The sequence below is a fragment of the Piliocolobus tephrosceles genome, chromosome 3 (genome assembly GCF_002776525.5).
Source record: "Piliocolobus tephrosceles isolate RC106 chromosome 3, ASM277652v3, whole genome shotgun sequence".
NCBI lineage: Eukaryota > Metazoa > Chordata > Mammalia > Primates > Cercopithecidae > Piliocolobus > Piliocolobus tephrosceles.
Genome location: NC_045436.1, coordinates 160093075 through 160164331, shown reverse-complemented (window position 1 = coordinate 160164331; position 71257 = coordinate 160093075). Strand labels below are relative to the sequence as shown.

General features: G+C 45.6%; 1 protein-coding gene and 1 pseudogene across 3 annotated transcripts; one reads left to right on the top strand and one right to left on the bottom strand.

The window, feature by feature from the left end:
- The first annotated feature begins 17584 nt into the window (after nt 1-17584).
- SLC34A2 (solute carrier family 34 member 2) lies at nt 17585-41213 on the top strand. Of its 3 annotated transcripts, none has more exons than XM_023223040.2 (13): nt 17585-17869; nt 24562-24676; nt 24775-24909; nt 26298-26426; nt 28223-28366; nt 29952-30063; nt 31626-31821; nt 32710-32805; nt 33889-34009; nt 35444-35611; nt 36674-36790; nt 36882-37006; nt 38562-41209. In XM_023223040.2, the coding sequence occupies exons 2-13, from the start codon at nt 24565-24567 to the stop codon at nt 39174-39176; spliced, it is 2070 nt and encodes a 689-aa protein (XP_023078808.1). In that variant the 5' UTR covers nt 17585-17869; nt 24562-24564; the 3' UTR covers nt 39177-41209. The 3 variants fall into 3 exon arrangements, with proteins under 3 accessions (XP_023078808.1, XP_023078806.1, XP_023078809.1); XM_023223038.2 differs by having other exon boundaries at nt 17836-17869; nt 24772-24909; nt 38562-41213; XM_023223041.1 differs by lacking the exon at nt 17585-17869 and adding an exon at nt 18445-18539 and having other exon boundaries at nt 38562-41213.
- A 7364-nt stretch (nt 41214-48577) lies between these two features.
- Nucleotides 48578-48842, bottom strand: LOC111549836 (annotated as a pseudogene).
- Between the last annotated feature and the right edge of the window lie 22415 nt (nt 48843-71257).

The following is a 71257-nucleotide window of genomic DNA, read 5'->3' as shown; positions in this document are numbered from 1 at the left end:
CAGGCATGGTAGCGGGCACTTGTAATCCCACTACTTGGAAGGCTGAGGCAGGAGAATCACTTGAACCTGGGAGGCAGAAGTTGCAGTGAGCCGAGATCACGCCAATGAACTCCAGCCTGGGTGATAGAGCAAGACTCAGTCTCAAAAAAGAAAAAAACAAACAAAGAAAACAACTATGTAAAACTTGAGATGGATAAGGGCTTATGAAGGATCAGAAATCATTCGGATTACAACAGCTTGGTTCCTGAACTTGATCTTTGGCTGAAGCTTTTCAGATACCAGGCACAAAGGTCAGCATCATTTCAGAGAGTGTACCCTTTTCTTAAAAGGTGTTGGAATTTCTCTGTCCCCAGTACTATGTTATAGTTAAAGTGGCAGCTGTGTTTTTTCACACAGTCTCCATATTGTCATACCAGGTATTTCAAATTTATGTCAAAGTCCCTGGATCTGCTCTGCTGGGGACTAGAAGAAAAAATTGACCATTTGACTTTCCTTAAGGTCACTTCCCTGCGTCTCTTGCAGAGAGCTATTATTCTTCACACAATAAGCTTCCTAGGCGAGGCTGGAAAACAGCACCACGCAGTAGATGGGACATAGATTTAGGACAGAGATTGCAAAGTGGCAACCTTTTTGCAGCTCAGGATTTCTTGACTGTGGCACTAATGACTCTCTGGGCTGGATCATTCTTGGTGGTGGGGTCGGTCCTGTGCATTATATTATAGGATCTTCAGCAGCATCACTGGCCTCTACCACTAGATGCCAGTTACACTCCTTGCCCCTAGTCATGACAACACAAATGTCTCAAAGCTTTGCTAAATATCCCCTGTGGGCAAAACTGCCCCTAGCTGAGATCCTGTGCTGTGGCTCTTTTAAGCAGAGAGGGGTTTAATTCCAGGAATGAGAAGGTGCTTTCAGATCCACACTAACATCGTTGTGGGAGCCAGGCTGGGCTTCAGAAACACACAGAACTGGCCTTTCCCTGGCCCTGCCTCTCAGCCCCAATCAGTGGTTGCTCTCTATCATTCCCTTGCCCTATAAGGGGTTCCCCTTGACTCATTCACATCCCCCAGCCTTCAAAGTCTTTGATTTTGCATCAGTGTCTGACAGACCTGTTTGCAAATCCTTGGTTCTGCTTCTTGTCAGCTGGGCACTCTTGGGCAAATTATTTAATTTTCTTGAGCTTGGTTTCCCCATCTCTGAGATGGTAAATTATACCTACTTGGACCAGTTAACTCTGTCTTTCCAAAATGCAGATACTAATAGTCCCGGATAGTACTAGGTAAGGCTGTTGTGACAATTAAATAGAAATACACTTCAAAGACTGGGCACGGTGGCTTGCTTTTTTTTTTTAAAGAAATCAAGGTCTCACTATGTTGCTCAGGCTGGGCAGGATCCTGGCCTCAAGCGATCCTCCCACCTTGGCCTCCCAAAGTTCTAGGGTTACAAGCTTGAGCCACTGCGCCCAGTCAGTTTTTCTCCTTGCAATATGAACTGTAATGCCTTTCACTTGTCAGAAAGGAAACTGAGCATTTTCTCCATGGAAGATGAAGAAAAAAATTATAAAGAGCCTCAAGTGTTTTCAAACTTTAGATAGAAATGAAGATATTATTATGTCTAAAATGTTTATTTTTTTAAAAAGTTGAATTTACAGCTGAGCTGGATGACCTGGCTCTTTCCTTCCCTGCAGCCCTTTCTTCTAATCTCCCTTGGTTCTCACTAGTCTCTTGGTCTGGGAGTGGGTCTGTGCTGCTGCCTGAGTCACTCCCTGCTCTCGCTCCTCAGTGAGCCTGAGCGTCTTTCTCAGCTCATATTCCCTCTCTGCCTTGTGGCTGTCTGTGAACGTCTCAACTCCTCTTTCTACTTCCCTTCGTCTTTTATTTTCCTTGACATCTTTTTTCCTTCTCTGTGCCTTTCTTTCAACAACTAAAGTACATTGATCAAATGTAAGGTTTGACGGTGTGCTCTTTAAAAAAACATCGCGTTGCAAAACAAAACCTCTATCAAAGAAAATCGGGAAAAATAAGGAACATTTAAAATACTCCCTTTAATCTTATCTCCCTAAAACAATCGTTCTGACAAATCTAGATGCATCTTGTCTCTGTTGCATTGCTTGTCTTTCCCCTCTATTTTTTTCTTACCACAGGCAACGATGATAAAATACCATAGACTGGGTATTTTATAAAAAAACAGGCTGGGCGCAGTGGCTGACGCCCGTAATCCCAGCACTTTGGGAGGCTGAGGCAGGTGAATCACCTGAGGTCAGAAGTTCGAGACCAGCCTGGCCAACATGGCGAAACCCCTTCTCAACTAAAAATACAAAAATTAACCGAATATGGTGGCAAGCGCCTATAATCCCAGTTACTCTGGAGGTTGAGGCAGGAGAATCGCTTGAACCCGGGAGGCGGAGATGTGGTGAGCCAAGATCGAGTCACCGTACTCCAGCCTGGGCAACAAGAGTGAAACTCCGTCTCAAAAAAAACAAAAACAAAACAACAGCAACAACAAAACTCTAGAGGTTTAAAGTTTATTTCTAAAAATTCCAAGGCTAGGAAATTGGAGATCAAGGCGTTGGCATACCTGGTGTCTGGTGAGGAGCCGCTTCCTGGTTCACAGAACAGCACCTGCTAGCTATGTCTTCACGTGGTGGAAGTGGCAAGGGTCTCTCTTGGGCCTCGTATTTTTATTTTTATTTTTATTTATTTTTTATTTTTTGAGATAGTGTCTTGCTCTGTCACCCAAGCTGGAGCGGTGGCATGATCTCGGCTCACTGCAACTTCGGTCTCCCAGGGTCAAGCAATTCTCCTGCCTCAGCCTCCCGAGTAGCTGAGATCACAGACGCCTGTCACCACACCTGGCTAATTTTTGTATTTTTAGCAGAGATGGGGTTTTCCCTGTTAGCCAGGCTGGTCTTGAACTCCTGACCTCTTGGGCTTCTTTTATAAGCACACTAATCCCATGCATGAGGGCAAAGCCCTCATACCTAATCACCTCTCAAAGACCCTGGGTTCCAATACCATTACCTTGATTAGGTTTCAACATAAATATGGGGGGAGGGGAGTCATAAACATTCACACCATAGCACCCCATATTTCTGTTTTGAATTCATAATTTATTTGTTCTATTAATCATAAACATTTTGATGTTGCTACATTGTTTTCATAAATGCCATTTTTAATTTTTTAATTTTTTTTTGAGAAGGAGTCTCGCTCTGTCGCCCAAGCTGGAGTGCAGTGGCACGATCTCGGCTCACTGCAAGCTCCACCTCCTGGGTTCACACCGTTCTCCTGCCTCAGCCTCCCAAGTAGCTTGGACTACAGGTGCCCACCACCACGCCCTGCTAATTTTTAGTAATTTTAGTAGAGACGAGATTTCACCTTGTTAGCCAGGGTGGTCTGTATCTTCTGACCACATGATCCGCCCGCCTCGGCCTCCCAAAGGGCTGGGATTACAGGCCTGAGCCACTGCGCCCAGCCCATAAATGCCATTTTTTAAAGTGACTGCAAATAGTTTTCCTTATCTAGTGAAAGTGTCACAACTTACTCAAGTCACTCTCCCATTCTGGACATGTAGTTTGTGTCTTTCTTATCTTTATTCTTTATTCTATAATGAATATTTTCATGCTTAAGGACAAAATGTTTTTTCAGTGTGGGTACCCGTAAATGTAATTATTAAGTCAAAGGATAAAAAAAGTCATGTTTCTTAATAAATGCATATTTCCAGTTTTCCCTCAAAGGTTCTATTGATGTGAATCACCAATATCTATTACATTTCTCCCTCACCACTGTTAGACATTAATGTTTCAAACAAATTGTACTAGCAGGAAGAAGTGTCCTAGTCACGGTTTTAATATGTACTTCAAAAATTATTGGCATTTTTCATGATTGAATTAGTAGATCTATATCTTTTATGGTGGATTTTCTGCTTATTCCTTTTATTTATGGAACGCTTAGTGTCTGGCTTCATAATTTAAATGAACTCTACAAATGATCCGTCTATTGTTTGTCATACTGTTCAGTGGGGATATTTTTTCCCACTGTGTTTGCCTAATTTTACATAGCTATATTGCCAACACTATAGCTCTTTGGGTTTATCTCATTCATGGATTTTTTGTGATCTGAGTTTTAAAGTCTATCTCCCAGAATTAATTTTTGCTGTTGTTGTTTTTTGTTTGTTTTTTCTTTTTTTCTGTTATTTTCCATCCCGAATCGACATCCTTGGAGTTAATTTTGATATCTGATATGATATATGTCTGAGTCAATTTTTTTCTAATTGACAATTGGTTACTCTAGAAAATTTATTAGTAATCCTTAACTTTAAAAATTGATTTGAAATACCTTTTTAACCTAATAGCAGGAATCTATTTCTGGGCCATTTTATTCAATCATTCATCTTGCTGCTCCTTGGTTATTACCACATTGTTTTGATCGTTGTAGTTTATTAGTGTGTTTCTATATCTTATAGGGCTTGTTTCATCTCGTTTCTTTAGTTTCTTCTGAATTTTCTTCTATATTCTTGTCTTCTCTATCCTATGTTAGTGTTACAGATACTTTCTTTTTTGTTGTTTGCTTTATTTTTTCCTTTGGAAACAGGATCTCGCTATTTTGCTTAGGCTAGGCTCTATCTCTCCATCCTTCCTTCTCAGCCTCCCGAGGAGCAAGGATCACAGGCATGCACCACCTTGCCCAGTTACTCAGATGAGTTTAGAATTTTCTTGCCAACGTCCTATCTTCTCCTTTGGTGGGGGATGCCAGGGTGGGCTGGCCCAGGTGTTTTGGTCCCTAATGTCCCTAATGTCTGACACACACACACATGTATCAGACAGGCCTGCTCAGGCTGGTCACCAGAACAAAATGTTTGACGTGAGTGTGTGTAGAACCAAGGAACAAGCTCCAAAACAGGGGTTTCTAACCAGAGAGAGGTGATTAAATCGGCCTTAGGGTGGGACTGAGTTGATTAAATTAAGGAGGTTGCAGGCCGGGGTGGGGCTAATGGGACCTATTTAAGGCCTCTTATCTTTCCGGTTCTCAGACTAGTGGTTTACAGCTCTGACTGAAGCGGTCTCCAGCTCTGATTCCAGCGGTTTCCAGCTCTGATTCCAGCGGTTTCCAGCTCTGCAGCAGTCTCCAGCTCTGCAGCAGTCTCCAGCTTGTGGCGGTCTCCAGCTCTGCAGCGGTCTCCAGCCCTGCAGCGGTTTCCAGCTCTGACTCCAGTAGTTTCCATCTCTGACTCCAGTAGTTTCCATCTCTGACTCCAGTGGTTTCCAGCTCTTCTGGACTGAATTCTTTCCGGGTATGAAGACCAATGCAGGGTATCTGGAACCTTCACCACAGTATAACTAATTTCTTCAAGTTCTGGATGGGCAAAGGTGGTCTCTGGGAAGGTGGTGAAGGCTAGGGTGTCAGAGCGTCTTGTGGGGCTTGGAGTGATGAAGGAAGTTGGGGTGACCAGTCAAGGATGTCCCCATTTTCTGGCCTGGCAGGCTCTCCGTGTGTTGTTGGGAATGGAGCAAGGGGCCAGTCTCTGTGTCCAGTGAAATGAGAGTGTGTCTGTGTGTCAATGAGCTTCCCATGGGGCCCGTTGGAGAGCTTGGGTCTCATTTAGGAGATGATGTTCACAGATTCTTGCTGAGGCTTATGAGAGGTTGGTAGAGTTGTGAATCTGGTTTGAATCCTCAGTGGACCAGAAACTTGGGCAAAATCTAAACTCCCGAGCCCGATTCCTCATCTGCAAAGTGGAGATAAAATTACCGGCTAATCTAGGGTTGTTGTGAGAATTTAACAATTGAGTATTCAGGCTTTTGACATTTATTGGAGACAGGGTCTCGCTTTGTTGCTCAGGCTGGGGTGCAGTGTTGTGCTCATAGCTCATTGTATCGTTGGTCTCCTGCTCAAACAATCCTCTCACCTCAGCCTCCCAAATAGCTAGGGTCCCAGGTAGGCATCTCCCTGCCTAGCTGATCTTTGAACTTTTTGTAGAGGCAGAGTCTCCATATATAAGCCCAAGCTGGTCTTAAGCTCCTGGACTCACAAAATCCTCCCACCTCTGCTTCCCAAATTTGTGAGATTACAGGTTTAGAAATCAAAAGTTAAGAGATGAAAGTTTAGGCTGGGCATGGTGGCTCATGCTTGTAAACTCAGCACTTTGGGAGGCTGAGGTGGGTGGATCACAAGGTCAGGAGTTCAAGACCAACCTGGCCAAGATAGTGAAACTGTCTCTACTAAAAATACAAAAAAATTAGCTGGGTGTGGTGGTGTGTGCTTGTAATCTCAGCTACTCAGGAGGCTGAGGCAGAGAGTTGCTTGAACCCGGGAGGTGGAGGTTGCAGTGAGCCGAGATCGTGCCATTGCACTCCAATCTGGCAACAGGAGGCTCCATCTAAAAGAAAAGAGATGACAGTTTAGAGGTGAAAAGTGATAAGTTTTGACATCTTGGTTTCACCATCTGATGCACATAATCTGCAAAATGTGGATAATGGAATCCAGGGTGGTTGTTAAAAGTTTTAACTTTTAAAAAATCTCTTGCTTTCTTCATCTTAAATTCAGTTTATAAATATTTTTGTACTATTTATACATTTACTAAAGTTTAAACAACACATTTTAAAAACAATTATATTTTAAACTTCATTTATACTTTTAACATATTTAGTTTATTTTTATAAATTATTGCAATTGTCTAATATAACAAAACTTCCAATCTATCTGAATAATTTTTATAAATCAAATGAATTAAACCTAAAAATGATGGATCTGAAGTTCTCATCGGGGTTCCAACATGGTTTACAAACTTAATAAGATTTCAACTTCATCAGAGTTGCAATGCAGAAAAACAAAATTTTCAACTTTAATTCACAAGTCTAAATCAATTATTCAATTACTTATTTTAAATGAAAATCATTGGGTTAGGCTGAGAGTGGTGGCTCACACCTGTAATCTCAGCACTTTGGTAGGCCGGGGTGGGCAGATCAGTTGTGTTCAGGAGTTCAAGTGCAGCCTGGGCAACACGGCGAAACCCCATCTCCACAAGAATTAAAAAAATTTAGCTGGGCATAGTGGCATATGCCTGCAGTCCCAGTTACCGGGGAGGCTGAGGTAGGAGAATTGCTTGAGCTTAGGAAGTGGAGGTTGCAATGAGCCGAGATCATGCCACTGCACTCCAGCCTGGGTGATAGAGCCTGACCCCACCTTGAAAAATTTAAAAAAATTTTAAAAAAAGAAGCAGGACAACCTGGGGAGGGATGGGGTGAAGGTGGTTCATCATTTCTCTGGCAATTGCTCTCATCAGGATTGGGAAGCATTTGCAAGCTGGGAGGTTGACGGCTTCAAAGAACATTTGGTGACACAGAAAAGTGTTCACAATATAATGTAGGGAAAAATAGGAAAATCAAAGTTTCTTCATGAAATGATAGCAATTCCATGAACATCTCCATTGGCCATCTCATTTCCATGCCAGTGGTGCCCAAATAACCTTTGTTTGAGAGGTGCCCCTGCCTAGTGCCATGCTTAAGTTATTTTTTGGCTCAGATTCTTCCAGCCTGCAGACAGCAACATGAGTATAGGAAGCCATATTGAATCTGGAGGTAAAAAGTTGACTTGGCTTCAAGTAGATAAATCTTAGTAAAAGCCAGCTTTGGTTCCAAGTGGAAAATTCATGCTAATGCACCATCTGGATGGGGTGGGGTGGGTAAGCCATGTCACTCCTGATGGAAACGTCTCCACACCTGCCCTTCTCTACATTTAGCCCAACTAGACAAAAGCTCCTTGAGAAAAGGCTCCAATTGCCACCGCTAACATTCTATCACTTTTTGAAGTCAGGCCCCCCACCCCACCCCACCAGCTGGAACCGTGTTGAAAGGTTCTGGTTACCTCAGCACAGTGGTGTTTTTGGTTAGATTGGTTTTGTTTTGCAGGTGAATGTAAATGCTTTAGGGCGGGGCATGCCCTTTTCACTTTGCCTCAGGCCCCACATTTCCCCATGAGTTACCATCTGGCCATTCCATACATTGTCCTGCTTGCACTAAAGGCATTGAGTTTCTTTCTTTCTTTCTTTTTTTAAATTGTCCACCCTGCCCCAAGTTTCATTTATTAAGTCAATAAATATTCAAAGTATCTATTGTGTTATCAGGCACTTATTAGGCCCAATGAACAAGAAAGCACCCCCCCCAATCCCCCTACCCCACCATCACCACCAGAGAGTTTATGGTAAGCAAACAACGGGAAAAGTTGAAAATACATAACAATGTTATAAGTTTGAAGAAAAGGAAACCAAAGCAAAGTAAGGGGTTACATGGCAACCAAGTGGTGGTCAGGGTAGAACTCCCAGAGGAGGCAACATTTGAACAGAGACCTGAGTGAAGCAAGTTGTGTAAATATTTTGGCCATCTAGGAAGAAGGACCAGAAAGGCCAATGGCCCTGAGACAGGAGCCTGCGAGTCAAGTTTGAACATTGTGGACAGAGTGGAAGGAAATGGGGTTAGATCAGTTTGGTTTAGTCTTAGAAAGATTTTTTTTTTTTTTTTTGAGACGGAGTCTCCCTCTGTCACCCAGGCAGGAGTGCAGCGGCGTGACCTCGGCTCATTGCAACTTCTGCCTCCCAGGTTCAAGCGATTCTCCTGCTTCAGCCTCCCGAGTAGCTGAGATTAGAGACATGTGCCACCACGGCCAGCTAATTTTTGTATTTTTAGTAAAGACAGGGTTTCACCATGTTGGCAAGGCTGGTCTCGAACTCCTGATCTCAAGTGATCCGCCCGCCTCGGCCTCCCAAAGTGCTGGGATTACAGGCATGAGCTACTGCAACTGAACCAGGAAGACTTTTAGATTGTATTGTAAGTGGGATGGGGAGGCATGGGAAGGTTTGAGTAGACAAGTCTAGAGTATGTCAAAGATCTCTTTGGCTGCTATAGTGGAGAATAGACTGTAGAGGGCTTGGAGTGAAGATACTAGACCTAATCTAAGTGAGAAGGAAATGGCCAGGCTAGTATGGAAACAGACGGTGAGAAGTGAGTGCATTGGGGATGCATTATGAAGAGAGACATTGGAAGGATTTTATGACATTAGGTGTGGGGTGAAAAAGTCAAAGGGGTGCAAATTCAGGCTGTAAGATTTTTGATCCAAGCAACTAGGAAAATCATGGCTGAGAAGGGAAGCCTGGGGGAGTCGGGAGTTGAGTTTGGGGCATGTGAAATTTGAAAGGCTGGTGGGGTGTGTCCATGAAACACTCAGGAGAACTGTCCCGTAGCCTTTGAGATTCAGGTGTAAAGCTCAGCTCCAGGCAGGAGATTATAAAGTTGGAAGTTGTCTGAACGTAAAAGGCACTTGAAGACATTTAGAGATGAAGGCAGTGTTTTTCAAGCTACAGTAGTAACCTATTACTGGCTCATGAAGTCTATTTCATAACTCAGTGGCACTCCTGACCATCATTTTTAAGAGTGAGAAGAAAGAAAATAGAAAATTTTAGAGTGCAGTTTACCTAAGGTTTGTCATTGTTTTGTGAAATGTTTTAATTGCATTTGTGTGCATGTCCATGGACTTGGTCAGTATGTGAAATGTATTTCTACTGTGAGTCACGGTCAGGAAAGTTTGAGAGATGAGTGACTCTAGAGAGCTGAGGGCTGAGCTCTGGGACACTTTGATATGTGGAGGTCAGGATGGGACTGCAGTAAGGGAGGCTTACTGGAGGAATGGCCAGCAGTGTAGGAGGAATATCAGAAAAGCAGAGTGATGAAAGCATTTGAAGTCAGCGCAAGGGACTATGAGTATTTGATGCAGTTGATAGGCTGAGTCAGATGACTGAGCACAGACCTTGGGTTTAGCAACATGGGAGCCAGTGATGACCCTTGATGGAAGCACTTCTAGTGGCACATTGGGGACAAAAGACTGGATAGAATTGGTTCAAGGGAGAATGAGATGGAGAAAAGAAGCAGAGAGAGAATATGGACAACTCTTTCAAGGCATCTTATTGTAAAGAGGACCAAGATAAATGGGACAGTAGCAAAGAGAGATAGGAGGTCAAAGGGGGTAGGGATGGCTTCTAAAGATGGGAGCAAATCCAACAAGTTGTTTGCCAATGGGAAATATTCCCTTTGAGGGAAGAACTAAAAGATGCAGGAGGTGGGGCATTTATGGGAGCACATCAGAGGGGCGAGACCATCGTGCCTCTGTAAGTGTCTGTCTATGATAGGAACAGACCTGTTTGGCCAGGTAGCAAGAGGAAATGCAGAGTATATGAGTATATGGTACAAATTCAGGGAGACCGGTTCATTTGGTGGAAGGATGGGAAGGTGTCTTCTGAGGGCTACCATTTTTCTCAGCAAGACTAGAAAGAGTATCGCTAGTCCAGAATGAGGAAAGGAGAATTTGTAATCTCTGCTACTTGCTCTACAAAAACCCAAAGCCATCAATAGTTTGTAGCCTGCTGCTAAAGCATGCCCAGCCTCCCCTCTGAGCTGTTGGAGAATGCTTGGCGGAGGCCCACTGTGATGGCTATAACTCTGGCCTCACCCTGGCTCTAAGTGTAATACCACTTTCCTACCCATTTTTCCAAGGGTCCTGAATCTTTCACTTATGCATATCCACACTAACATGCAAGGTCACCAAAAAAGGGCAATTGTGGTTCAAAACAGAAAGAAACCAGACCCATGGTGTCAGCCTGGTATAAGCTGAAATCTGTGCAACTACATAGTACTCCACCATCAGTCTTCTGTAGCAATTAGGAGGAGATTCTCTGACTCTGATTGGACACAGCCTCAGGTTGAAAAATAATAAAACCCTCTATATAGAAAACTGTAAGAACTGGAAGGGCATGCAGCAGAACCTCAACTGTGGCTTTTCGTTGATAGTAACTGCCCCGTTTTTTGGAAATTTCAGTTTCCGCAATGACGATAGATCCTTTTATAATAGAAATCTTCAATAAGCTTTTTTCCCCCAAGTAAAAGGGTGGGATCAGATTTTCAAACAGCAACTCAGGAATCCCAGAATCCCACAGCTTTCTCCTGGATATGCACCACCCACCCTGCCCTCCCCATCTTTGTAGGTTATGCCAGGGCAGGAAGGGAGATGGAGAGGAAGAAAGACCGTGGTAGTGTGGAGGGACGATGAGCTCAAGCAATTCTGCTTTTGTTTCATCTGTTTGCACTGGAAAAAGTCACCAGGCTTGATGGTTTCTATGGCTTACTCCAACTTCATCAGCCTGTGCTTCGGTGTTGCTTATAAATAGTTGATGGTCGCAGGACTACACTTTTATCTGAACAAAGGTTTTGGCAGAATTATACACAGGATGGTACCTTACATGCCTGGAAGGGAAGAGAGTGTTTTGATAGGTTCGTGGTGAGAAGGGGTCAGTGGGTACCACTGATCTGGATCAAAAGGGGTTACTCAGGAAGCTTCTGGGAAGAACTGACGTTTGACCAGACTTGTTGTGAGAGAAGAGACTGACTCGTGCATGACTCCAAGTTGGGAAGGCTCCCTTTCTGAAATAGGATGAGAGTAGGTTGTGTCTCCCTCCTGTGTCTGCCCACTTGCACGTTCCTACGAGTCACACTCAAGGATCCCAGATCCTGCAGGTCAGGAAGAATGAAGGAAGTTAGCTGTAGCAGTTAAAAACGGCAAGCCTCGTCCGCCTTTCTCAGGGGTTACAACGTCTGTAGCAAGGTACGAACATACATCAATTTTATGTAGTTCCTTTAAGGTCAAAGAACCTGTATTGTTCCTGTTATCGAGTGCTGTTCTTGGCATGCGATCCTCAGGACACCTGGTCAGTGTTAACATGGACACATCAAAGAGATGAACAGCCCCTCCCGACCCTCCAGTGATGGGATAGAACAGGAAGGGTTTGGGGTGGGAATGCAATGTCTACAATCAGGTGGGCTCTGTTAGTGATCCCAGAACTTCCTGAGATGAACGAGGTTCTGTTAAAGGGAGGAATTAGCACAAAGACAGGCCATGGTATTGGTGGTTTAGGGCTGTCCTCTGTGCCATTCATTCATTCCCACAAATGTCGGTTGAGCTCTGCTCCAAGGCAGACATAGGTTTGGGGGACGCAGCAGTGAGTAAGAGATAAGCACCCCTATCCTCATGCAGAGTGTCTTCTGTCAACAAAAAACTTGAGCACCAGGCAGAGGTAATAAGCTGGCAAGCAAGCAGCTAGTGGGCTGCATTTAGCTTGACATGGATTTTGCTTGGCTCCTACAGTTGCTTAAAAAAAAAAATATATATATATATATATATATATATATAACCACACTTAAATTCTGAACATTTTTTCATTTATTTTTAAATTATTTATTTTATTTTGAGACTGGGTTAAGAGACTGGTTAATTTTTGTATTTTTGGTAGAGATGGGGTCTCACCATGTTGGCCAGGCTGTCCACAAGTGAACTGCCCACTTCAGGCCTCCCAAAGTGCTGGGGTTACAGGTGTGAGCCACCATGCCTGGCCAAAATGCTAAAATTTTACCCGAAAGTCTTAATTTCTAGCTTCTGAAATGGGGGAAAAGTAGCAAAGCTTGCCCCAATTCCCAATAGCAACAGTCAGGCAAAGTTGAGGAGTGGCTGCTCCTTTTAGGGGAAAATCAGTGCGTCAGTTCTCTACTCTGAGATCTTTTTTGTCCCACCTGGCCTTTTTCTGTTTTCTTTCTTGAGATAGGGTATCCTTCATCACCCAGGCTGGAGAGCAGTGGCAATTACTGCTCATTGCAGCCTTGACCCCCTGGGCTCAAGCAGCCCTCTTGTCTTAGCCCCCTGAGCAGCTGGGAATACAGGCGTGTGCCACCACGCCCAGCTAATTTTTAAAAAATATTTGTGTAGAGACAGAGGTCTATGTTGCCCAGGCTGATCTTAAACTCCTGGGATCAAGGGATCATCCCATTCCAGCCTCCCAGAGTGCTGAGATTATACACATGAGCCACCACACCAGGCCAAGAGCAGGGGGTTTTAAGGGACCATTTATAACTTTAAAAAACTAATCTCTCAGCCAGGCGTGGTGGCTCACGCCTATAATCCCAGCCCTTCAGGAGGCTGAGGTGGGGGGATCACGAGGTCAGGAGTTCGAGACCAGCCTGGCCAAAATAGTGAAACCCCATCTCTACTAAAAATACAAAAATTAGCCCGGTGTGGTGGCGGACACCTGTAATCCCAGCTACTCGGGAGGCTGAGGCAAGAGAATTGCTAGAACCCCGGAGGCAGAGGTTGCAGTGAGTTGAGATTGTACCACTGTACTCCAGCATGGGCGACATATCGAGACTCCATCTCAAAAACAACAGCAACAAAAAACTGATCTCTGCCAGGCACAGTGGCTCATGCCTGTAATCCTAGTACTTTGGGAGGCGGAGGCGGGCTGAGGCAGGAGAATCGCTTGATCCTGGGAGGTAGAGGTTACAGTGAGCCGAGATTGCACCCCATTGCACTCCAGCCTGGGCAACAGAGTGAGACTCTGTCTCAAAAAAAACAAAAACAAAAAAACAGCAACAAAAAAAACCTGATTTCATGCGGGCAAGATTCAAATGTCAACTGAAGTTTGAGATTCGGAGGCCCTGATTCATTAAACCAATAGTTATGTATTGGACCTACCATGAGTTGAATGCATGCATACAGTGTGGTGGGAAGGGTCTGTGAGCCCTGAGAGGCCAGAGTTTGAGAGTCTGGTGGTGCTTCTAGTCATAACAGCCACATAATAGGAAATAAAAGGAATAGTATTTACCTACTAGGTACCAGGCCTATGATAATGCTTTATATTCACTGACTTACCAAATAACTTATAAACTATACAAACTTTATTATCAGGAACTGTTAGTTATATTTAATAACTCAGGCAAAATATTCACATACTCTTACTAGTACTAATAGTCATTACCATGATTGATCTTTTAGGCTGTCTTTGACATACAGAAATGGACAGTGTCGTACGGTTCCACCTAATAAGTAGCACTTACCTCTCTTCCGCCTCAATCTTACTTCCCTACGTTTCTCTTTGCCTCTTCTTTCTCACTTAGTTTTGAATCAGTTATACTTTGTCAATTTGTAAGCTGTCTTAAATTCTTTTAGGAGCAGCATACAAATAGAAAAATACAGTCTTCCCTATCCCACAACCAAATATAACCACTAAGAACATTTTTGTGTGTTGCTTTCCAGTATTTTTCTCTGCATATTTATGTACATATTGAAGCCAGGTTGAAGACAGCCTGTAATTATGTCAGCCCTGTGTTCTGTTCCGTTAGCATTTCTCCATTTAAACCTGACTCTTTGAAGTCTAGTGCTGTCTCAGGAGTATGTAACACATTATTTGACTTTTCTGGAATTCTGGCTGTATCTAAGGGGATAGGTTTCCTGTCACGGAGCCTGAATGAACAATTCTGAGATTATCAACACTGCCATAGGGCCCTGAAGAAGCGTCTAATGAATGCAAAAGTTCAAAGCGGTTTTGTTCAGGTGTTATTTTTGGAGACACTTTCTCTGGCTTTTATGATGCAATCCACTTTGTGCCCCTTTCTTGCAGCAGCTGCGGCCAGGAAAAAAGCACTAAGTGGGCTTGCTTACTGGTCCCCAGGAGTGGGTACCCTGGGCAGGCCAGCCCAGAAGTCAGTTGCCTCCTCTCCAGGCCCTGCCTGGACAGCTGAGAGTCAAGCAGACAGTTATTCGCCATCCCTACCTCTGTTCTGTCTTCAGTAACTGGCAGGTTCATCCTGCCGGGGAGTTTGGAATGAGCTAGGACTTTCCCATCAGTCTGACCTCCTGGGTTTTCCCAGGCCTGGTGACTCAGAGGGTAAGGCACCGAGCCGAGGAAGAGAAAGGAGAACCTGGACTCCTGGGTGCCTTTGTCTCAGCACACAATCACCTCCCAGGAAGGCTGTCATCCACTCACTCCTGTGGAATCTCTCTGCCACTTTGTTGTAAAGAAAGTCAGCCCCAGTGAAGGGTAAAAAGAAGTGCCAGGGGGCCGTGGGGACAAGACATATGCTGGTAGAAAGGACACTGGGGCAGGGTCTGGACAGCTGAGAATGTGTCTAGCACCGGGATGAAAAGCAGTAGTTCACAGAGCTGCTTTGTTTGGCCTACTCAGTATTTTTTTAATGGTAAATTTCACATAAAGACCTGTATATCTGGCTTCCCCAGAAAAGTCAAGATCTGACAGCATCTGACCATATTTTCTCATGCAATATCTGAAGCTGGGTAGCAGCCGGCCCCAAATGGGGTGTTTCCTCTCCAGATTAACACAGAGCCCACCAACTTGTGAAATCTCACCTCATAGGACAATAGGCACAAACATATACTGAAATGAGTTGAAAAAAATGGTAATACTTTTTTGATGAAAGTATTTTTTTTTTATTTAATTTTTTTGAGACAGATTCTTGTTCTGTCACACAGGCTGGATTGCAGTTAGCTCTCGCTGCAACTTCCGCCTCCCGGGTTCAAGTGATTCTCATGACTCAGCCTCTTGAGCAGCTAGGATTTTTAAAATATTTTTAGCAGGGATGGGGTTTTGCCATGTTGGTAGACGGGTTTCCAGCTCCTGGGTTCAAGTGATCTGCCGGCCTTGGCCTCCCAAAATGTTGGGATTACAGGCGTGAGCCACCGCACCCAGTCTCGATGAAAGTATTTTAGATGTTTGTGTTTACACATAAGGCTCTACGTTTGAAGTAGTAAATGGTGATAGTATTTTGTATCTCAGATGGAATAACGATAGGAAAATGTTCTTCAGCAAATTGTACTCCCCCAAAGGGAGAGATTACAGAGTGATGAACAGACACTCCATCTACCTTTCCTCCACACTTTGTAAAAAAAATTACCATCCCACACTAGAATCAGATACCATCCCTGATCTGCTACCAAGATCTATACACATTAAGAGAACAACATTCTGTATTGAACCTGTTTTGCCTTTTTAATTGGAACATAAAAGGGATACCTTTTTCTCTTTCCAAGTTTTTGAAATTTTGGTCTCCCTCCTACATTCACTCCTTGTTGAAAGTGATGGAAAGGCAATTAGTTCTGTGTCCTACATGAAAGCCCACAGTCAGGAGGCGAGTCTCAGTGAGGTGATTGTCCCGTTAAGACCTGTTCCTGTGAACCTCCAAGCACAGGGCAGAGCAGGACATGAACTAAGAGCCAGGCTTTGCCGAATCCGGGTCAAGTTCACCAAGAGCAGTGTGTGCAGCACCCTTCCTCCTCTGCACCCTGGCAATAGAGCCCTTTCTCACTGAAAACCCAAGTGGTGTCTGCAGTATGCCTTACCCAGCTCTGGAGGCAGAGCCGAGCTTGGTGAACAGGTGCCAGGGGATTCCTGTCGTCCCTGGACTCTGCTTTAGAAGCTGCTTATTGCAAAGGTACTGGTTGATCACTGTCTGAGAGTTGGATTTGAAGGCCAACACCCGCTAGCAAAACCATCATCCCTCTAATAACAGCAACCCAAGCCGATTTGATTTCTCCAGTGACGGTTCCAGATAGTCTCATCAAGGCTTCCCACTCATCTTCTCCCAACACCAGAGGTTCCCTGTGTAAACGATCATGGTTAACTCGCACTGAATACTATTTATATGCCAAGTACCATTCCACATTCTTTACATATTTTAGCTCATTTTACTCTAACAGGGACCATGATTCCCAGTTTGCATATGAGCAAATGGAGCCAGGGAAAGCAAGGGGCAGAACAGGGAACTGATTTCCCGGAGTTTGGGCCCAGAGTCAGTGTGCTTAACCACAGCCAACACCAGCCCCAGAGAGCTCCGGGCTCTGTGGTTTCTGGAAGTCGTGCTCCCGACTCCTTCCCCTTGCACAGTGGAGAGAACTCGGTGTTGGAATGAAACCAGCTAATTCCAACAGGGCGCTTCGGCTGTTATGAGGAGCTGGGCAACGAGTAAGCTCGCTAAGCCTCACTTTGCTTCACTATAAAACCAGGAGAGTGCAGCAGAGGAGAGGGTCTGGGTTTCGGAATAAGCCGCGGGTTTTCTTCCTGCTTAGCAAAACTTGGGTAATTGTATCATGTCCCCTAACCCCTTAAACCTCAGCTAGAGAGGGAGCCACTCTAAGGCCCGAGGGAAGGCTTTCGTGTGCACATTGAAGACAACCCCTCCCAGCAGTGCCCGGCACAGAACTGGGGCAAGCTGTTGTGATAAGTACGCGGGTGCACTCTCCCTGGGACAGATCCTATCTCACAGCGGTTTGGAGAACTGTTGTATACACACGCAGGTGACACATGGCAGAGCAGGATGTCCGCAGCAGGCTTAGGACCGAGTGGTGGTAACAGCCCCCTTCCCTTTCCTCAGCCTGACGGTCCCAGCCTTTCCCATTGCGGACCTAGAGCCCAGACTCCCAGGGGCAGAAAGCTCCCCACAGACTGATAAAGCTGAACAATCCAGGCTTTGTTTCTGACAGCTTTATCCCTGACTTTCCAACTGGTTTTTATCTGTGTCTTCACGTCTCTGACCTCCTCAGCCTCACAGGAACTAGACTAGGAGGTTCAAGTTCTTGAGGAGAAGGCAGGAGCGGGGGAGCCTCGCTATTGCGGGAATCTCGTGCGGACCGAGTCGGGGCGGGAGAGGGCGCGCACCAGCCAGGCTAGGGCGCACGGGGCGCCAAGGGGCGCGGGGCGGTTCGGGGCCGTTCGGGCCCGTTCGCGCGGCAGGGCCCGTCGGAGCTTTTCTCTCGGCAGCTTGGTTGGCCGCCCGTCTTCTCCGCACAGCGGGCGAAGTCTCGATGGGCTCATTAAGGCGGCAGGTAGGCAGTGCCCCGGCGGTGGCGGCAGGCGGTCCTGGAATGTGCGAGGGGCGTGATGACAGCGGCCGCCGGCCTCTTTGCGCAACACCTTCGCCATATATACCCGGGGCGCTGCGCTCCACCTGGCCGCCGCCTCCAGCCCAGCACCTGCGGAGGGAGCGCTGGTGAGTACCGCCGCCGGGGCAGGGGCGCTTCCTCGCTCTTTCAAGGACTTTGATTCACTTAATTCTTGTAAATACCCCTCGATGCTGACTTCAAGGAACTTGGCTGGCTTTGGGCCACAGAAGTGAAAAAACCAAAGCTTTCCACAATGTTCAAGCTGTTTTCTTCTTAATGTTACGGTTACTGATTCTATTACAGCTCTTACTGCTACACTCTTACTATTGACAGTGTTATTAATCAACCACACTTGAGGATTCTAAAATGATCACTGTTTTGAGAGTCGTGGTTTGGAAGAGAAAGACCCAGGGGATAGAAGGCTCCACCCAGGAATCAGGATGGCTAGGCTCTTTGTGGCTGGGTCACCAACTAGCCATGTGACTTAACGCTAGTCCCTGTGAGCCCCTGGGCTGCCGTCTTTTATATAAGAAGGGGAATGCGACAGCTCAGGACCATGAAAATTCTAGGTTTGTGGTGGCTGCCTGGTGATGCGACACTGCCCCCCACTCAAGTGTGACTTCCATGTGCTACAGTGCTTGTTTGCAGTTATTTAGGGTACCTAGGAGACAGCCTTAGTTTGTTTCTATTAGGGCTCGTGGCCATCAGCAAAGGGTCCATCCTTCAACTGTTTTGGGGAGCAAAGCCCACAATTTCTGTTTTCCAAGCCAGAAATGGGTGAGCTGGCTGGGGAGATGACTTACAAAGAGATGTGCACAGAAGTGGTTGGCTTCGGGGACTGCGCATCCTCAGGCCAGAAAGTCGGGAGCTGCATGGCATGGAGGTAGTTCAGGTTCTGTGGAGCGATGCCTGCCACGGGTGGCTCGCACTGCGCTGAGGAGAGTTGGAATCTCGTTTTCTTTGAGGAGGTCCCTTTCTCAAACATGTTAATTTCATGGAAGGAGCTTATAGATTTCATCACTCTGAGTCCCCTCTTCCTGTTCAGGTGCCCCAGGGGGTTTATATGTTAGCCCTGATCGCTCTGGGCCTTGTTGTTCTTTCCTTTTTCCTTCTTCCCTTGTGTGCTGGCAGTTCTTTAACTTGTCCTGGGTTGGGTATTCTTGGAAAACTGTGCCTGTAGGAGTGGCGCTTGTTTCAGATTGTTAAAAAAAAAAAAAAAAAAGAAAGAAAAGAAAAAAGACTGCTTCTTTTGTCCCATGCCAGCTGATCATGATCTTCTCTGCTTTTGTAATTTGGGAAATGGGTGATAAGAAGGGCGTGCTTTGTAAAAGGACTGGATACTAAACAAATTGCCCCATCCAAAACTCTGCCCAGATTGCTCAACCGTCTCACTGAAGCAAGTGCCCTGTGGTATGAGGATGGGCTTCTGATTGTTGCTGTTAGACACAAAGGGGACACAAAAATAGCCCGAATTCAATGTAATGAGGAAAACAGCCTCTCAGAATCAGAGTACTTTGGAATAAACTGGGCTTTAATAACCAGTTTCAGGCATTTTCCATCCCTCCATCCTCACCCACTTCCATTATGGGGACAACAGGGAGCAATCAGGACATCCAAGGGAATTTATTCATCTCAGTGAATTTTAAAAATGCAAAGGTACAAAAAGAGGGCTATAAAAAGATTGCAGTATGTTTAAGATGTTTATATTTACACATTTAACTGCTTTAACTCCCCCCCACCCCCCGCCGCCAATACAATGCAGCATAACTGATATAGTTACAAGTTATTTACAGGATTTATTTTAAGATGTCAAAAATACAAATTGATAGTGCATGGTGAGGGTGAGGTTTGGTGATATGGCCCAAGTTTAAAGTGATAGAATAAATGTCTTTAAAATTTTATTAGTGTGTGACATCAAAAATGTAAACTGAAGTTATCTAGCCATGTGAGGCCCAGGCCAATTGCTTCTTTGACTCCTCTCGTCACTACCACCTTGTCCTTGAAGAGATTAATATTAACAGTAATGTAGGGACAGGGTCTCGCTATGTTGTCCAAGCTGGTTGCAAACTCACAGGTTCAAGGGACTCTCCCACTTTGGCCTACCAAAGTACTGGGATTACAAGTGTGAGCCACCATCCTTAGCCTATAGGGGTGATGATTTTTTCCTTGTGATGGCTGTAAGGGAAGCAGAGGAAAAAGAGACATCACCCTCTTGGGAATTTTTGAAGCACGGAGTCATTCTTTCAAAGTACAAGAAATTTTTCCTGGGCGTCCTGAGAACATTGGCCTGCATGAGGTTGAAATGATCTCTGCAGTGTTTGGTGTCTATGTGATTTGAAGCAATTAACTTCTCTGTGGCTCAGCTTTTCCCTCTTTAGAATGAGGATACTGTTCATTCTAAAGGAGACTCTAGTTTACATAGATACATGAAATGCTGTGAGTAAATTTGTGCACCAATTTGCAAGTGCCAGGCACAAAGTCCTTAATAAACACTGCTGGCTACCATGTGCCTGGCACTGTCCTATGTGCTGTGGATACAGTGGCCATACTCTACTCCCTGTGCTGGTGAAGGCCACCATCTGGTGGGAGACTGTGTGTCCATGTCCTGGTTCCTCGCAGGACCGCTGCCCTGGGCTCCCTCTTCTCCCCATTTCTTCAGATGGCCTTGACTGCTACTCTGAATACAAGGGGCCCCGGAACAGGTCTTGGTTGGAGAAGCCCAAACAATGCGAATGTAGGGGTTGGGTGATTGCCAGGTGCCCTACATTCCCCTGCTTCCCAAGTCTGAGACGAGTCAAGAAAGTTCCTCTCCTGGGTCTTTGAGAAAGAATAAGAGCTCTTCCTGGCAGTGGGTGCCCATGCGGTACAGGAAGTGGAGCCAAGAGGGTGAGGCACACAGGCAACTCGGTTACAGAGGCCAGTGTGGGCAGCAGGGGAGCCCCCTCCCTGGGCTTTAGTAAAAAGCTTCCAAATGATGACTTCTCCCTTCCTCTGCTGCTTCTGGTAGGTGGCAAGAATGTGCTGGAGTGAGGCCTTGGGAAGGCTGGGAGAAAACAAGGCAGTGGTTGCGCCAGGTCTATGGGGGTAGGAGAAAGGCTTCAGAGGGGCTCAGAGCTCCAGGGTACATTCTCTGCCTGCACCATGTAATACCCACCCCAGTCCCACCCTCCTCCCCCCACCCCCAACCGCATGCTCCTGCTCAGCCATTGCAACATTCTTGGGCGGGCATTTCCAGCATCTGAATGACCATGTGGGAGTGACCTGCAGACATGCCAGTCTAGCCAGCTATCCGAAAACACTCAGAGCCCTCAATGTGCCTAGACCTAAGGTCCTTGGGTGCCCTGGTGCTTTGAGGGCTGGAGAATTCCTCCTCCCACCTTTGTCCCTCGCTGTGAGGTCTATGGAAAAGCTTCTGGCTTTGGAGCCAGCAGTCTTGGGTTCATATCCTGACACCTCCAGGTAGCTGGGGGCAAGCTTCTTTGTTTCTCTGTGCCTCAGTTTCTTTGTCTGTACACTGAGAAGAAAAACTCCTTCCTTATTAGATTTAATGAGGTCACAAACTGCATAGGACACTCCCCTGCCACAAAACAAATGTTAGCGTCTTTCTCTCACAGGCTTTGGGTTCATTTATTCAAATACTGACTGAAATTCACTATCCTGCTCAACATTGGAGATGAAGAGCTTATGGTGTAGGGTACACACAGTGCACCCACAATGCATTTCCACATAATTAACACTCTTGTTTATTGTTCACAACACAGTGCATTTCCACATTATGTCATGAAGAATAAACAAGAGTTCTGAGTGTTTATTCTGCCAGGCACCATGCTGTAGCCTCACCTACACTTATTAACCAATTAGTCCTCGTAACAGCTCAGTAAGCGAGATGGTATTGTCCCCATTTTTGAAATAATGAAACTGAAGCTCAGAGTGGCTCAGGGTTGCATGTAGTGAGAGGCAGGCCTCTGCAGAACCAGCCCTCCCCCACTGTGAGTCCCTCTCTCTCCAGGTATCACTGAGCCATCTTACCTTTGTGGGTTTAGGGGTTGAGTTGCATCTTTTAAAAGAATTTGAAAATTTTAGAAGAAAGTTTAAAAAATCACCCACAGTCTCACCACCCACTTTAACCCCAGAGAACATTTCTGGATCTTGTCTGCCTTGTTGAGATGATGCTGTGAATGGGAAAAAGAAGTGTTTTAGATTCACGGTTTATCTAAAGCATTTTCCTATGGTTTTACTGATGCAGTATAACCTTTTTAATGGCATGCTCTTACAATGTATGGACATACTATAGTTAGAAGTAGTAATTTCTCTTTTTTTATTTTATTTTTTAACACTGTAAATGATAGAGCAGCAAATATCTTTCTGGTCTACATCCCATTCATTCTGTCATAAATATGCCTGGCAGAGCTTAAGACCTTGAAGATGAAGTAATGAACAAGACAAAGTCTCCTTTTTGGTGGGGTTTGCAGTCTGGTAAGCAGGAAATAGGTTGAAGAGGAAAGGGGTCAGGTGGACTCACGCTCTAGAAAGCCCTCTTGGAAGAGGCGATCAGTGCAGTTTAGGTATTTCTGAGAGCAAATATTCCTAGCTTCCTGATTCCTAGAGTGAAATGACTGGATCACAGATGTGTGATGAACGTAAGGCACTTTGGATAGTTTACTAACTTTTCCAGAGCTTCTAGCAGCGTTCAACTCATAACATCTTTTCCAGTATAGCATCATAAACTTAAATTCTTTTTGCTACTTTGATAGTTGTCACTGTTTTAGTTTGAATATATCGGATTGCTTCTTTGTTGTTGTTGTTTTTTTTTTTTTTTTTGAGATGGAGTTTCACACTTTTTGCCCAGGCTGGGGTGCAATGGTGTGATCTCGGCTCACTGCAACCTCTACCTCCCAGATTCAAGTGATTCTCTGGCCTCTGTCTCCTGAGTAGCTGGGATTATAGGTGCGTGCCACCACGCCTAGCTAATTTTGTGTTTTTAGTAGAGACAGGGTTCCACCATGTTGTCCAGGCTGATCTCGAACTCCTGACCTCAGAGGATTCACCCGCCGTGGCCTCCCAAAGTGCCAAAGTGCTGGGATTACAGGCGTGAGCCACTGCACCCAGATTAGATTGCTTCTTTTTTAGTAGGCATTTTAGCCATTTGTTCCTTTTCTGTGAATTGCCTTTTTCCAGTCCTTCGGACTGCTTTGTCTAATGGACAAGGACTAATTGTTTAATGTCAAAGAAAAAGGACTGTAAGGACTGGAATGTGAGGTGTGTCAAGTGCCATGTAACTGAGAAAGGCTTTGTGAAGAAAATGGATTGTAGGAAGGTCTTTTTTAAAGGCTGAAAAGAATGTGGTTCTAACAAAGGATGATTAATCCAGACATCGTGACATAGTAATAATTGCTGCTGTTTATTGGATGCCTCCTCAATGCCAGTCACTTTCTAGACTTTTAATTTCACCATTAGTCTCATAACCCTGCAAGAACTGTTCCATTTTATAGATGGATAAACTGACAGTTTATGCTCAGAGGCATAAAGGGACTTGCCTAAATACACACCCACTAATAGGTGGCACTGCTGGATTTTAAAACCAGGTCCATCACATTTTTCACAGAAGCCCTGGGTCGTAGGTAAAACACGCAGATGGTGTACAAACACTTGCATACACACACACACACACACATATATATATATATATATATATATATATATATTTTTTTTTTTTTTTTTGAGACAGAGACTCACTCTGTATCCCCCATGCTGGAGTACAGTGACGTGATCTCAGTTCACTACAAGCTCTGCCTCCCAGGTTCAAGCAATTCTCATGCCTCAGCCTCCTAAGTAGCTGAGATTACAGGCACGCACCACCACCCCCTGCTAATTTTTGTATTTTTAGTAGAGACAGGGTTTCAACATGTTGCCCAGGCTGGTCTCAAACTTCTGGTCTCAAACCGCCCACCTTGGCCTCCTAACGTGCTGGGGTTACAGTCCTGAGCCACCTCGCCTGGCCCCTGCGTATATATTTACATACACACTAAGTTGTATAAATCTGTTAAATTCCACTGGATAAAGTTTTGCATAGATCTGCAGTGCACTTGTCTTGATATAAGAAGTAGATGGGGTTCCATTGAAGGGTTATGAGGATTTGGCATGCTATGAGACAATAAAGGTGAATGGGCTTGCACCCTGCCTTTTTTTTTTTTGAGACAGAGTTTCACTCTCGTCACCCAGGCAGGAGTGCAATGGCGCAATCTCAGCTCACCGCAACCTCTGCCTCCCAGGCCTCCCAGGTTCAAGCAATTCTCCTGTCTCAGCCTCCCGAGTAGCTGGGACTACAGGCATGTGCCACCACGCTGGCTAATTTTTGTATTTTTAGTTGCCATGTTGGCAAGGTTGGTCTCGAACTCCTGGCCTCAGGTGATCCACCTGTCTCAGCCTCCCAAAGTGCTGAGATTACAGGCGTGAGCCATGGCACCCGTTGCTCCCTGCTTTTGACTGAAGGAGAGAGCCAAGACAAAAACAAGTTTAAGAGATTAAAGGTGGTGCGTGCAGCTCACTCAACATTGTAAGAAGTAGTTTGCTTTAGTGACAGGGTGAGTGAGGCGGAACCACAGAGGACTGAAATATGGCGCTTAAGATGCCACACTTAGGGGGCATAAGTATGAAATCCTTCCCTTCCTTTTACTGCTGCCTCCCCCTGAACTCCCCACCCTGTAGATGCTTTGCAAACCGATGATTCTTCCTCTTATAGCATCTCGGTGCATCTCCTTTCCATGACTGCTACTTTAAACTGTTTTCTCATCCACAGACCATGGCTCCCTGGCCTGAATTGGGAGATGCCCAGCCCAACCCCAATAAGTACCTTGAAGGGGCTGCAAGTCAGCAACCCATCACCCCTGATAAAAGCAAAGAGACCAACAAAAGTAAGTGTTGATCATTTGTCTGCAGATCGGCCTCTTGTGAGGGGTCTGCAGGAGACCTGGGTCTGATTCCTCATGACCACTTTTGCTTATTTCAGCAGATAACACTGAGGTACCTGTAACCAAGATTGAACTTCTGCCGACCTACTCCACGGCTGCACTGTTAGAGGAGTCCACTGAGGTGGATGACCCCTGGAACCTACCCACTCTTCAGGACTCGGGGATCAAGTGGTCAGGTAAAAGTGGAGCCAGCTGAGACATTCAGGAAGGAAACAGGAAACTTCTTGTGGTTCACGGTGTCACCATCCTCGTGTCCCTCGTCCTTTTCATTGTTCTGATGCCCTTGAAGCAAGGGTCCTGGCTAGGGATGTCACCTTCCCATCTTCTTCTTCTTTTTTTTTTTTTTTTTTTGAGACAGAGTCTTGCTCTGTCTCCCAGGCTGGAGTGCAATGGTGCGATATTGGCTCAGTGCAACCTCCGCCTCGTGGGTTCAAGCAATTATCCTGCCTCAGCCTCCCGAGTAGCTGAGATTACAGGCTAATTTTTGTATTTTTAATAGAGATGGGGTTTCACCGTGTTGGCCAGGCTGGACTTGAACTTCTAACCTTGTGATCCATCCACCTTGGCCTCCCAAAGTGCTGAGATTACAGGCATGAGCCATGGTGTCTGGCCACCCTCCCATCTTTGAGGTTGAGTCAAAGCATGTTGGAGTAATCGGGGGTCATTCATTCAACAAATGTGCCCGGCACTGTGGTTGTAGCAAACATGGACATTGTCTGGCTCCTTATAATTCGCTGTGGGAGAACAGTTTCCAGGTACTGGTTTGGAGATGCTGTGGATACAGTGATGAACAGAAAAGTCCCCTCTTCTCAGAGAGTTTTCAGAGGGGTCCCGTCACCCAAATATGGGCATTAGGGAAGGATTCTAGAAAAACAAAATATGCAGCCAGACAGCTGGGTGCAAGCAATCACTGTTTCATTTCCAAGTGTATGTAGGGCAGAAGGTCTGTCAGTGAACTAGACAGCAAGGAGGAAAAAGGAGATTGGGGTGTGGGGTGGGGAGGAGAGGTAGGAAGGAAAGAGCTGGGAGGGGTAAGACGAGAACCATTTTAAAAGCCAGTGGAGTAAACAGCAGTTAACAATGTAGCATCCCAGGATGTATGATGCCCCAAGCCCTCCATAAATTGAGGCTGATTGCTGCTGTGCAGCTGCATTCTAGAAAATACTCTGTGCTGTTCGGAACGTGACAGCCATTATCTCCGACCCTGCACTTAGCAGGTGGCGAGTGCTGTTAACTGCCTCACTCAGCGACACTGTGGCTCAGCTGAGCATGGAGCCTGGTTTTTCTGTCGCAGACCACATTGAACTCCTCCTCCCAAATGCAAATCCTTTAGAGGCACTTTACCAGGGGTTTCAGCTAAATGGACCACAGTGGCAACTGCTTTGAAAGCTACAGCGATGGCTGCGTCCCATCTGTAAGCCTCGCTAGACATAAGAACTTACGGCTGCCAGGCTGGGAAGGCAGGGGAGGCGGGGGGAGCTCTGAGCTCATTGCCAAACCTCTCAGTGTTTCCAACACTAAAAGTTTCATGCCTTTCTCTCTCCCCCCCCCCACCCCCCTACAGAGAGAGACACCAAAGGGAAGATTCTCTGTGTCTTCCAAGGGATTGGGAGATTGATTTTACTTCTCGGATTTCTCTACTTTTTTGTGTGCTCCCTGGATATTCTTAGTAGCGCCTTCCAGCTGGTTGGAGGTACGAATGAAAGACTGAGAGGTCTGGGGGTGAGGGGCGTTATCATGAAATGTGGTTCCGAGAATAAAACTCAGCAAGCCCTCTCCAGCTGCAGCCTCCTGGAGTGTTTTAGGACTGGAACCCACCTCAGATCATTTATGAAGTCTATGCTTTCCGTTAGGGAAGAGAAAACCGAGGCCTATACAAAGGGCTATGACTTGGCCCAGGTGGCTTAGGCCAGGAACTGGGGCTAGAGCCTATTCCAAGCTATCAGCCAGTTGAGTTTGTCCACAAACCCCAGGCATGAAGTTGTTTGACATAAAGACTTAGCTGAGGAATTCCTATATCCTCCCCACCAGAGAGGATTCTGGAATGAGAAAGAGTGCCCTTTCAAAGGTGGGCCCTTGCTGGGGGAAGGACAGAGCCCCTTCTCTGGGCTAGAGGAATCTGGATCCATTGTAGTTACCTACACAGCCCTCAGGGCTGCGTGTGCCCGTGCAGCGTGAGAACCCAGAAGTGAAGTCACCATGTGCTTGGTTACCTTGGTACCTCAATGGTGACATCAGAAACAAACAGGTAGCACTCTGAGTGTCTACTAGGTGCAAGCATTTTTGGGGGCCCTCTATCAAACATTCTTTCCCAAAGCCCTCCCATTTACGGAGAGATCACGAACCAGCCCTGAGACTCACAGCCTGTAATTAGCAGAGTAAGATTCAATCTCAGATCTGGGTGTCACAAAGGACCATGGATTTCTGCAACCCTTGGTGCCTCTCTTGGGAACCCATCTGTGTGACCTGGGACAGCTGGGGAGGTGGGCATTCATAGGAGAGCATGAGGGGCAAAAATTTCCTGAACATTGCTTTTTTTTTTTTTTTTTGAGACAGAGTTTCATTCTTGTTGTCCGGGCTGGAGTGCAATGGCACGATCTTGGCTCACCGCAACCTCCACCTCCCAGGTTCAAGCAATTCTTCTGTCTCAGCCTCCTGAGTAGCTGGGATTACAGACATGCACCACCTTGTCTGGCTAATTTTTGTGTTTTTAGTAGAGACGGGGTTTCTCCGTGTTGGTCAGGCTGGTCTCCAACTACCGACCTCAGTTGATCTGCCCGCCTCGGCCTCCCAGAGTGCTGGGATTTCAGGCATGAACCACTGCACCTGGCCTCCTGAACATTGTTTCTGGGCTCCCTGGTCCATGGGAACATTGGCTATGGGCTTTCCTGTCTGGTTATCTCAGACAAGTCACCTGCATCCTCTGGGCTTCCATCTTCTTTATACAATGGACTTGGGAATGCATTGATGGTCTCAGGCACACTCTTGAGGATAACTCTCCCAGCATTCAATTACAGGCTGGTGCTAGGGCTAAGGATGGATAGAGAGATCTACTCTTGGAGGATAAATCTGAATTGGGTATACACCCCAGAGACATCGAGGAGGCTCACTGGCACCCACTGGTCCCAGTACAGAGTTGAGGCTGGGTTCCTGAGCACAGAAGGGCTTGCTGACCGAGGAGTGTTTGAAGAGTGGGAGGATGCAGAGTGAAGGAACAAGAGTAACCAGGGGCTCACAGTGGGTCGGGAACCAGGGCAGAGAGACAGAGACAGGAGGCACGTGTGAGCAGCCAGTGGGTTTCCTGCCTTATCAAGGCAGCACTGGGAAGAGACATGGGGAAGCAAGATTCCCTGGGTGACTGCCGGGATGGAGACTGGAGGCTGGACTCTCCAACCCACAGCCAGCTGGCCTTGGATGGAGGCTTCTGTTCACTCATTGCCTACCTAAGCCCCCTCGATCACGTTATGATTGTTTTTGTTTTTTTCCCAGGAAAAATGGCAGGACAGTTCTTCAGCAACAGCTCTATTATGTCCAACCCTTTGTTGGGGCTGGTGATCGGGGTGCTGGTGACCGTCTTCGTGCAGAGCTCCAGCACCTCAACGTCCATCGTTGTCAGCATGGTGGCCTCTTCATGTGAGTCAGGGCACCCATGAGCCCACCTGCATTCCAGACACTCTTCTGTCTATCTGAGGGCGGGAAGGGGTGGGCAGGAATTCACTCTGAATATGTCCAGGCCTTGTTACTGTTGTCTTCCTATCTTGTCCCGGCTACAGTGTGTTCCCCTCTTGATCCAAGGCAACTTCCTGTTTCCATTTCGATGGCAGGATCTGAAAGTAGACCCTGCTGCTGGAGTTCTCAGCTCTGAATTCTCTAGGACTGTGCTTTCCAGACCTGTAGCCACTAGCCACATGTGGCAATTTAATTTTATTGAACCTTAATTGATTTAAAATTAAAATATAACATTCAGTTCCTCAGTTGTACTAGTTACGTTTCAAGTGTTCAAGAGCCACCTGTGGCTGGCAGCTACCCTACTGAGAAGTAGAGACATAGAACATTTCCATCACTGCAGAAAGTTAGTTCTTTGGGACAGGGCCACTCTCAGGGCTAAGAAGAAAGACAACTAATCTCATCACAAATTGCTCTGGGACAACTGAGCTTGGGGAGATGGAACACTAAACTTGTACCTGCCTGATGATTGCTGCGGCTAGGTTGGACAGACTCTGCGAGGGGGACCAGTTTGAACTGATTATTATTATTCTTTTCTCTATTTTCTTTTTAAATAGAGACTTGGGTCTCACTGTGTTGCCCAGGCTGGTCTCAAACTCCTGGGCTCAAGTTATCCTCCCACTTCGGCCTCCCAAAGTGCTGAGATTACAGGCCTGAGCCACTGCCCCTGGCCAGAACTATTTTTCTTCCCAAGCCAGCATCGTAGCCAAAATTAACTAGAATGTTTCTGGTCCAGTTAGAAAAAGGTATTGCACTTTCCAAATATTTTACTTGTTTATGTCAAAAAAAAGTGCAGCAATATGCTGATTTTGTTTGAAAAAGTTACACTGCCTGGAATTAAGTGTCTGATACCTAGCACAGAAATGATGCTTCCTGGCTGGGCCCAGTGACTCATGGCTGTAATCCCAGCACTCTGGGAGGCTGAGACCAGCCTGACCAACATGGTGAAACCCTGTCTGTACTAAAAATACAAAAATTAGCTGGATGTGGTGGCGCGTGCTTCCAATCTCAGCTACTCAGGAGGCTGAGGCAAGAGAATCGCTTGAACCTGGGAGGTAGAGGTTGCAGTGAGCTGAGATTGCGCCATTCCACTCCAACCTGGGTGACAGAGCAAGATTCGTCTCAAAAAAAGAAAAAAAAAGAAGGAAAGAAATGATGCTTCCTTAAAAGCGAGTCTTTGTGCCATGCACAACTGACTCACCTGTACATGCAAGCCCTGGCACTCCACCTAAGTCCTTAATCAGTGGGTGCCTCCTGGTCTCCTTCAGGCTAGCCTTGGATCTGCAATAGGGAGGAGGGAGGAATCTAGAAAGGCACTTTCATCAGATTCATAGTGAGGTGCATAGTGAGGTGCAAAAAAAAAAAAAAAGTTTAAGAATTCACTTCCATAGGGGATAAAAACTACTTCTTTAGAGGATATCAGCATGGGTGACTTTAGCCTGCCTCCAAGCTGCCTTTCTAAGCTTGCTAATGGCACTTTTCCATCCTCTAGTGCTCACTGTTCGGGCTGCCATCCCCATTATCATGGGGGCCAACATTGGAACGTCAATCACCAACACTATTGTTGCGCTCATGCAGGTGGGAGACCGAAGTGAGTTCAGAAGGTAAGAGGCTCAAAACCAGCCTTTGCGATATCAGCTCTATTGTTTTCGGCCATGTTGTTGTAACTACTTTTAACCAGTCAAAGATAACATGCTTATCAGGTTCATTCCCAGAGTTCCTAGAAGTAACCACAGGGAGGTATGGCTAGGGTTGGATCACATACTCACCAGCTGATTAGACTCAGCTCCGTGATCGGCAGAGCAGGGATAATACTATCTATCACCACTGCGTTGTCATAGGATTAAATATACAATCCAGCAGGTAAGTGCTCAGAGCACCCAGCACATTGAGTTCGCTAAATAAATGCAAACTCTAGCTAGAAACTTAGCCGCTGGGTGGCGGAATTGAAACAAGGCCAGTTAGAAAAATAGAATTTATTAGGACTGGGGGTGGTGGCTCATGCCTGTAATCCCAGCACTCTGGGAGGCCAAGGCGGGCTGATCGCCTGAGGTCAGGAGCCTGGCCAACACAGTGAAACCCCATTTCTACTAAAAATACAAAAATTACCCAGCCATGGTGGCAAGTGTCTGTAGTCCCAGCTACTCTGGAGGCTGAGGCAGGAGAATCTCTTGAACCCAGGGGGTGGAGGTTGCAGTGAGTCGGGATCACGCCACTGTGTTCCAGCCTGGGTGACAGAGCGAGACTCCATCTCAAAAAAAAAGAAAAAAAAAGATATAAATATTGTTTTGTTTGGTCATAATTATAACTTATTAAAACTTCCACTTTCAGTCAGCTCAACCCATTCCACCTTTTCTTTGTTCTTCACTTACAAGTTAATAAAAAACAAAATGCAGTTTCTGGCATGCATAAAATCTGAAAATAGAGCAAGTAGATAGTTGGAAACTCTTTTCTTTCAAAAAGGATAATGTGAAAATTAAGTGTTTCTCAGCTTCTTTTAGCTAGGTTTTTTTTTTTCCTTCAGTTTTTTTTTTTTAAGGGAAGCTGTTTCATTGAAGACAACATGCAGAACAGAGTTTTTTAAATCTGGAGATAAGACAGAATCGAGCAGGAATCTTTGAACCTCCTCAGATGGATGCAAAATATTTTAGCCTTGTTTCCCGTGGAAACTATTCATGTTTCATCACTTTCAAGATCTTAAAAAAAAAAAAAAAACTTTAAGAATTCATTTGCTTGGAGGTCTTTTTAAGTTAAGTTTTTAAAAATTGCTTTGGGGATTTATGACTTCTATGTGTTTGGAACAATTCCTCATAGAGGGCTTTGGTTGCCTTCATACTGGTCCCCAGCTTTCCAAAAGAAGGTAGGCTTCAATATACATGATACAAAAGTGCCGTTGATGCAGTTCTTCGAAACAGTGATTGCTGAGCTAATTATTCCAGCCGTAACATGCTTGCTGGCCCACAGCTTCCTCATCTGGCCAACGGGAATATAGATACCAGCCACTTTAGGGATTGCTATGAGAGAACAGAAATGAGATTGCATACATGTGCACACTTCCATAGGTGACACCTAGCAGAGGGTGGCAGATGATACAGGTAATGACCCACCTCACATGGTGCCCACTTGGTTAGTGACTAATCTGGCTGTCGGGGTTTCCCTCCAATAGAGCTTTTGCAGGAGCCACTGTCCACGACTTCTTCAACTGGCTCTCCGTGTTGGTGCTGTTGCCTGTGGAGGCGGCCACCCATTACCTTGAGGTTGTAACCCAGCTTATAGTGGAGAGCTTCCACTTCAAGAATGGAGAAGATGCACCAGATCTTCTGAAAGTCATCACTATGCCCTTCACAAAGCTCATTGTCCAGGTAACTTGGCTCCTTCAGAGACAGAGACAAATTTCCTATCCACAACATCCCCTACCTGAGCTGACAGGTATAGAGTGTCTACAACACTATTCTGGTCCTGGCACAGTGACTTGCCCTTGTTTTCCTAGCACTTTGGGAGGCCGAGGTGGGTAGATTGCTTGAGGTCAGGAATCCGAGACCAGCCTGGCCAACATGGCAAAACCCCGTCTCTACTAAAATACAAAACATTAGCTGGGCATGGTGGCGTGCACCTGTAGTCTTAGCTAGGTGGGGGGCTGAGGCAGGAGGATCGCCTGAACCCCGGGAGGTTGAGGCTGCAGTGAGCTGAGAATTGTGCCATTGCACTCCAGCCTGGATGACAAAGTGAGACTGTTTTTAAAAAATAAATGGAAGAATAAACACTACTCTGTAGCTGCCTCTGGAAAAGGCCAAGGGAGGCAGAACTTTAGGGCCACCTGATAGAGTGACCTTGACGGTTACTTTGACTTCCATGATACGCCACCTTTATTGGGGTGGAGGTGCTTCTTAAGACTAGACACTTGAGACCACTTTGTTCCCACTACTGTCCTCAACACCAGTGGATTTAATAAAGTATGTTCTACCCTTTCCTGCCTAGAGTCATCTCAGCCCCTTCTCCCTGGGTCCTTGCTAGGACCTTGTGTTTTCACTCTTACTGGTTTTCTTGGCCATTCAGTCATCCAGAAAATACCTACTGCCTACTCCCTAGATATCAGTGCCTCTGCAGATAGAGCGAGTCCCGCTTTACCTCTCTGGGGGCTCATAGTCACATTTATCTCCTTAGAGCCCCTCTCACTGCAACCCCCTGGGTTTCTGTCCTAAATCGGTTCTGAGGATGTGCTGATGGTCTCCTGTCTACTGTTTCCACAGCTGGATAAACAAATTATCAACCAAATTGCAATGAACGATGAAACCGCGAAAAACAAGAGTCTTGTCAAGATTTGGTGCAAAACTTTTACCAACGTGGTACGTTTCCAAGATATTCCCGGGTGGGTGAACCTTTGCATCTCAACATTAAGCCAAATTTTGCCTTCAAGGAATTTAAATAGAAAGTCAGGGGAAAGAAATATTGGGAGCTCCTGAAAAATCAAAAGTGACCAGTGAATGCCTTTAGAAAACAAGTCCCTGGCCGGGCGCGGTGGCTCACGCCTGTAATCCCAGCACTTTGGGAGGCCGAGACGGGCGGATCACGAGGTCAGGAGATTGAGACCATCCTGGCTAACACGGTGAAACTCCGTCTCTACTACAAAAATACAAAAACTAGTCAGGCGAGGTGGCGGGCACCTGTAGTCCCAGCTACACGGGAGGCTGAGGCACGAGAATGGCTTGAACCTGGGAGGTGGAGCTTGCAGTGAGTGGAGATCATGCCACTGCATTCCAGCCTGGGTGACAGAGCGAGACTCCGTCTCAAAAAAAAAAAAAAAAAAAAAGAGAGAAAACAAGTCCCTGAATGAATGCTGAATGCAGGTAAACAGTAGGACAGACAGACTCCCTTTTGCCCCGTCCCAGGGATACGTTATTCCTGGTTTGTTATTTCCATGCCTCTTGGACAAGGCTTAGCTCTGCCTGCCATTCTGTTCTCATTTTTGGAGGGACTTGTGGAAATAGTCCAGCATGCCCTATGGGTGTTGGCAGCAAGTATCCTCTCTCTTACTTTCCAGACTCTTCCAGAGTATGCTCCCTGCTTGGGCCCAGAGCATTCATGCCCTCTTTTAGGAACCTACCCAGCCTGCTTTGCACCTGGGTTGTGGCTTGCCCTTGCTTCTGGGGTGTACGTGTATTTTTTTTTTGTGGGGTGCTAAAGACTGGAGACTAAAATAAACAAATTAGATGTTTTTAAATGGTGAAGGCTGATTTCAGTTGTCCTCAGTTATTCTAAGAGATTTCTAATAAAGGTGACAAGTCTTCAAGAGAAAAGAACTGTTCTGTTGGGACCACACTACATGCACCGTGTGTGGTGTCTGTGCCTGTTCATTCCCACCCCTGCCATTGCCTCCCATTCCCCACTAAAAGCCAACGTTGTGGGCATTTGTCATGTTTGTCACCCAGACCCAGATGAACATCACTGTTCCCTCGACTGCTAACTGCACCTCCCCCTCCCTCTGTTGGACGGATGGCATCCAAACCTGGACCATGAAGAATGTGACCTACAAGGAGAACATCGCCAAATGTGAGTGGAGCTCAGTGGACTGGCCACTATGACAGGTGTTGTCTGGGGGTGACGTATTTATCTGTGTGAAGTCCCAGTAAGTGAAGAAAAGGACAGTAGGAGTCACTAAGCACCTGCCCTACATCAAGCAGGAGCCACATGCTTTCACAGCAGAGGAAACTATGGCTTAGGAACTGAGGTGACAGGCCCAAGGTCCCACAGCAAGGGCAAAACTGGAACTTGAAGTCCATTTCCTTTGCCAGCTCCACACCACCTCAGAAAAGCCCAACAGATTCTATAGCATTTCCTCTACATGCTTTGTTCAGACTCCTTTAGTCAATAACTCTAGGGGCCAGGCATGGTGTCTCATGACTATAATCCCAGCACTTTGGGGAGGCCAAGGGGGGCCGATCACTTGAGGCCAGGGGTTCGAGACCAGCCTGGCCAACATGGTGAAACCCTGTTTCTACCAAAAATAATACAAAAAAAATTAGGCAGGCATGGTGGCACAAGTCTATAATTCCAGCTACTTTGGAGACTGAGGCATGAGAGTCGTTTGAACCCCAGGAGGCAGAGGTTGCAGTGAGCCAAGATCGCACCACTGCCCTCCAGCCTGGGCAACAGGGAAGTACTTAGTCTCAAAATAAAATAACTTTAGGGAGATGACAACCAGATTTGAAGGAAGATGTGCGACCCACATAGAACAGATGTATTCACTCGATTAGTCCCCACTGTAGAGCGGGCCCCATTTCAGGGCACTGGGGCTACAGCACTTGAACAGACAGTGAGCTTGCATGATGCTCTGATTATTAAGAAGCTGTAATGTTTTTTCCAACCCAGACACCCTTCATTATTCTAATTACTCCTTACGTATACTCTTGTATATCTCTGCTTCTCTCTTCCCACCCTCCCACCACATTAATTTTGAGCAGTATACTCTAATACTCTAGATATGATTACCCCACAGAATCAAGTTAACATACCACCTCCCACATTCTAGGCTCTATATAATGGTTATATATTAATTCACATAACCATGTTTTGCTGGAATTATCTAGGGGATGTGGAAGGGGCTTTATAATTAGCAATGTCCTTTACTTTGACTTGCCCATTGAAGCCCTCAAAGCATACTTATTAGTAAAAAAATTAGACCATCCACAGCATGGTCTTTAGAGACAGAACTGGGCTGGGTCTGCCCCTGAGTAGTTGTGTGATTTTTAAAGTCATCACTTGATCTTCCAGCCTCATGCGATCCCAGGGATTATGACATAATCTCAGTGGTGCCCTTTGCTGCAAAGGAGGCTGAGGAGGGCTGTCTTGATGTGGGGCTGCCATATGTCAAACTAACAACCAGGAATCTGTTCGTAGGAAAGAGAAGATCTGGGGGAATAAATAACAATCTGTAGCCGTGGTGACTCCATGCCATCCTGACAAGGTTCTTTGTGGTCTTTTTAGGCCAGCATATCTTCGTGAATTTCTACCTCCCGGATCTTGCTGTGGGCATCATCTTGCTCATAATCTCCCTGCTGGTCCTCTGTGGTTGCCTGATCATGATTGTCAAGATCCTGGGCTCTGTGCTCAAGGGGCAGGTTGCCACTGTCATCAAGAAGACCATCAACACTGGTAGGTACACTGCCCTCATTTGTGGGCCTTGAGGGATGGTGTCATCATGGCCACTGCATGGGGTGTGAGGGTGCTTTAGATTCCCATCTAGCAATGGCCTCTGCATGGAGTTTCTCTCTCAGATTGGATCAGCAGCAGAAGTGAGGATGTCATTCACGTGGAAATGTTCTTGGTGTCCTGGGTGCGGTCTAGGGAGCAGGCCCAAGCTTCCATTGCATGTTGGCAAGGTCCTGAGAAGGAGTTCCTATCTGGAGAACTGTGAATCAGGCCTTCCTTCCTAGTGGGTTTCCTGTATGCTCAGGGCTTTACTGGCTCTGTCAAGACCCCTTAGAGAAAGGACCCCAGGTGTCCACCCTCACCCCCACCTCCCTTCACTCTTGTGAAGGAAATGTGACGTGTAAATACATCAGCGTCTAGAGGTGGCCAATGAGACTGCTGGCCAAGAGGATTTCCTGCCAAGTAGGGTGTCCTGGCCAATGAGAGCTCACTAAGCCAATGACATCATCACCCCATGACAACTCAGTTAAATATAGCCAAGAAAATTTGCCCCCACCCCGGGTTGTCTTGGGGGAACAGAGCAACTCTGAGTGCTTGTGGGAAATGCAGGGCCTGATCTGGTGCTGGTTGGGTGGAGGACTCAGTTAGTAGGCATGTTCCAAGCTGCTGCGTTTTCCTGATGCTCCTTAAAGTGGACATGAAGGTTGAAGGTCAAATATGGGTGCTAATGGGAGGCCAGGGCAGGGGAGGAAGCATGCTCTCAGCACTTTCTGGAAGGAGAGTGGTTACTTGGGTGGGTTCACTCTTTCTAACCTGACCTCCAGGGAGTCTGTGTTTTTGTTTCCATAACACTTACCTGCATCCTTGGTTTTTCCATCTGAATATGTGGAGCAAAAGACAATGGGGAATGAAACTGGATTCTAAAACTCTACTCTGTAATCTGAGACCATATATGGGATGAGGAGGTGCCTGTACAACCTCACCCGTAAACCCAGCCCCTGCCCCAGGCCACCAGCCCATTCCTTCTCCAGAGAGGCCGTGACATATCTTCCTTCTGCCTTCCAGATTTCCCCTTTCCCTTTGCGTGGTTGACTGGCTACCTGGCCATCCTCGTTGGGGCAGGCATGACCTTCATCGTGCAGAGCAGCTCTGTGTTCACGTCGGCCTTGACTCCCCTGATTGGTGAGTTATTCCTGAGCTTCTCCTTCTGGCCACCACTGCCACTTCCTGTCATCCCATGGGGCTGATGTGTTTGTGTTTTATTCCCCCCAAGGAATCGGAGTGATAACCATTGAGAGGGCTTATCCACTCACGCTGGGCTCCAACATCGGCACCACCACCACCGCCATCCTGGCTGCCTTAGCCAGCCCTGGCAATACACTGAGGAGTTCAATCCAGGTCAGGACTCGGGGCCCGGGGGCAGGGGCCCTGGGGGTGGGACCACACATGGTCTTGCAAACTGGTCTCTAACAAGAGCCAGGCTTTTCTCTGAGCTGTCCAAAAGATGGAACTGATATGTGGAGGGGAAGCCACAGGTAAAGTTTTCAGGACCTTGATATGAGAACAATCAAAACTATCAGTTCTGAGAGAGGCAGTAAGGCTCCCATAACTGGTGGTGGTTTCAGCAGAAGTGGGGTGGCCCCTTGATATAGATGTAGAAAGGGTACTTAAGAAGCACAGCCACCACCTCCTGTCTCCTCACTGCCTCCTGTGGGGAACTTTACAATTAGGAGAACTCCTTGGCGTGGACCATCTAGGTTACTTTGTGCAAGACTTTTGGGATTTGAATTTATTTATTTTATTTTATTTTATTTTATTTTAGTTTTTTGAGACAGCCTCGCACTGTTGCCCAGGCTGGAGTGCAGTGGCGCTATCTCCACTCACTGCAACCTCCACTTCCCGGATTCAAGTGATTTTCCTGCCTCAGCCTCCCGAGTAGCTGTGATTACAGGCACCTGCCACCACGCCTGACTGATTCTTTTGCATTTTTAGTAGAGACGGGGCTTCACTACGTTGGCCAGGCTGGTCTTGAACTCCGGACCACATGATGCACTTGCCTTGGCCTCCCAAAGTGCTGGGATTACAGGCGTGAACCACTGCACCCAGCCTGAGATTTGAATTCTTATCTCACCATTTACATCCCAAATGACCTTTGGCAAGTGATCTAACCTGAGCATCAATGCCCTCATCTGAAAGATGGAGGATATAATCCCTATCTCATTAAGATTATTATAATGATCTGATGAGGCAAAGCAATCTATGAACAGAAATAGAAATTCAAGCATATAATATACATTAACCGCATATGTCATCCTAAAAGATTTTAGCAGATACATTTTTAAAAGTAGAAACAGGCAGATTCATTCTTCAATAATGTGTTTGATTTAAACCATTATCACTTCAATATGTAATCAGTCTGTCAAAAATTGAGATATTTGACATTGCTCTTTTCTGGGACTAAGTCTTTGAAATCTAGTGTGTATTTCATACTTAAAGCAAATCTCAGTGTGGACATGCGGCTAGTGTATTGGACAGTGCTGGTTCATAGCCTGGGCATGGTACTTTGCACCTTGGCAGCCTTGGAAAAGTGACTAAGCGCCTGGCCTCTGGAGCCAGGCTCCCAGGATGTGAATTTCCACATCTTCCATGTCCCACCTGTGGGACCTGGGGAGCCTCCATTATCTCATGTCAAGAAATAATGGTTGCCACTCTGTAGAGTGTTTTTTGAGGACTGAGCTAATGCACAGTTGAGTGCTTCTGGCCCTCCCAGACATGTAGTAGGTCCTCATGGAAACCAGGCACCCTCTGGGCTGAACCGTAAAGATAAGGAAGGCCTGGAAGGCCCGAGACTGTGCTACCGGTGATGCCTGCTAGCTTACCCCTGTCCCCTCCTCCCTATTGCCACCCCCATTAGGCAACAGGCCCCTCACCTGTCCTACCTCTTGTGTTGCAGATCGCCCTGTGCCACTTTTTCTTCAACATCTCCGGCATCTTACTGTGGTACCCAATCCCGTTCACTCGTCTGCCCATCCGCATGGCCAAGGGGCTGGGCAACATCTCTGCCAAGTATCGCTGGTTCGCCATCTTCTACCTGATCATCTTCTTCTTCCTGATCCCGCTGACGGTGTTTGGCCTCTCGTTGGCCGGCTGGCCGGTGCTGGTGGGCGTCGGGGTTCCCGTCGTCTTCATCATCATCCTGGTACTGTGCCTCCGACTTCTGCAGTCCCGCTGTCCACGCGTCCTGCCCAAGAAACTCCAGAACTGGAACTTCCTGCCACTGTGCATGCACTCGCTAAAGCCCTGGGACGCCGTCATCTCCAAGTTCACCGGCTGTTTCCAGATGCCTTGCTGCTGCTGCTGCCGTGTGTGCTGCCGCGTGTGCTGCTTGCTGTGTGGCTGCCCCAAGTGCTGCCGCTGCAGCAAGTGCTGCCAGGACTTGGAGGAGGGGCAGGAGGCGCAGGGTGTCCCTGTCAAGGCCCCTGAGACCTTTGATGACATAACCATTAGCAGAGAGGCTCAGGGTAAGGTCCATGCCCCAGACTCAAAGACCGAATGCACAGCCTTGTAGGGGGAGGCCCAGACTGTCAGAGGTGCGGGGATGGGCCTTGAGTTTTGCATGCTCTCCTCTCTCCCACTTCTGCACCCTGCCCCCTTTCACCACCTCGAGGAGATTTGTTCCCCATCAGCGAATGACATTGGTGCAGTCCTACCTAACTCGATTCCCTTTGGCTTGGTGGATAGGCCTGCAGGGCACTTTTATTCCCACCCCTGGTCACTCAGTAGTCTTTTACTCTGGGAAGGCACAGGACAGTCCCTAAAGAGAATTAGAGAATGAACCTGGCTGGATGGGGGTCTAATCCTGCACCTAGCTGGGTTGGGCAGTAGAACCTGTTTTCAGACTCAGAAACCATATTCAGAAAGAAAAGGCCCAGGGAAGGAATGTATGAGAGGCTCTCTAAGATAAGGAAGTATATTCTCCGTGACTATCAAGCTCAGGCCTCTCCCTTTTTTTTAAACCAAAGTCTGGCAACCAAGAGCAGCAGCTCCATGGCCTCCTTGCCCCAGATCAGCCCGGGTCAGGGGACATAGTGTCATTGTTTGGAAACTGCAGACCACAGGTGTGGGTCTATCCCACTTCCTACTACTCCCCACATTCCCCGTCAGGGTTTCCTCATGTGGACAGGTGTGCTCGTCCAAGCAGTTCACTTGCAGTGTCCTTGTCCTCATGCTTCGAGAATGGGAGCCACACCTGAACTACAGAGAGTTCAGGCTGGATACACGTGCTCACCTACTGCTCTTGTCTTCCTAAGAGACAGAGACAGTGGGGCAGACGGAGAAGAAGAAAGCGGGGAATGGGTAGCATAGCCTTCAGGGGATATGGTTTATCTGCCAAAAGGGCCTCAGGTTCTTAATTTAGCAAACAGAAGCCGCATTAAAAAGCATTGTGGCTAAAGCCGAATGCTCCTCTCTTGGTCAGATAACAAAAACCTTCCCTGTTGGATCTTTTGAAATCAAATGTGAAAGTTCTCCAGGCTCCTAGCCTGCATGCTCCCACCTTGAAATCCAGGGAGTATCTGCGCCTGGAATAGCTCTCCACCCCTCTCTGCTTCCTAACTTTCTGTGCAAGATGACTTGCGGGGTTTACTTCCTTCTTTCCATGCACCCACCCAATGGAATCTCTTTCCAAACATTTTTCCATTTTCCCATTTTCCCATAGGTGGGCTTTGATTAGTTGTCCTCTCTCCATGCCTGCAAAGCTCCAGATTTTGGGGGAAAGCTGTACCCAACTGGACTGCCCAGTGAACTGAGATCACTGAGTCCAGTGGAGCACACGTATGTCCCCAGGTCAAAGGGGACATCCTCCTTCTCATCCTAGATGCCTTCTCTCTGCCTTCCACAGCCTCCTGCCTTATTACACGACTGCCCCCGCCCCACCCTCAGCCATTCCAATTCTTCCCGGCCAGTGAGCTCCAGCCTTATCTAGGAAAGGAGGAGTGGGTGTAGCTGTGTGGCAAGACTGGGGCCTCCCCCATCCCAGCTTCTCCACCATCCCAGCAGGTCAGGATATCAGACAGTCCTCTCCTGACCCTCCCCCTTGTAGATACCAATTCCCAACCAGAGCGGAATACTCAATATTTATAGTCACACCCCTGTACAGCATTTTTCATAAATTATATAGTAAACGGTCTGGATGATTTGTGCTTCTAGTGCTCTCATTTGGAAATGAGTCAGGGTACTTCTATGAAATGTAAAGAAAGAAACCACTTTGTATATTTTGTACTACCACCTCTGTGGCCATGCCTGCCTCACCCACTCTGTATATATGTAAGTTAAACCTGGGCAGGGGCTGTGGCCATCTTTGTACTCCGGTGATTTTTAAAAATTGAATCTTTGTACTTGCATTGATTGTATAATAATTTTGAGACCGGGTCTCACTGTATTGCTCAGGCTGGTCTCAAACTCCCGAGCTCAAGCAATCTGCCCTCCTCAGCCTTCCAAAGTGCTGAGATTACAGGCGTGAGCTACCATACCAGGCCTGATTGTAATTTTTTTTTTTTTTTTTACTGGTTGTGGGAAGGGATAAATAAAATAATCAAACCCAAAAGGAGTGTGTTGTTTTTAATTACAGGGAAATAGGGACCTCCTTGGATCTATTTTATAAAGAAGTGAGGCCTCTTCCCTTACCGAATGTTACTACCCACCACTTACTATCTGACGCTCTAGCTGCATAATTTGTGGAGCCTCTTATTCAAAAACCTGGGGAAAAGTGTAGTTTTATATTGTGCAATGCCAATTTCAAACACAAACATAAGACCTGTAAACTCGCCTGTGGAATCACTGACATGACGTAGCTCTTACGTGTGGCTCACACATGTATTTTATTCCTAAAAGAACAGTGAGAGCATTGCACAAAACTCACTCAATTGTTTTCATTTCACTAATTTTTTTTTTTTTTTTTGGGGGGGGACGGTGTCTCGCTCTGTCGCCCAGGCTAGAGTGCAATGGTGTGATTTCTGCTCACTGCAACCTCTGCCTCCAGGATTCAAGCAATTCTCTTGCCTCAGCCTCCCAAGTAGCGGGGATTACAGATGGTTGCAACCACACCCAGCTAATTTTTGTATTTTTAGTAGAGATGGAGTTTTACCATGTTGACCAGGCTGGTCTGGTACTCCTGACCTCAGGTGATCTACCCGCCTCGGCCTCCCAAAGTGCTGGGATTACAGGCGTGAGCCACCCTGCCCAGCCTGATTTCACTTTTTGTACACATTCTGCCAATGCTCTCTGCCTTCCTGATGAGTAAGGAAGAACTGAAAGGAAAAAGAGCAATGGGCCACCCTTTTCAAGTTAGCGTTTTTCAGCCTAAGTGAGAAAAACAGGATAGAGTTTCTTAGTTGTTCCTTGCTTGTTTCCTTGGAGTGCCACTACCTTTTTGCTGCATTCAAAGAAAGTTCTGGTTTGAATGGAAAGTATGGCCTTTCAGTGCTGTGCGTTCTGCCAACCACCTGTGCTAGTCAAAATAATAACGTGTTGGTTGGGTGCAGTGGCTCATGCCTATAATCCCAGCACTTTGGGAGGGAGGCTGAGGCAGGTGGATCACTTGAGGTCAGGAGTTCAAGACTAGCCTGGCCAACATGGTAAAACCCTGTCTCTACTAAAAATACAAAACTAGGTGGGGCGCAGTGGCTCCCACCTGTAATCCCAGCACTTTGGGAGGCTGAGGCGGGTGGATCACAAGGTCAGGAGATCAAGACCATCCTGGCTAACACAGTGAAACCCCATCTCTACTAAAAATACAAAAAATTAGCTGGGCGTGGTGGTGGGCACCTGTAGTCCCAGCTACTTGGGAGGCTGAGGCAGGAGAATCGCTTGAACCTGGGAGGTGGAGCTTGCAGTGAGCCGAGATCACGCCACTGCACTCCAGCCTGGGCGACAGAGTGAGACTCCGTCTCAAGTAAATAAATAAATAAATAAATAATACAAAACTAGCTGGGCGTGGTAGCAGGTGCCTATAATCCCAGCTACTCAGGAGGGTGAAGCCGGAGAAACACTTGAACCTGGGAATAGGAGGTTGCAGTGAACCAAGATCATGCAGCTGCACTTCAGCCTGGGCAAAAAGAGCTAAACTCTTAAATAAAGAAATAAATAACTTGTTACGGAAGAGTTGACTTTAAGAAACATTTACAGGACTAAGCAGGTCACACCTCTTTGTAGGTCAGCTGTACTGAGGGCTTAATCCGGATTGCAAAGCACAGTGAATTTGGACTTGGAATCACTCAGGTTGCTGGGTTTCACTCGTAGCTCTGTCATTTACTGTCTCAATAGCAACTTCCTCATCTGGAATATGGGACAGTAACACTTGGTTTCCTGTGATTATGCAAATGAAGCAATATATGTAAATATTTAGCCAGGGTGGGTTTACTGTAAGTGCTTGGCATATGGCTCTGCCTCAAAATATAGGGGATGAACATGCATGGCAGATGTACAAGACACACTTCCCACGCTTGTTTGCATTTTTCTCCCTCTGAGTATTTCCAAAGTGACATGCCAAGTCAAGAAGGCTGCTACCAACCCAAGAAACCGAGGCCAGCACTGGCCTGGGATTATTAGGATGAGCTGAATAAATGCCACATGGCCTAGGAGCAGTCCTCAGACTGGGCTCTGCAGCCACGGGACAGGAGCCAAGGACCACTCAGCATTTCCAAAACAAATCGTTGCTCTGTAAACTCACTTTCTAGTCTCAACTAATGGCAGTGGTGAGTGTTATTTTAAAGGAGGTTTTGTTTTTGTTTTTGAGTCAGAGTCTTGCTCTATCACCCAGGCTGGAGTGCAGTGGCATGATCTCGGCTCACTGCAACCTCCACCTCCTGGGTTCAAGTGATTCTCCTGCCTGAGCCTCCCAAGTAGCTGGGACTGCAGGTGCCCACCACCATGGCTGGCTAATTTTTGTATTTTTAGTATAGTCTCGAACTCCTGACCTCAAGTGATCCACCTGCCTCGGCCTCCCAAAGTGCTGGGATTACAGGCGCAAGCCACCACGCCTGGCCTTAAAAGGGTTTTTTACATTATTATTTGTCAAGATTGAAGATCACATATGTCTGGCCAGGCGCAATGGCTCATGCCTATAATCCCAGCAATTTGGAAGGCCAAGGCAGGCAGATCAGTTGAGGTCAGGAGTTTGAGACCAGCTTGGCCAACATGGTGAAACCTTATCTCTATTAAAAATACAAAAAATTAGCCAGGAGTGGTGGGTGCCTGTAATCTTAGCTCCTTGGGAGGCTGAGGCAGGAGAATCGCTTGAACCCGGGAGGTAGAGGTTGCAGCGAGCCGAGATCGTGTCACTGCACTCCAGCCTGGGCAACAAAGCAAGACTCCATCTCAGAAAAAAAATCAAATGTCTAGCGATGTACAATAAACAACATTGCCATTTGCTCTGCTCCCCATTCTGTCCAGTACTCCTGTCTGGCTCCCCAGGGGCAATCATCCTTTCCAGCTCTTTCAGTGCTTTCTTCTGTATTTTGTTCTGCAGTTATCACATGATTATAGTGGCTTTTTCTTAATGCAGCCATTGATCTGTTTTGGAGGAGATAGAATTTAGTTCTCATGCCACTCCCCCTCACTCCCAATGACTCCTTCTCCCAACCAGCAGTTCATATTTACAATATTATTATTATATAAATGTGATAAACTGCAGAACTAAATAGTGCACCAACATTTTCTTTCTTTGTTTTCATCAGTGCTGTCATCTACCTATAAATAATCTTCCCCGGTTGCTTTCAATCATCTGACAACCTTTTGGCTTCCTCCCTCCCCTCTCTTCCCCCTCCCTCACCTCCTCTCCCCTCCCTCCCTCTCTCTGTCTCTCTTGCTTTCCCTCACCTTCTGCACTTTCTCCCTCCCTGTCTCCCTCCTTTTTTCTTTCTCTCTGTTTCTTTCATACCCAAGAAAGGATACGAGAAAATAAAATTTTTGAGTCTATGCGTTGAGTCTATGTGTGTGTGAAAATGTATTTTTGCCCCAAGATTGATCAATGTTTGAAAACCACTGCCTTGGCCTAAGGAAAGTATTGCTCCATTGTCTTCTAGAATCTTGTGGATAAGAGACCAGGAGCAGAGACAGGCCCAGCATCCCGTCAGCACTGTCACCAGACATGCAAATGAAGCCACCATAGAGCATCCAGCCAGCATCCTGCCTGATGCGTGGGGTCAGCAGAACAGCCCAGAAAAGCCGATCCCTGATTGCTGACCATGGAGTAACCAAATAAAGTGGTGATTATTTTTAAGACGTTACAATTTTGAGGTTGTTTGTTACACAGCACAAGATAACGGATACAGAATTCAACAGTGAAGCGTAGACTGTGGCTTCTGTCTGCTGTATTTCCTGCAGCTCATCACCCACCCTTTGTCTTTCTTACTGTGGCTCCTTTGGTTTATTCCTTCAGAGAAGAAACCTCCTGTCTCTTGCCTGGCGTGGTGACACAGGTTCACCAGGGTACATTATTTCATCATTAGCTTCAGGCCAGGCACAATGACTCAACCTTGCAATCCCAGTGCTTTGGGAGGCTGAGGTGGGAAAATCACTTGAGCCCAGGAGTTCAAGACCAGCCTGGGCAACAAAGTGAGACACTGTCACTACAAAAAATTGTTTAGGCCTGGCGTGGTGGCTCATGTCTGTAATCCCAGCACTTCGGGAGACCGAGGTGGGTGGATCACTTGAAGTCAGGAGCTCGAGACCAGCCTGGCCAACATGGTGAAATCCTGTCTCTACTAAAATACAAAAATTAGCTAGGTATGGTGGCAGGCACCTGTAGTCCCTCAGTAGCTACTCAGGAGGCTACTGAGGAGACTGAGGCATGAGAATTGTTTGAACCTGGGAGGCAGAAGTTGTAGTGAGCCAAGAATCATGCCACTGGGTGACAGAATGAAACTGTGTCTCACAATAACAACAATAATAATAATTTTTAAAAATTAGCCAGGTATGATGGTGTGAGCCTGTAGTCCCAGCTACTTGGAAGGCTGAGGCAAGAGGATCACTAAAGCCCAGGAGTTGGAGGCTGCAGTGGGCTATGATTGTGCCACTGCACAGCAGCCTAGGCAACAGAGCAAGACTCTGTCTCTAAAAAAAATTTTTTTTTTTTTTTTTTGAGACGGAATTTTGCTCTTGTCTCCCAGGCTGGAATACAATGGCATGATCTTGGCTTACTACAACCTCCGCCTCCCAGGTTCAAGTGATTCTCCTGCCTCAGTCTCCCGGGTAGCTGGGGTTACAGGCACACAGCACCACATTAAGCTAATTTTTGTATTTTTAGTAGAGGTGGGGTTTCACCATGTTGGCCAGGCTGGTCTTGAACTTCTGACCTCAAGTGATCCATCCGCCTTAGCCTCTCAAAGTGCTGGGATTACAGGTGTGAGCCACCATGCCCGGCCTAAAAAATATTCTTTTTAGTTAAAAATAAATCACTAGCTTCAGCTTCAAGTCATTGGTGTGCCGTATTCGCAGAGTGAATCATCCTCTGCAGGCCCTGGTTAACATATGGCCTGTGAGGACAGCATAAATTATGCTGCCATGAAGTAAAATGATGCTTTCTCATTTGGCTCAGGTTAATTATCTAGGACCCAGAGAGGCTCTGGAACCTGCCTGTTGGTGCTGAGATTGTAGTTTTGCATTTTTCACTTCGCTGGAGTCTTAGGAAGTCAGTAAATAACATCCTTTTCTTCCCTTACAGAATTTATTTATTTATTATTTATTTATTTTATTTATTTACTTATTAATTTTTTGAGGCTGAGCCTTGCTCTATTGGAGTACAGTGTGGCCACCTCAGCTCAGTGCAACCTCCGCCTCCCAGGTTCCAGCGATTCTCGTACCTCGGCCTCCCAAGTAGCTGGGATTACAGGCATGCGCCACCACGCCCGGCTTCTTTTTTTTTTTTTTTTGTATTTTTAGTAGAGACAGGGTTTCACCATGTTAGCTAGGCTGGTCTCAAACTCCTGACCTCAAGTGATTCACCTGCCTCAGCCTCCCAAAGTGCTGGGATTATAGGAGTGAGCCACCACGCCTGGCCACCTTACAGAATTTAGAATCAATTGAAAAATAAGACACACAGGACAGAATGATGGAGATGAAAATATTCATTTTATTATTTATTAAGGAAGCTAATTGTCAGATGTGGCATTTAGAATTGTCAGGAGGTGGGGACAGGGGAACTTACTAACACTTTACCTTTGAATTAAACCAGTTTTCTCACCCAGGCTCAGGCAGAGGTGAATCTACAGGCCTTTCCCATGCGAATGGAGCCTGTCATGAGGTTCCCCAGCTGACCCATGGGCAGGTGAGCTCCAGAGCTCAGCATGCTCTGTTTCTCCTCCCAGACTTGACAATCAGATGCCATGGAGGCCCAGATGTGACAGCCGTGGATGCTCTGGGTGGTTGAAGGTCCCACTCTAAGGTAAGGTCGGGTGCAGCGGCTCATGCCTGTAATCCCAATACTTTGGGAGGCTGAGAAAGGCGCATCACTTGAGGAGTTCAGGACCAGCCTGGTCAACATGGAGAAACCTCATCTCTACCAAAAATACAAAAATTAGACAGGCATGGTGGTGCATGCCTGTAATCTCAGCTACTTAGGAGGCTAAGACACGAGGATCGTGTGAGCTTGGGAAGCGAAGGTTGCAGTGAGCCAAGATTGCCACTGCACTCTAGCCTGGGCAACAGAGCAAGACTCTGTCTCATAAAATAAAAAACAAACAAAAAAAAGCATAATAGGAACTGCAGGTGACTTCCCTAAATAGGCATTTTCTTTCTTTCTTTTTTCTTATATAATCCTCATTATTTTGGAGGCATTTTCTTTTTTTTAAAAAGAAATATATTTTTTCAGAGTCGGTATCCCTCTTGTCACTCAGGCTGGAGTGTCGTGGCATGATCATGGCTCACTGCAGCCTCCAACTCCTAGGCCCAAGCAATCCTCTCTCCTTAGCCTCCCAACGTGCTGAGATTACAGGTGTGAGCCACTGCACCCAGCCCTACATAAGCCTCCATTCATCACCTCACTGACTCATCATATAGCCTGAGAAATAGGAGTTATTTATCTCCATTTAGTAGAGAGAGAGATGCAGAAGCTTCCAGGGATATAGCTGAGGGTCCCAAGATGAGAGGATTAAGATCCACAGCCCACCCCTCGGACCACTGAATTGTGCTGCCTTGGGATTCACTGACCTCACAGTAATCACAGTTATTAGAGCAGGACAGACACATGGGAGTTGAAGGATCAAGGTGTCTGGAAGGAAGGACTTAGAGAAAGGCTGCAGAGCCACCCAGATATAAGAGTAAAGGGCAGGCCGGGTGCGGTGGCTCATGCCTGTAATCTGAGGCGCATGTATTCCTTGAGGTCAGGAGTTCCAGACCAGGCTGGCCAACATGGTGAAACCCTGTCTCTACTAAAAATACAAAAATTAGCCACATGTGATGGCATGGGCCTGTAATCCCAGCTACTCGGGAGGCTGAGGGAGAGAATCACTTGAACCCAGGAGGTAGAGGTTGGAGTGAGCCGAGATCACGCCACTGCACTCCAGCCTGGGCAACAGAGTGAGACTCTGTCTCAAAAGAAAAAAAAAAAAGGAAAAGATCGGAGACTCAGAGACTCAGTCTTACTGAAAGTCATTAAGCCCCAGCTTCCTTGTCCTCGGGAGTGACCTGGTCCTTGCATTTCACAACTGCATGAAGTATTTGTGGGACACGATGTGTGTCAAGGCAGGAAGGTCACTTCCCAAATATCCACGACTGTGGGGAAAGGGAATGAGGTTATCATTGCAGGCCGCCTTGGAACCAGGTGAGAACCTTGAGGTTAGCTGGTGGAGGGAAGAAGCTGTCACCCTTTCCCTTGGAGTTTATCATCCCTGGTAGCCAATGAGGACATTTGTTTGTTCGTTTGTTGTTTTTCTCAGTTATGTTAACTTTATTTAATAGGCTGAAACAGTCTTAAAAATTTTTGTCTTCATCATCAGATGTTTGCAAAACTTTTGGCCTTTGAACTTAAACCTGGAGCTTTACTCCACCTATAATATGATTTTCCTGCTGTAGTGCATTCTGAAGTTCTGAAGAAAACTGAACCCAACCCAAACCTCTGTGAAAGCCAGTCTCCTTGCCTTGACGCCGTGGTCCAAGGAATTTTTCTCACAAAAACAACTGGCCGACTGATACTTCTATGCAGCACCATGGCACCTGTCCCTGCTAAGGCCGCCATCTTTAGACTTTTTTTTTTTTTTTTTTTTCTGAGACAGAGTCTTGCTCTGTTGCCCAGGCTGGAGTGCAGTGGCACAGTTTCAGCTCATGGCAACCTCTACCTCCCAGGTTCAAGTGATTCTCCTGTCTCAGCCTCCTGACGAGTGGGACTACAGGTGCCCACCACCACGCCCAGCTAATTTTTTTGTATTTTTAGTGGAGACAAGGTTTCACCATATTGGCCAGGCTGGTCTCGAATTCCTGGCCTCATGTGATCCGCCCGCCTGGACCTCCTAATGTGCCGGAATCACAGGCGTGAGCCCCCAGGCCCGGTCACCAATGGGAAAATTTGGTTAGAAAATTGTGTCCACTTCTGGCCCTGTTCCTGCCCCTGGTCCCCCAACATTCTGTATGAAAACAGGGAGAAAATCTTGTTCCTTCTGTTAAAATAATTAAATGACAGGCCATTAGCCTGGAATCCTACATAAGCAAAGGGAAACTTAACTCAGAATTTAAAGGAAAAGGAAGCTTAAATTCAGCCCAGCACGGGCAGCTACCTGGGCATTGGTTGTCTTCCCATTAACCTCCCACTGGGATAGGCCAAGTAAAGCAATGGCTCAAACTTGAACCAATCACAGAGTTTCTTTGTTCTGCCTCTTCATTCACCCTATGAAAGCCTCACCTTCATGCCCCTGCCTGATTCATCCTTGCCTGCTCAAATAAACTCTACTTCTTTTCCCGTTTAGAGAACAAAAAGTGCAGCTCACTGGCAGCACTCATTTAATTTTACATAAACACACTCTTGGAGGCTGAAGCAAATCTGACTGATTTTCAATGTAATAAGAAGATATAAAAACTGTTCCTGGAGTTCTTTCTAAACATAGCTAGCATCAGAATCCTCTGAATCATCAGAATGGTCTTTTTTTGAAAAATCAGATTCATCAAATGAATCTGTGGCCAATAAGTATTCAAGAACAATGCTAACATCATCCGTAGGAATGTTTTGTTTTCTAGGATTTCACATTTTCAGTGATTGAGAATGACTATATTTTATCAATGGAAATACCACTACTGAAAACAGAATGCTTTAGGTAGAATGATGGCTTTTGTTTCCAAAGTCTATATAATGGAGCAATGCAAAAATGATTTTAAAAAGCGCCAGGTGTGGTAGCTCACACCTGCAATTCCAGCATTTTGGAAGGCCGCGGCGGGTGGATCACGAGGTCAGGAGTTCAAGACCAGCCTGGCCAAGATGGTGAAACTTCATCTCTACTAAAAATACAAAAAATTAGCCTGGCGTGGTGACAGACGCTTGTAATCCCAGCTACTCGGTAGGCGGAGGCAGAGAATTGCTTGAACCTGGGAGGCGGAGGTTGCAGTGAGTGGAGATCACGCCACTGCACTCCAGCCTGGGTGACACAGCAAGACTCTGTCTCAAAAAAAAAAAAAAAAAAAAGCGAGATCTTTTGTGGCAAAATTATTTCAGGGTAAACACTGTGGCTGCAAGTGCCACTGGCGAGTATTTTGGGGGACAAGCAGGAAATGGGTTGAAATTTTAACATGACCAAGCTTATTTTATAACACTTCTTTGATCTTCCTATCACTCTCATTCTTACGCCCCAAGGAAAAAAGGAACGGAAGTATTAAGACTCTGTATGTGGTGGCTGGAAGACATTATCAAGAGGTATTTTTAGACAAAGCAAGAAGTGTGGGCAGAAGCAGGCCTGGCTGTTGGTGGCCCAAGCTAAGCTGAGGAATGTTGGCTGTGATCACTAACCTCCTGCTCCCCACCCCTCCATATGTTTTCATTTGAGGGCCAGTCCAAGATGGGTGCTATGATTGGAATATCTGTCCCCTCCAAAACTCAGGTGAAAATCTAGTCCCCTGTGCAACAATGTTAAGAGGTGGGGCCTTTAAGAGGTGATTGAGGCTGGATGTGGTGGCTCATGCCTGTAATCCCAGCACTTTGAGAGGCCAAGGCAGGCGGATCACAAGGTTAGGAGATCGAGACCAGCCTGGCCAACATGGTAAAAACCCATCTCTACTAAAAATACAAAAATTAGCCAGCCATGGTGGCAGGAGCCTGTAGTTTCAGCTACTCGAGAGGCTGAGGCAGGAGAATTGTTTGAACTCTAGAGTCAGAGGTTGCAGTGAGCCAAGATTTTACCACTGCACTCCAGCCCGGGCAACAGAGCAAAACGTCATCTCAAAATAAATAAATAAATACATAAATAAATACGAGGTGATTGGGTCATGAAGACTGCACTCACAAATGGATTAATCCATACATGAATGAATGAATCAATGGGTTATCGTGGGTATAGAACTTCATAAGAACTTCATAAGAACATAAGGAGACCTGAGCTATCACGCTCACCTCCTCACTTTGTGATGACCTGTGCCACCTTGGGACTCTACAGAGTCCCCAGTGGCAAGACGGCCCTCACCAGATGTGTCTCCTCAACCTGGGACTCTACAGAGTCCCCAGTGGCAAGAAGGCCCTCACCAGATGTGTCTCCTCAACCTGGGACTCTACAGAGTCCTCAGTGGCAAGAAGGCCCTCACCAGATGTGTCTCCTCAACCTGGGACTTCCCAGCCTCCATGGTTGTAAGAAACAAATTTATTTTCTTATAAATTACCCAGTTTCAGGTATTAAAATGCAGCAGAAAATGAACTAAGACAATGGGCATGCTTCCTTCTCCCTCAAAGTCTAGTGAGATGGCTTTAGTGGAATCCTTAGAGAGCTAGGTAGGAGTTCTCTGCAACTGGAAGAGGGAAGGTCTGCTACCTGACTTGTGTCCAAGAAGAAAAGATTGTATTTAAGAAATAACCAGCCAGGCGCAGTGACTCACACCTATACTCCCTGCACTTTGGGAGGCCAAGGAAGGTGGATCACCTGAGGTCAGGAGTTCAAGACCAGCCTGGTCAACATGGTGAAACCCCATCTCTATTAAAAATACAAAAAATAGCTGGGTGTGGTGGTGGGCACCTGTAATCCCAGCTTCTTGGGAGGCTGAGGCAGGAGAATAGCTTGAGCCCAGGGAGATGAAGGTTGCAGTGAGCCTAGATCGTACCACTGCACTTTAGCCTGGGCAACAGAATGAGACTCCATCTCAAAAAACAAAACAAAGCAAAACAAAAGCACCTCACTATTATTCTGGTCACTCTTAGATTTTTAAAGAAAGTTTTATTTTTGTAGTCAATATAAAGTATACTAATGAGATATTTTGCATTCCTTTTTCATACAAAGGCTTCAAAATCCAGTGTGAATTTTACATTTACACCACATCTCAATTCAGATGCTAAATGATCACTGGAAATACTTTACTTGTTTTGTGACCACTCTAAGCATAAATCTCATGGATTAAAGAAGGCCATACATGTTTTGCCATTCTTATACTGGAGAGGTGGAATTATATATATATATATAATTTTTGTGTGTGACATAGTCTCTCTCCGCCACCCAGGCTGGAGTACAGAGGCACAATCTCTTGAATCCCAGGTTCAAGCAAGTCTCCTGCCTCAGCCTGCTGAGTAGCTGGGACCACAGGCTTGTACCACCATGCCCAGCTAATTTTTGTATTTTTTGTAGAGACAGGGGGTCTCACTTAGTTCGCCAGGCTGGTCTCGAACTCCTGATCTCAGGTGATCTGCCCTACTTGGCCTCCCAAAGTGCTGGGATTATGGGTGTGAGCCACCATGCCAGGGCTCTACAAAATATATATTTTTAAAATTTAGCTGGATATGGTGATGTGTGCCTGTAGTCCCAGCTACTCAGGAGGCTGAGGTGGAATAAATCACATCACTTGAGCCTAGAAAGTCGAGGCCAGAGGATCACTTGAACCCAAAAGTTTGAGACCAGTCTGGGCAACATGATGAGACCCTACTTCTACCAAAAGAAAACAAAATTTAAGGGCTTGAAACAACAACGATCATTGAATATTATTATCTCCCAGGGCTCTGAAAGTTGACTGGGCTTAGCTTGGTTGTTCTCTCAGGGTCTCAAGAAGTTTCCAGTCAGACGGTGGCTGGGATTGGAGTCAGTGAATAGGCGAGTCAGTCTTGCTTAGTCACATGTCTTGTAGCTGATGTTGGCTGCTGACGTCCTAGGACCTTTGCTGAGGCTGTTATTCAGAAGCGCATGTGGCCTCTCCTTCCGGCCTGGACTTCTTCACTGCATGGTGCCTGGGTTTCAACAGACAGTGTCCCAAGAAAGAGAGTCAGATGGAAGTTGTATCACCTTTTGTGACCTAGCCTCAGAAGTCATGCAATGCCATTTCTATTACTTTTGAAGACCAAATTCTGATTTTTTTATCTTGCCCAAATTCCTACCTAAGGGGTCTAAGGAGTCATGCCTTATAAACCATAAATTCTCATCAGAGGGGTTATTTGACCCTATATATCGTGACTTAGTTTTCAATCTGACTCTGGCATAACATTATGACGCAAGGAAAAATATTTAACCCCAAAATATATTTCCATGTCATACCTTGCAATTGCCCTGCAAAGTCTCTTGGGGGAAAAATTCACATCCTATAGAGAATCACCTTTCCCCTTTGTTTTTCTTCCTTTCTTTCCAGATCCAGGCGATAATCAACTAAGAGCCAGGCACCCTTTTAGGTCCCATAAGAAATATTTTATGGCTGGGCGCAGTAGCTCGCTCCTGTAAGCAGACTTCAGAGAGAAAGCAGGTTGTAAAAAAGTTTCTTTTGCTGGGTGCAGTGGCTCACGCCGGTAATCCGAGCACTTTGGGAGGCTGAGGTGGGTGGATCACAAAATCAGGAGTTGGAGACCAGACTGTTCAACATGGTGAAACCCAGTCTGTACTAAAAATACAAAAATTAGCTGGGTGTGGTGGTGTGTGCCTGTAACCCCAGCTACTCGGGAGGCTGAGGCAGGAGAATCACTTGAACCCGGGAGGCAGAGGTTGCAGTGAGCCAGTATTGCACCACTGCACTCCAGCACCCTAGTAGCTGGGACTACAGGCATGCACCACCATGCCCAGTTAATTTTTGTAGTTTTAATAGAGATGGGGTTTCACCGAGTTGGCCAAGATGATCTCGATCTCTTGACCTCATTATCCGCCTGCCTCCGCCTCCCAAAGTGCTGAGATTACAGGCATGAGCCACTGCACCCAGGCAAAAGAAACATTTTACAACCTGCTGTCTCTCTGAAGTCTGATATCTGAGAGATTCCTCTGCACAATAAAACTTGGTCTCCACAATCCTTTATCTTAACCTGAACATTTCTTTCCATTGATTCCAGGTCTTCAGATAAACTCAACCAATTGTCAACCAGAAAATGTTTAAATTTACCTATAGCCTGGAAGCCCCTGCTTTGAGTTGTCCCACCTTTCTGAACCAAACTAATGTATTTCTTAAATGTGTTTGATTGATGTCTTATGCCTCCCTAAAATATATAAAACCAAGCTGTGCTCTGACCACCTTGGGCACATGTTCTCAGGACCTCCTGAGTGCTGTGTCATGGGCCATGGTCACTCATATTTGGCTCAGAATAAATCTCTTTCAAGATTTTATAGAGTTTGACTCTTTTTGTAGACATTTTCTTTCTTTCTCTCTCTCTTTTTTTTAATTGAGATGGAGTCTCACGCTGTTGCCCAGGCTGGAGTGTAGTGGCATAATCTCGGCTCACTGCAACCTCTGCCTCCTGGGTTCAAGCGATTCTGCTGCCTCAGCCTCCTGAGTAGCTGGGACTACAGGTGTGCACCACCACCCCTAGCTAATTTTTTGTAGTTTTAGTAGAGATGGAGTTTCACCATGTTGTGCAGGCTTGTGTCGAACTCCTCACTTCAAATGATCCACCCACCTCAGCCTCCCAAAGTGCTGGGATTACAGGTGTGAGCCACCGCGCCCCGCCTTCATCGACACTTTCTATTCACTGGTGGGTAAATCACTAAAGCCAGCCCTTATTCAAGGGGAGTGGAAGTAGATTCTGCTGCTTGATACAAGACTATCAACAAATTTGCAAATATGTTTTAAAACCACTCACGTTCACCCTCTGGTCACAATTTATTTACATTCCTCCCACATGCAAAATATACTCATGTCCTTTCAAGACCTCCATAAGACTCTTGTAGTACAACATCAGGCCAAGGTATGTAGTTCAGGATCTTGTTAACTAAACCGGGATCAGGTGTGGATGCAGCGCCTTGGGTGTGATTTCTTGGGTATAGCTCCTTGCATATCATTCCTCTCAATCTGAAGTCTTGTGAGCTAAAAAAACAAGTTGTCTGCCCTTTACACACCCAACGTACAATGACAACATAGGCATAAATTTATTTTATTTTATTTGTTGAGACAGAGTCTGACTCTGTCACCCAGGCCAGAATGCAATGGTATGGTCTCGGTTCCCTGCAACCTCCGCCTCCCAGGTTCAAGCGATTCTCCCACCTCAGCCTCCTGAGTAGCTGGGACTATAGGCACGTGCCACCACACCTGGCTAATTTTTATATTTTTAGTGGAGACTGGGTTTCACTATGTTGACCCAGGCTGGTCTTGAACCCCTGACCTCGTGATCCGCCTGCCTCAGCCTCCAAAAGTGCCAGGATTACAGGAGTAAGCCACTGCGCCCAGCCAACACAGGCATAAATTAATAGACCCTCCCTTTGGAAATGAAGAAAACAGGAAGCACACACAGTCACTGATCCATAGTAACTCTGAAATTCAGCTGGTTACATGCTGCTGGTTTGTTGATCAGGGTGCAATGCCCCTGCTTGGGTATAATTCTCCACAGGTCTTGGCTCCACTTTCTGAACTCATGCTTCTGTCCTCTGAATTAGTTTTCCTTTTCTTTTTCTTCTTTTTGAGACCGAGTCTCACTCTGTTGCCCAGGGTGTAGTGCAGTGGTGTGATCTCGGCTCACTGCAATCTCTGCCTCCCGGTTCACACGATTCTTGTGCCTCAGCCTCCTGAGTAGCTGGGACTACAGGCTATGCCCAGTTAATTTTTGTATTTTCAGTAGAGACAGGGTTTCACCATGTTGGCCAGGCTGGTCTCAAACTCCTGACCTCAGGCGATCCACCTGCCTCGGCCTCCCAAAGTGCTGGGATTACAAGCCTGAGCCACCATGCCTGGACTAGTTTTTCTTTTCTATAAAACATAGCTTTGGGTTGAGAGCAGTGGCTCACACCTGTAATCCCAACACTTTGTGAGGCTGAAGTGGGAGGATCACATAAGGCCAAGAGTTCGAGGCTGCAGTGAGCTATGACAGTGCCATGATCTCCATTCTGGGCTATAGCACAAGATCATATCTCTAAAAACAATAATAACCATAAATAAAACATAGCTCATTTTTGCAACCGAGTGTGTTTCCTCCCTGAAGACATTTGAGAGCCCGTAATTTTCTCTCTTTTTTTTTTTTGAGACAGAGTCTCACTCTGTCACCCAGACTGGAGTGCAGTGGTGTGAGCTCGGCTCACTGCAACCTCCACCTCCCTGGTTCAAGAGATTCTCATGCCTCAGCCTCCCAAGTGGCTGGGATTATAGGTGCGTGCCACGATGCCCAGCTATTTTTTTATATTTTAGTAGAGGTGGAGTTTCACCATGTTGCCCAGGCTGGTCTTGAACTCCTGAGCTCAGTCAATCCACCCGCCTCGGTCTCCCAAAGTGTTGGGATTATATGCGTGAGCCAACATGCCCGGCTTTCTCTTTTCATTCCCAAAGTGGGAGAATTGCTTGAGCCCAAAAGTTCGATATCAGCCTAGGCAACATAGTGAGACCTTGCCTCTACAAAAGTATATATACACACACACACACACACACACATATACACAGACACACACACATACATATATATATATATATAAAACAATAAAAAACAAATTTCTTCTTTTTATAAGAACACCAGTCATATTGAATTGGGCCCAGCCTAATGACTTCATTTCAACTTGATTGCTTTTATGAGAACATGATCTCCAAATAATGTCACATTCTGAGATACTGGGGGTTTGAAGTTCATCATAGCCTTTTTTTTGGTTGGCGGGTGAGCAGAGAGGTGAATAAAATTTAACCCATGACAGCTACGCTTAGTTAGGTTGTTCTCACTCAGCATCTCTCAAGCAATTACTGTCAGATGCTGGCTTCAGCTGGCATCATCTCAAAAGCTCGCTTACTCACATGGCTTGTGGTTGATTCTGGCTGTTGGCTGGGATCTTGGCTGGGCTTTCAACCAGAATTCTTACATGTGATCTCTCCACATGGTCCAGGCTTTTTCAGAGCAACGCAGCCAGTGACAAACAATCAGATCCTGCCCCTTGAGGGGAGAAGTGTCAGTAAATTTGCAGACAGATTTTAAAATCACCACATCCTCCAACTCCTAATCCTTTCACAGTGCTGCTGACAGCAAGAACGTGGTTTTTCTGAAATGTAAATCTGACCATGCTATTTTCTTTCTTATAACTCTTTAATAGTGCCTGATGTCTTTCTTTTTCTTTTTCAGATGGAGTCTCACTCTGTTGCCCAGGTTGAGTGCACTGGCACAGTCTCGGCTCACTGCAGTCTTTACCTCCTGGATTCAAGTGATTCACCTGCCTCAGGTTCCTGAGTAGCTGGGATTACAGGCATGCACCACCACATCCGGCTAATTTTTGTAGTTTTAGTAGAGACGGGGTTTCACCATGTTGGCCAGGCTGGTCTCCATCCACTTGCCTCGGCCTCCCAAATAGCTGGGATTACAGGTGTGAGCCACCGTCCCAGGCCTCATTTCTAATGAGATAGAAGCCAACCCCCTCAGCATGACCTTCACAAGGCCTTCATCTCTGCTGCCCTCTCTACCAAGAACCACATTGATACCTGGGAGCCTGTCAATATGAGGCCTCCTTTCAGGGCATTGGAAGTCATGGAATATGATTGCTGTTCAAGAAAGGTAAATTTGCAGATAAATACAAAATGAAATTGAAGCAGAGATATGCAGTCACCCAAAAGAGACAGAATGGTTTCCAGGCCCAAATACTTTGCTGTAAAACCAACTGAAAGGGCTGTCATGTCCGAATTGAGATTGTGCTTATCAGAAGTGGAGCTGGGCAGCCACGCAGGCTGGCAGCATCCACTCCAGCTTTGTCAGCAGACAGGGAGCCCTGGCCCAAGGGCCTGGCCTGATGATTCTGAAATTTCTCCTATGGAAATAAACTATTTGAATACCTTAACTCATTGGGACTAACTTACTTGTTCCAAAGATGCATGTAGCCACTCTGATTATGATCTGGCTTCCCATGTAGCTGATTATGGGAGAGAATTAGACTGCTATGATGGTCCACATACTTCTATACATGAATAAACTAGCCTTCTGGAGTTAGTCATCAGCTTCCGAGATTGCATTAATGGGAGTCTGTCATGCTCTGCGTGCTCAGCTGATTTCTGAGCTCATGTGGCTAAGGATAAACAAGGGTGAATGTAGGGTGGGGCAAAAGAGGCATCTTGGACACAAAATTTAAGGAGGCACTCATTCTCAGGGTCTTGCAAGTGTGTTTTACTCTGTTTTCTGTTGCTGTGACATAATACCTGAAACTGGATAATTTATAAAGGAAAGAGATTTTTTTTAGCTCATGGTTCTGGAGGCTGGGAAGTCCAAGATTAGGCACCCACATCTGGTAAGGGCCTCATGCTGCTTCATAGCATGGTAGAAAGCAGAAAGCAGAAGGGGAGAGAGATTGTGTGCAAGGGAAAACACGGCTGAACTTCCCATAACTAAACCCATGTCCTTGAGAAAGGCATTAATCCCTCTTAATGACCTAAGTACCTCATAAAAGCCCCACCTTCCAGCACTGCCACAGGGGCAATCAAATTTCTACATGAGTTTCAGAGGTGACAAACCATATTTAAACCATAGCAAATTGCTGAAACCTTGTGCCCTAGGTGCCTCTCTTGCCTCACCCTAGTCTCAACCTGATACATTCAGCAAAGCAGGTGCCATGTTAGGGAATCACCATTCTCTGATCAGAGCCTAAGTTCCTAGTCCCGAAGGTGAGATTATAATCTGCTTGCTTTTCCTCTAGGCAAGTGGTCCTTTCTTTCTTTTTTTTTTTTTTGAGACAGTCTCACTCTGTTGCCCAGGCTAGAGTGCACTGGTGTAGTCTCAACTCACTGCAATCTTCGCCTCCTGGATTCAAGAGATTCTCCTGCCTCAACCTCCTGAGTATCTGGGATTGCAGGCATGCACCACCACGTCCAGCTAACTTTTGTAGTTTTAGTAGAGATGGGGTTTCACTGTGTTGGTCAGTCTGGTCTCGAACTCCTGACCTCAAGTCAGGCATGAGCCATCACGCCGGCTGGGTGGTCCTTTCGATAGAGAACTAGACTTTCCAGCTGTGAGTAAAATGCAAGCAAGCTCTAAGACAGCCTCCCAGGGATGTGAGACTCAAGGAGACAGGAGGAAAAGGGAAAGTGTAAGGGAGGTTTAGGTTAACAGTAACACTACTTTAGAGGGAGTAGGGTTTATGCTGATTGGGGAAGAGATTAGTATCAATGTCCTAGGCATCCTAGGACAGTGTCCCTGTGGACACTGTCCAAGGATATGGATTGGCCTTCAATCCCATACACAGGCTGGCTAATAGACTGGTATCTTTCTGTACCAAATATGTATCATACTTTCTCCCACCTCCAGCTCAATCTTCTATTAATAGCAAGCAAGTAACCCCTCCCTCTCACCCCTTAGTTAGCCCTGGCCCTAAGCAACTAAAGCATACGTTGAGTAGCTAAGGTCATTTCTTCTGTTCCCTGGCCAGCTTTACATTGCTAATTACACAGGTAACTCCAGATCCCACTGGGCAAGATATTGGGATCTGGGGGGTTAGCAGAGAGCAGGGACAAGGCATCATCCTGTCAGTGGTAAGACAGCCACCTCTGTCTTGAACTCCTCACACCCAGCGTAAATAGCATCCTGTTATGTAGTGCTGGAGATGTCGCAAGCATGAGTTAGGAATGGGATGAAAGTAAAGGACAGAGTGAGGTCTCAGATTTCCTATGCATCTGCGCTGGCCAATATTTTAGAACTCCTTTCAAATCAGTGGGTTAATGTAGCGAGGCAAGACCACATCAGGTTGGTCCCAGGCTGGTACTTGGGATTAATGTATCATGAAAGGAATAAGGGATGTGGCTGTGGTCAATTAGAAAGCCAATGGTGTTGGGAATGCTAGTTGGCAGAGTGCACACTCCCAGCAAGCGGGGCTTTCCCTTTGTCCTGCAGTTTTCCTTCTGTCTTCACCTCTCACCCTTGGCACCCTCTGATGGGCTTGGCCTAGAAAGTTACTTTGTGCAGAGAAAGCAATGCAGTAGAGCGAGAAACTCTTCAGTTTTGGCAAAAGCCAGATCTGGCTTTGAATTCTCAATCTGCTACTGATCATCTGTGAGGTATTGGTCATGTTAACTTCTTTGAGCCTCAGTTTCCCCAGCTGCAAAATGAGGACTGTATACCTACCCGTAAGTGTGGTTGTATTTGCAAAGTATCTGACAGGTAGTAGATTCCAGTGATACTAGTTATACTAAGGTTAGTTCTTTCGCATCTTTTTTTTTTTTTTGAAATGAAAATATCATTTAAAAAAAGATTTTTTTTTTATTGATTTTTACAATCTTAATAGGATTGAAGGAAAAAGTGATTGTATTAGAATTTTTGGAGAAAGCTTTCTAGTGGATTATTTGGGCAAGAATTAATAATGAGGATAGATAACACAAATGGAGTATTCACCATATGTATGGCCCTCTTCTAAGTACATTGCATGGGCCAGGCACAGTGGTTCACGCCTGTAATCCCAGCACTTTGGGAGGCCGAGGTGGACTGGTTACTGGAGGTCAGGAGTTTGAGACCAGCCAGGCCAACATGGTGAAACCCCATTTCTACTAAAAATACAAAAATAGCCAGGTGTGGTGGCGGGTGCCTGTAATCCCAGCTACTCAGGAGGCTGAAGAAGGAGAATCACTTGAACCTAGGAGGCAGAGGTTGCAGTGAGCCAAGATTGTGCCACTGCACTCCAGCCTGGGCAACAGAGTGAGACTCCATCTCAAAAAATGATGATAATAATAATGATAAACTAAGTACATTGCATGAACTGAGTCATTTATTATTTTACCAGATCTGTGAAGCGGAACTACTGTCATCTCTATTTTACAGATAAAACAAAATACCAATGTCTCCTAGACAGCATGTTTACCTTCTGTATTGTTTGTTTGCTAAAGAATAGCTTTGTCTCTTTCCCAATTTAAAAAATATATATATATTGAGGGGATGGCCAGGCACAGTGGCTCACGCCTGTAATCCCAACACTTTGGGAGGCAGAGGCAGGCAAATCTCTTGAGATCAGGAGTTTGAGACCAGCCTGGTCAACATGGTGAAACCCATCTCTACGAAAAATACAAAAATTAGCCAGGTGGGGTGGCACATGCCTGTAATCCCAGCTACTCGAGAGGCAGAAGCAGAAGAATTGCTTGAACCCAGGAGGCAGAGTTTGCAGTGAGCTGAGATCATGACACTGCACTCCAGCCTGGGCCACAGAAACTTTGTCTAAAATAATAATAATAATATATGAAATTTTGTAACACAAAATTTATCATTTTAAAGTGAAAAATTCAGGGGCATTTAGTACATTCACAATGTTGTACAGCCATGACCTTCATCTAGTTATTATTATTTTTTTTTTAGATAAGGTCTCACTCTATCGCCCAGGCTGGAGTGCAGTGATGCAGTCTTGGCTCACTACTGCTGCAACCTCCTGGGCTCAAGTGATTCTCCCACCTCAGCCTCGCAAGTAGCTGGGACCACAAGCACGTGCCACTGTGCCTGGCTAATTATTATTATTATTTTTTTTTTAGATGGAATCTCGCTCTGTCGCCTAGGCTGGAGTACAGTGGCCCGATCTCAGCTCAATGCAACCTCCACTGCAACCTCCCAGATTCAAGTGATTCTCCTGCCTCAGCCTCCTAAGTAGCTGAGATTACAGGCACTTGCCACCATGCCTGGCTAATTTTTGTACTTTCAGTAGAGATGGGGTTTCACCATGTTGGTCGGGCTGGTCTCAAACTCCTGATCTCGTGATCCACCCACCTCGGCCTCCCAAAGTGTTGAGATTATGGGCATGAGCCACAGCACCCAGTCTATCTAGTTTTAAAACATCTCCATTACTCCAAAGCAAAAAACTCCTTACCCATTAAGCAGTTTCTCCTTGTTACACACTTCTCCCTCCTCACCCACTGGCAACCACCAATCCATGTCTGTCTCTATGGGTTTATCTATTCTGGATATTGCATGTAAATGAAGTCAAACAATATATGACTTTTTGTTTCTGACTTTTTTCACTTAGTATGATGTGCCTGTGTTTTTGTTGTTGTGGTTTTTTGAGACAGAGTTTCACTGTCACCCAGGATGGAGTGCAGTGGCACTATCTCGACTCACTGCAACACCCACCTCCCGGTTCAAGCGATTCTTCTGCCTCAGCCTCTGGAGTCGAGGGGACTACGGGCCCCTGCTGCCATGCCCCGCTAACTTAGTGTAGTGTTTTTATCTGTATTTGGATAAAAACATTATATTAAGACATACAATTCAATAAAAACATTATATTAAGTGAAAAAAGTTTAATGTTCACTTGGTATCATGTGTTTATCCACATTGCAGCCTGTATCAGTACTTTTTTTTTGGCTGAATCATACTCCATTGTATGCATATACAACAACTTGTTGAGCCATTCATGGGTTGAGGAACGTTTGGGCTCTTCACACCTTTTGGTTATTGTGAGTTGTGCTGCTATGAACATCCATGTTCATGTACTCGTCAGAGTGCCTGTTCTCAATTATTTGGGGTATAGATCTAAAAGTGGAATTGTGAGGGTCGGGCATGGTGACTCATGCCTATAATTCCAGCACTTTGGGAGGCCAAGGCGGGCAGATCACCTGAGGTCAGGGATTCGAGACTAGCCTGGCCAACAAGGTGAAACCCCTGTCTCTACTAAAAAGAAAAAAATACAAAAATTAGCCAGGCCTGGGGGAGTGCGCCTGTAAGCCCAGCTACGTGGGAGGCCAAGGCAGGAGAATCACTTGAACCTGGGAGGCAGAGGTTGCAGTGAGCCGAAATCGCACCTCTGCACTCCAGTCTGGGCGACAGAGTGAGACTCCATCTCAAAATAAATAAATTAATTAAAATAAAAAATAAAAATAAATAAATAAAAGTGGAATTGTGGGGTCCTGTGGTAATTCTGTGTTTAAATTTTTGAAGAACCACCGAACTGTTTTGCATGGTGACTGAGCCACTTGACATTCTCACCAGCAATGTATGGGGGTTCCAATTTCTCCACATCCTCCTCAACACTTGTGAATTTTCTTTCTTTTTTAACACCATCCTGGTGGTTTGAAGTGGTAACCCTTTGTGGTTTCTGTTTGCACTTTTCTAATAATGAATGATGTTGAGTTTCTTTTCATGTGCTCCTTGGCCATTTGCATATATTCTTCAGGGAAATATCTATTCAAGTTCTTTGCCTGTTTTTTAAATTGGGTTGTTTATCTTTTTAAGTTGTAAGAGTTCTTTGTATATTCTGGATACTAGACTCTTATCACATAAACAATTTGCAAATATTTTATACCAATCATAGATTATCTTTTCACTTTCTTGATAATGTCCTTTACTTTTTTTTTTTTTTTTTCTTGAGACAGAGGCTTACTCTGTCTCCCAGGCTGGAATGCAGTGGCACAATCTCACCTCACTGCAACCTCTGCCTCCCAGGTTCAAGTGATTCTCCTGCCTCAGCCTCCCAAGTAGCTGGGATTACAGGCCAGGTTACCATGCTTGTCTAGTTTTTGTATTTGTAGTAGAGATGAGGTTTCATCATGTTGCCCAGGGTCATCTTGAACTCCTGGCCTCAAGGGATCCAACCGCCTTGGCCTCCCAAATTGCTGGCCTCCCAAAATGCCTGGGATTATAGGCATGAGCCACTGTGCCCAGCCATTTTTTGTTTTTAATTTAAAATTTTTTATTTCTTTTTTGGGCAAGGTCTCACTCCATCACTCAGGCTGGAGTGCAGCGACAGGATCATAGCTCACTGTAGCCTCAACTTCCAGGACTCAGGTGATTGTCCCACTTCAGACTCCCAGGTAGCTAGGACCACAGGCACGCACCACCATCCCCAGCTAATTTTTGGCATTGTTTAAGAGACAGGATCTTGCCATGTTACCCAGGTCAGTCTCAAACTCCTGGGCTCAAGCCATCCACCCGCTTCGGCCTCCCAAAGTGTGGGGATCATAGGCATGAGCCACCACACCTGGCAATTTCTGTTTTGTGTAGTGATGAGGTATGGCTTTGTTGCCTAGACTCTTCTTCAACTCCTAGGTTCAAGCCATCCTCCTAACTTGGCCTACTAGAGTGTTGGTGAGGCTGGAGAACAGGGGCTGGAGGCAGGGAACTTGAGGCCAATTTGTGCTGACTTCCTACAGCTGAATCAAGGGAAAACACCACGGTGTGGGGGCCAGGAATCTAACCCCAATTCAGGAAAATTTCCCAAGGTGAAATCAGAGGGGAAACACCGGGGTCTGGGAGCAGGAACCCTAAGGCTAATTGGCAGGAACTTCCTAAAGCTAAACCAAAAGGAAAACTCAGTCTCCCCAAGCCCAAGTAACAAAGGATCAGCGGCTACTTACTCCCCTACAACTTTCCCTGTCCCCCAGGATAGAGAGGGAGAGTGCCCTGGAGTGGTCCAGTACCGAGCAAGCACTACCCCTTCATCTGCACAGGGCATCAATCTGCTCCAGTCTCGGGTTAGCCATGAGCCAATTCACCTCAGCCTTTCATTAGCCATGGGCTAAATCTTTCATCCAGATAAGAGGTAGCTGATAGGAACCTCAAACGGACTACTTAAACCCCCAAAAACTTTGTAGACGGGGCCCTTGAGCTGCCTGCTTCATTCCACTCCCACCCTATGGAGTGCTTTCTCTTCTTCTTCTCCTTCTCCTTCTTCTTCCTTCTTTCTTCTTTCTTCTTCTTCTTCTTCTTCTTCTTTTTTTTTTTTTGAGATGGAATCTTGCCCTGTTGCCCAGGCTGGAGTGCAATGGTGCAATCTTGGCTCACTGCAACCTCCACCTCCCGGATTCAAGCGATTCTCCTGCCTCAGCTTCCAAGTAGCTGGGATTACAGGTGTGCCCCACCACACCTGGCTAATTTTTTGTATCTTTAGTAGAGATGGGGTTTCACCATGTTGGCCAGGCTGGTCTGGAGCTCCTGACCTCATGATCTGCCCCCCTCAGCCTCCCAAAGTGCTGGGATTACAGGCCTAAGTCACTGCTCCCAGCCAGAGTGCTTTCTTGCTTTAATAAATCCCTGCTTTTGCTGGGTGCAGTGGCTCACACCTGTAATCCAAACACTTTGGGAGGCCGTGGCAGATGGATCACTTGAGGTCAGGAGTTCAAGACCAGCCTGACCAACATGGTGAAACCCCATCTCTACTAAAAATATAAAAATTAGCTGGGCCTAGTGGTACATGCCTGTAATCCCAGGACTCAGGAGGCTGAGGCAGGAGAACCACTTGAACCCGGGAGACAGAGGTTGCAGTGAGCTGAGATCATGCCACTGTACTGCAGCCTGAGTGACAGAATGAGACTCTGTCTCAAAATCAATAAATCAATCCCTGCTTTCACTGTTTCATTCCTTTGTTACTTTGTTTATGCACTTTGTTCAATTATTTGTTCAACCTGGACATCTCACGATGAAGGGCTGCCTTCCAGTAATACTGGGATTACAGGTGTGAACCACCATGCTCAGCTGATAATCTCATTTGATACACAAAAGTGTTTAATTTCCATGAAGTCCAGTTGATCAATTTTGTCGTTTGTGGCTCATGCTTTGGTGTCACATCTAAAAATCCTTTGCCAGCCGGGTTCGTGGTGGCACACACTTATACTCCCGGTTAACCAGGAGGCTGAGGCAGGAGGATGGCTTAAGCCCAGCTGCAGTGAGCCATGATCACACATGGTACTCCAGGCTGGGCAACAGAGCGAGACACTGTCTCCAAAAACAAAACAAAATGAAACCATTGCCAAATCCAAGGTCATGAAGATTTACTCCAATTTTCTGCCAACAGTACTATGGCTGTTATACTTAGGTTGTTGATCCATTCTGAGATAATTTTTTTTTTTTTTTTTTTTTTTTTGAGACAGAATCTTGCTCTGTCACCCAGGCTGGAATGCAGTGGCATGATCTTGGCTTACTGCAACCTCTGCCTCCCGGGTTCAAGAGATTCTGTTGCCTCAGCCTCCCGAGTAGAGTAGCTAGGACTACAGGCACGTATCAAGCCCAGCTAATTTTTGTATTTTTAGTAAGGATGGGGTTTCACCATATTGGCCAGGCTGGTCTCAAACTCCTGACCTCAAGTGATCCTCTCACCTCGGCCTCCCAAAGTGCTAGGATTATAGGCATGAGCCACCGCACCCGGCCCTGAGATAATTTTTGTATGTGATGTGAGGAAGGGGTTGAACGTAATACTTTTGCACATGGAAATTCAGTTGTCCCAGAACCAATTGTGGAAGAGTCTATTCTTTCCCTACTTGTGGAGAAAGATCCTTACATGATTTTGATCTCTGTGGAATATGCATGGAGGCAGGTAAAGAAAAGTCAGCCACTCCAAACCCTGGTCTGGAAACAAGCAGGGAGGCCAGGATAAGTTGATCAGCATTTCAAACAAAGGACAGGGAAGAGGAAAATTTCTAGAGTCACAGCCTTACGTGTAAGTGGGGGAGCTGTTCTGTGTTTATAGTTTTATCAAATGTAAGTTGAGTGGCACTTTCAAACTGATTTAATTTATAAAATGCAGTCGATAGAATGAATGTTGCAAACCATGTGGTAACATTCAAATCCCATAGTTGGAGCTCAGTACATTCAACATACCTGCACACAAGGCTACTCTTTGTACAGGGGAGCTGTAAGATTTCTATCATTTAGGTAATTTTCTTCTTCTGCTTACATTTTTTTTTTTTTTTTTTGAGACAGTCTCATTCTGTCACCTGGTCTGGACTGCAGTGGTGTGATCTCAGCTCACTGCAACCTCTGCCTCCTGAGTTCAAGCAATTCTTGTGTCTCAGCTTCCTGAGTAGCTGGGAGCATGTCATCATGCCTGGCTAATTTTTGTATTTTTAGTAGTGACAGGGTTTTGCAAAACTGGCCAGGCTGGTCTCTAACTCCTGACCTCAAGTGATAGGCCTGCCTTGGCCTCCCAAAGTGATGGGATTACAGGTATGAGCCACTGAACCAGGCAACTTAGGAGAGTTTTTATAGAGATAAATTAGTTAAAATATGTGAAGTCCTTAGAATAGTCCTTGGCTCTATAAGTGGTAGCTATTTGCCATGATGATGATCATGATGACGAATGATGATGATGATGATGATTTTATCATCTTCATCATTATGTTCTCCTTACTCTTTAAGCAAGGGGGAGGGGGGAAGAACAGTTTACAATATCCACAAAACAGCAATATATCAAATAATAGTTTTCTTTTTTTTTTTTTTGGAGATGGAGTCTCGCTCTCTCACCCAGGCTGGAGTGCAGTGGCTTGATCTCGGCTCACTGCAACTTCTGCCTCCTGAGTTCAACAATTCTCCTGCCTCAGCCTCCCGAGTAGCTGGAACTACAAGCACCCACCACCATGCCTGGCAAATGTCTTGTATTTTAGTAGAAATGGGGTTTCACCATGTTGCCCAGGCTGGTCTCCGACTCCTGAGCTCAGGCAATCTGCCCGCCTCGGCCTCCCAAAGTGCTAGGATTATAGGCGTGAGACAATGTGCCCGGCCAAAGAGTAGATTTAAGAAAATGTTTGTTAAACCTTTAGGATAAAAATTATAAAACTTCATTAAAAGCCTTAAAAGAAGATGATGATTCCATTTATCTATTTATTTTTCCCCCACCCGCACCGCCAATGATGATGCAGTTTAAATAATTTGTCTAATAAGGCAAGTCACTCCTTTTTGTGCTTCTCCAAAGTTGTCTTAAGTACTTTTTGTTCCTTTGCTCTTCCAAAAAAATGTTAAGATCAGGTGAATTTACAGATGAATTTTGGGGGCACTTGAAATCTTTATGAGGTTGAGTTCATGCTCATAGTTGAGAAGACTCGGTGTCATAAAGTGAGGGGGTCTGGAGTAGCTGAAGCCCCATGGGACCATCAGCCTTTTCCATGTACTCCAAAGTACCTTGCAAAGATGATAATTTTTTATGTGAACATGATGTACAAAGGTTACTAAGCACTGGAAGAGACCACAGGGCTAAAACAGGGAACTCAGAAATAGAGCCTCATACACATAGAAATTTCATCATCTCCAAAAGTGCCATTACCAGTCTGTTGCAATGAAAAGGATTATTCAATAAATGGTATAACTACTTATGTATATGGACAATAAAACAAAATTGCTTTTTTTTTTTTCTTTGTGAGACAGAGTCTCACTCTGTCACCCAGGCTGGAGTGCAGTGGTGCAAGTCTGGCTCACTGCAACCTCCGTCTTCTGGGTTCAAGTAATTCTCTGCGTCAGCCTCCTGAGTAGCTGGGACTACAGGCATGCACCACCATGTCCAGCTAATGTTTGTATTTTTTAGTAGAGACAGAGTTTCTCCATTTTGTCCAGGCTGATCTTGAACTCCTGGCCTTAAGTGATCTGCCTGCCTCAGCCTCCCAAAGTGAAGAGATTACAGGTGTGAGCCACCGCTCCCTGCCAAAAATGCAAAATATTACAAACTTTTTTGAAATGTAGCATAATATTTTGATGACATCAGATCAGGAAAAAACCTAACAAAAGCAGAGAAAGCTCAAATCATAAAAAACAACAACAGCAACAACAAATAAGTTGAACCATATGCATGGGAAAAACTACTACAGTTTATATCACAGATAAAGAGCTAATTTCAACAAGAAAGAACTTATTCAAATCCATAAAGTAGCAATAATTTGATATAAAGAGATAGATCACAGAAAAGTATACATAAGTGGTCTGAAAAGTCTAAAAATACTAAATTTTTGCACCCTAAGTTCAACTTCATTAACAGTAATAGAAATACAAATCAATGGTCAGGCGTGGTGGCTCACACCTGTAATCCCAGCACATCGAGGCAGGACCATCACTTGGGCCCAGGAGTTGGAGACCAGCCTGGGCAACATAGCAAGACACCCTCTCAATAATTAAAAATTAATTATTTTTTTAAAAGAGAAAGAAATACACATAAAAACTATATTGAGATCTCATTTTTCAACTATCAGGTTGGTAAAAATCCAGAAGTCTGGCTTATGTTACTGTCCATGGTAAAGGAAATGACCCTTTTACAATGTTGTGGGGAGCAAATTTTTACAACCCCTGTGGAGGAAATTTGACAATATCTATCAAAATTACAGTTGTACCTACTCTTTGTCCATTTCCGTATCTAAGAATGCTTTCCCTAGACATCTACACACGCGTGTGCCATGATGAAAGAACAAGGTTACTCAGTACACCATTGTTGTGACAACAAAATATAGGGAAGAAGCCACTAAATATTAATCTGGTTAAATATAAATTATAGTACATTCATATTATGAAATAGTATAGCACTATAAAACAATAAAGAAACTCTTTTAAATATATTGCTGGTGTGGAATAATCTCCAGGTTATATAGTAAAGGAAGAAAAAAACCCAAGATGTATAACAGTGTACACTAATACTTGGATTAAAAAAGTGAAAATATTTATTATATTTTGCTTTTATGTGCATAATTCTGGAAGGATACTAAAGGGAATTGGGTGATTTGAAGAGCCAGAGAATAGGCTTTTTACTATATGCTCTTTTGTACCTCTTGAATTTTAAGCTATGCGCTGTATGCATTATCTTTCAAAAGAAAGAGCAATATATTAAAATTGGCACATTTGCTACATTGAAGTTAAAATTTTTGATATGATAAAAGGTATCATAAGAGGTTAAAAGACAGTGGGACAATATATTTTCAGTACATGTAACTGAGAAAAGATTTGTATCCAGAGTTCCAAATCAATAAGGAAAAAAAAATCCAATATGAAAATGAACAGAAAATATAATAAAAACACTCACAGAATAAGACACATAAATGGCTAATTGACATAATAAGAAAGGCTTGATATAGTGATCAGGAAACTATATATTAAAATGAGCTATCATTTTACTACAGTTGATTGGAAAATGTTTTAAATTCTGACACATTCAAGTATTGGTGAGGTCACAGAATATAGAGAACACTCATAGCTTGCCGGCAGGAATGTAAATTGGTATTATCACATTGGAGAACTCCATGGCAATAAAGAAAATATGCATGCCCTTTGACACTGTAGTTGCACTTTTGGGTACATAATCTAGAAAACTTCTAGAACATCTGCATAAAAAGATACATACAAAATATCCATTGATGTATTATTTGTGTTAACAAAAATCAACAAGAAAATGAATAATGCTATCATTACAAAATGGAATATCATATACCAAGATTCCTGTATGTATCAACAAGAATAAAGTATAAACACGTAAGGTGGAGTGAAAAGCAAACGGTTTGAAGAATATTACTTAAATAAAATTTTAAAACATTCAAATAATTCTATGTAATGTTTGTGCTAATCTACGTATGTAGTAAGAGTATAACAAGTACGCTGGAATTAGAAACATTAAATTCAAGAAAAGACCAGGTGTAGTGGCTCATGCCTGTAATCCCAGCACCTTTGGAGGCCAAGGCAGGTGGATCGCTTGAGCCCAGGAGTTCGAGACCAGCCTGGCCAACATGAGGAAACCCTGTCACAATTAACAATAGAAAAATTAGCCGGGCGTGGTAGTGCTGCCTGTAGTCACAGCTACTTGGGAGGCTGAAGGGAGGGGATTGCTTGAACCCAGGAGTCAGAGGTTGCAGTAAGCCGAGATCACGCCACTGTTCTCCAACCTGGATGACAGAGTGAGACCCTGTCTTGAGAAGCAAACAAAACCAAAAACAAAACTCATGTAACCCATAAATATATACACCTACTATGTAGCCACAAAAATTAAAAATAAAACAACAACAACACTACATTCAAGTCATAGTTACCTCTGGGCATGGAGGGAGGGTGAAGCTTTTCCTGGTTGTGTGACAAGAACTAGTTTTTTTTCTACCACAACAGGAGTACGGAAGAATGGTTATGGGATATTTTTTTGTGGCTATAATATTTTGTTTTATAAAAACCAATGATTGGGTGAGGTACAGTGGCTCATGCCTGTAATCCCCGCACTTTGGGAGGCTGAGGCGAGTGGATCACCTGAGGTCAGGAGTTTGAGACCAGCCTGGCCAACATGATGAAACCCTGTCTCTACTAAAAATACAAAAAATTAGCTGGGCATGCTGGCATGCACCTGTAATCCCAGCTACTTAGGAGGCTGAGACAGGAGAATCGCTTGAACCCAGGAGGAGGAGGTTGCAGTGAGCCAAGATCATGCCACTGTA

Coding starts and splice junctions, on each gene's coding strand:
- SLC34A2 (XM_023223038.2), top strand. CDS start 24,565: ATGGCTCCCTGGCCTGAATTGGGAGATGCCCAGCCCAACCCCAATAAG. Junction 26,427..28,222: donor CGCCTTCCAGCTGGTTGGAG/GTACGAATGAAA, acceptor TTTTTTTCCCAG/GAAAAATGGCAGGACAGTTC. Junction 35,612..36,673: donor CAAGAAGACCATCAACACTG/GTAGGTACACTG, acceptor TCTGCCTTCCAG/ATTTCCCCTTTCCCTTTGCG.